This window comes from Coptis chinensis, chromosome 9 (genome assembly GCF_015680905.1).
Source record: "Coptis chinensis isolate HL-2020 chromosome 9, ASM1568090v1, whole genome shotgun sequence".
NCBI classification, from domain to species: Eukaryota; Viridiplantae; Streptophyta; class Magnoliopsida; order Ranunculales; family Ranunculaceae; genus Coptis; species Coptis chinensis.
The window spans coordinates 28178512-28250600 of record NC_141464.1 but is presented as its reverse complement, the minus strand read 5'-3'; the positions used below and the strand labels follow the sequence as shown (position 1 = coordinate 28250600).

General features: G+C 39.1%; 3 protein-coding genes, 4 long non-coding RNA genes and 2 pseudogenes across 8 annotated transcripts; 8 read left to right on the top strand and 1 right to left on the bottom strand.

Moving 5' to 3' along the window:
• Positions 1-16941: 16941 nt before the first annotated feature.
• LOC147475425 (uncharacterized) lies at positions 16942-18345 on the top strand. Its single transcript, XM_086585414.1, has 3 exons — positions 16942-17262; positions 17356-17429; positions 17704-18345. The coding sequence occupies exons 1-3, from the start codon at positions 16944-16946 to the stop codon at positions 18295-18297; spliced, it is 987 nt and encodes a 328-aa protein (XP_086441540.1). The 5' UTR covers positions 16942-16943; the 3' UTR covers positions 18298-18345.
• A 6426-nt stretch (positions 18346-24771) lies between these two features.
• Positions 24772-26897, top strand: LOC147475424 (uncharacterized). The gene is made up of 5 exons (XR_015209443.1): positions 24772-25000; positions 25890-25958; positions 26040-26218; positions 26300-26431; positions 26518-26897. It is a non-coding gene; the product is annotated as an uncharacterized LOC147475424 (long non-coding RNA).
• Positions 26898-35230: 8333 nt separating this feature from the next.
• LOC147475423 (uncharacterized) lies at positions 35231-36160 on the top strand. The gene has a single exon (XM_086585413.1). The coding sequence runs from the start codon at positions 35231-35233 to the stop codon at positions 36158-36160; it is 930 nt and encodes a 309-aa protein (XP_086441539.1).
• Positions 36161-36759: 599 nt separating this feature from the next.
• On the top strand, positions 36760-38747 carry LOC147475422 (uncharacterized; annotated as a pseudogene). Its single transcript, XR_015209718.1, has 3 exons — positions 36760-37955; positions 38046-38142; positions 38223-38747. The product of XR_015209718.1 is annotated as an uncharacterized LOC147475422 (transcript).
• Positions 38748-38849: 102 nt separating this feature from the next.
• On the top strand, positions 38850-40325 carry LOC147475421 (uncharacterized). The gene is made up of 4 exons (XM_086584000.1): positions 38850-39283; positions 39374-39682; positions 39755-39856; positions 40061-40325. Exons 1-4 carry the CDS (start codon positions 38918-38920, stop codon positions 40151-40153), a joined length of 870 nt encoding a protein of 289 aa, XP_086440126.1. The 5' UTR covers positions 38850-38917; the 3' UTR covers positions 40154-40325.
• Positions 40326-42405: 2080 nt separating this feature from the next.
• Positions 42406-47758, top strand: LOC147475420 (uncharacterized). The gene is made up of 4 exons (XR_015209132.1): positions 42406-42530; positions 42646-42749; positions 46784-46953; positions 47568-47758. It is a non-coding gene; the product is annotated as an uncharacterized LOC147475420 (long non-coding RNA).
• A 9754-nt stretch (positions 47759-57512) lies between these two features.
• LOC147475419 (uncharacterized) lies at positions 57513-61365 on the top strand (annotated as a pseudogene).
• Positions 61366-66004: 4639 nt separating this feature from the next.
• Positions 66005-66911, top strand: LOC147475418 (uncharacterized). The gene is made up of 3 exons (XR_015209562.1): positions 66005-66128; positions 66455-66587; positions 66743-66911. It is a non-coding gene; the product is annotated as an uncharacterized LOC147475418 (long non-coding RNA).
• Positions 66912-68369: 1458 nt separating this feature from the next.
• Positions 68370-70110, bottom strand: LOC147475417 (uncharacterized). Its single transcript, XR_015208245.1, has 3 exons — positions 69606-70110; positions 68633-68799; positions 68370-68469 (listed from the first exon to the last, which is right to left on the bottom strand). It is a non-coding gene; the product is annotated as an uncharacterized LOC147475417 (long non-coding RNA).
• Positions 70111-72089: the final 1979 nt, after the last annotated feature.

Below are 72089 nucleotides of genomic sequence, written 5' to 3'. Positions count from 1 at the left end.
CATAATCTGCAAAAGCATGAAAATACAATTAATTTGCATTCATTACACACATAATTAACCAATATGTAATGTCTCTACGGGGTTTATATTACATTTTTGGGTGCTTATCAAACGTCTTATTGTTTGATGTTGCACTCACCATCTTATTAGCAAGTTTGTTTCTTACCAGGGACTATATGGTTTGTATCGGGCTTTTCTGGCTGCAACATCTTTGGTCTCAATTTCGAGATCTGTTTCTGATGCTTTGCGTACGTGACCCCCACTGGGTTGCTACAATGCAATGTGAAACGGTGGCCCTGGAACGGAACCATACATGGGATATGGTTTTCCTACCACTCGGTGAGAAAACAGTTCAATGCAAATGGGTGTTTTCTATTAAATATTCAAACCTGGCCACATTGGGCTAGCTAATCTCAGAAAACCATTCAGAAATCACAGAAGACATACAGTTACTAGACTCTTTATTCTCAACTCCCATAATAGCTGAAACACCATTCTCCACTTCTTCTTCTTCTCTTGGTTGTTTAACAGCCAATTCAGCCATGAACTCTTTTTTTCTTTGTTTTCTTTGCAGAATATAAACTGACCAAAAAAGAAAACCAAAAAGTGGAATGTTTTTAACTTTTGAAGGATAGAACTGAAAAACAGAATCAGATTTTGTGAGTGTAATCTCTCAGTTTTAAATCATATAGCTATTAAATAAGCTATTAAATCATATAGCTAAAAGTTGTGAGTCCAGTTGACTGAATGGTATTCATCCACTCAACACTTTATCAAGCTTTATGCCTACACTATCAGAAAGTACAGTAGCTTGAAACTGACAAGGTTAATTCCCCTTTGTGAACAACGACATGCAACTATGCAAGTAGCAATGTACAATCAAACCAAAACTGAAAACATTCCCACACACTTGTATAAAACAAATTAGTTTAAGACTGCATACAAAATAAAACAATGAAAATAAATTATAACTAACCAAACATACCAATATAACAAACAAGTAAAACAATCCATAAGCCAAAAGTAAATATGAGAGTGACATTACTTTAATCATTAAAATTCAGACCAAGTAATGTGCATATAAAATGCAACTTACCGAATCAGATAGGAGTTCAATCCAAGCTGAAGGAGGAGCTGTGATTGTGTGCTTAATTAGGTCCCAGCCGAACCCACTTCTTGATGCCAAATCAGTAAAAGAGTTGTACTCTTTTCTCATTTTACGCATTAGGCTCGTGATATGAGCCTTTTCAACTTGCTCCTGAGTTTTGGCCAATACTGCCAATTGGACTGATGCATACACTGCTTCATCCCAAACCCTACCATGTTTCTTGTTTTGCCTATATGCATCAAGGAAAGTTTCTATTATTGCAGCATCCATGGAAAAAGCCCAACTTATTTGTTTCTTCTCCTTTTCAGACTTTACTTTGGGTACTTTGTTGGCCATATCTGTAATATAAATTAAGAAACAAATTCACAACAATAGTACACACTGAGTGAGAGAGAGACAAGTGCACTTAAAGAAAATATCAATTAAAATCACACATTCATTAAAGCGAAATTATAATCACTAACAAAACAGTAAGTATACATAGAAGTCTGCTACCAATCTCTTATAAGACAAAAAAATAAAACAATAAAAACTATATATACTTATGCATTTCTTCCCGCATTTCTCCATTGCTTGTAGTTTTGATAGTCAGTATACATTTTGTTAGTAGTGTTGTCCCTAAATTGTAGCCATCGAGCTTCTTCAGCCCTAAATGTAGGTCGTTGGCTATTACTACTTGACGGATCAACTTGCTCTTGACTATTATGACTTGATGAAGAACCAACTTGTTGTCAAGATGCTCGGATTTCCTGGTTTGCTTCCTTAATAATCAGATCCTTTAGGTCAACACCCATTATGTGATTGTGGAGTATGAAGCACGCCATAACTATCTTAACTTGTGACTTTTATGAATAATGGGAACAAGCTGATAACATGGGCCATTACTTCTTCAATACTCCAAAATCCCTCCCAATTATGTTTCTAAGTTGCGAATGTTGTTTATTGTACAACTCTTTAAAGTTTCAAGGCTCACGATTAGTAATGTATTCACTGATGTGGTATCTTGTATTCCGATATGGAGTTAAGACCCCAGGCTCATTACCATATCCCCCGTCACCTAAGTAGTATTTACCTAGAAAATAAAAATCAAAGTTATTACATGTACTTTAGGTAGTAACAATCAACCAAAAATATAATGTTTGGAGGAATAACAAATGGATTAGGTCTAGTACGAGCGTTATCCAGAACTCTTTGGTCATGTGTTGGTCTTCCCAGCCAACTAGTACATATGTGAACTTTAAGTCGAATGAGCAAGTTGCTAACGCATTTTGAGAAGTAAAGTCCTTCGCCTACCACTCCTAAATCTTTATACATCCTCTTTTGGAACAGTAGCTCTAATATGAGTACCATCTAGTGCTCCCAAACAATCCTTAAAATATTGTGCATATCTAACATCATTTACGATTACAGATGGGGTTCCTCCTGATAAGGTTATATACTAAAAGCATTACTTTTGTATTAACTCTAATTCTTCATTTTTTGAATGAGAATCATATGGGCAAATGTTATGCATATTAGTTATATGCATGTGTCTAATACTTTATGTTGTAGATGATATGGTGTGAACACACAGAAGATCATATCATTAGTACCTTATAAAGTATAAGTAATCGTTCACAACCTAGATGAATTTGGACAAACAATTAGTACGGTTGTAGTATAATCTGGTATTAGTCTATCTTGACTATAGGATTACACTAGTACACTTTATGTGTATTGAACAGGACCAAGTGAGATTCATTTGTGAATCAACAAACTCAATGGATTGGGTAATGACATTGTATGTAAGGTGTGTTGTTGATTATAGAAGGAATTCGTGATCCGTAGGAAGTCGGGTTGATGATGTCCCCTTGAGAAGCTCAAAAAGATTGTCATGTAAACCCTGCAGGTGGATTTATTCCGGCATGAAAATGAGGTTGAGTGGTACTACTCAAGGACATAAGAAGTTGATTAATGTAGTTATCAGTAACTTGACTTAATCAACGGACATTCGATATCTTAAACACGGGGAGATCAACGAGCATATAATATGGAGCCCATAAACGTTGACACGTAATTTGGGATTAGGGCGGTAGTGCAACAATGGCCTTTAGTGGAATAAGCCATTTGTTGACTAACTTGGGCCGTGTGTTCTAGGCGAACATGAGAAGCCCAAGCCCATTAGGAGGCCTAACCCTAATTTCTCCTCATGGTCCCTGTTGTAGCCTATAAATAGAATACTCTCTCTCTGGCCGAAATTCACTATTCACTGTATTAGAAAAAGAGACAAGGAAAGATAGATCCAAAATTGGATCTAGATTTGTGAGAAAGAAGGGGATTGGTAGATCGTTCTCCACATAACGTCCAATCTATTTTAAAGGAATACAACAGAAGATCAAGGGGTTGATTTCAGATTTGATAAAGCTTTGATTCTTAGAGATTACATCCAAGCCGATTCTCAAAAGGTATGTTTTCTATCCAAAGTCGTGAGAACCCCATTGATTCCGCTACGCGTGGGTTCTCGCGGTTTGTAGAAATATTTGCATTCTGAATAACGGTTCCTACAATTGGTATCAGAGCATGTAGATGTTGGTAGATGTAGAACTATTCTAACATGGTTTTGTAGGCATCTAGACCAAATGTTATGGTCAGAATGATTTCTGGAAAGAAATTGATCGTTTTTTATTTTATGAAAAATTGATCGTTTTTACAAGTTTTGATTATCAATGGATGTAATTTAAATCACGGTATGTATCATGTTATTGTTTTTATCATTGATGTAATCTATTGTAAAGATCAAAAGATCAAAAAGATCAAGATTTTGATTGATCAAAATCTGGATCTGAATTTTTCCAACGGAGCTGGGTCGTTTGAAAAGCGCTGGAAGTGAACGCTGGTCGCCATATATGCAAGTTAATAACCGAGCGGGTCGCCCTTTAACGCCAGAAAGAGAAAAATTGAGCTTGGCCTTGCCGCACGCCGACAAAAGTGGAGCCGCGGGTCGCTACTGATCGCTGGAAGTCGCTAAAGGTATGAGCGTGCCACCCGCCCTATACAGGTATATTTGGAGCGCGGGTCGTGCCCTTCAAGGCAGAAAGAGAAATTTTTTATCTAAGATGAGATGATTTTTGTTTGCTGTCTGGGGGTCTATGAAGTGATTTCGTGAGGTTTCCAGTGAATGAAACAAGTCACGGTTTCTAAATAAAAAATAAAAAATCGGGGTGCTGCCTTGAACCCCGTGACCTGACCGTGTAGGTCGAACCCCATCGGACTTTGCGATATCAACTAAAAGAGTTCGGCGAACAGGATGGAGCAATGAATATGGGCCATAACAGTTGGGAATTTGTTTTCCATTTTATTGTTCATATTTGCTTATTCTATATGCATGTTTTTATTTGTGGATGTTTGTTAAAACTAAGCCCACATGAATAATAGATAACATGAACATAGACCTGACCAGTAAACAGAAAGATCCTCAGTTCTAAATAACTAAGTGGGAGCGGGAATTTAGTTTCGTATAAATCCCACAGTCTCCATTACTGGTTTGTTGGTAATGTAATTATACTTGCGCGTTGGTTTTAGTGCCTTCCTCCATATCGGATGAGTCTAATTACGGATTACCAGAACAAACTTCTAAAGGACAACTATATGAAGTTATTAATGTATGGATTCACTTCTCCATCTGAAGGGATTCATTACAAATAATGGACTAAGAAGTTGAGTAATGATATACACTTAGATGCAAGTAATGGTATCCTCCCCATCGGAGTCACTGCTATTATTTGTAGGACCAAAGAAGGTCAGCATTTTAGTTTTGCTTGTCTAGATGGCATGTGTCCACTTTAATGAGTGGTGTGCTGTTAAGTTGACGAGAAGTAGAACTAATAGGAAAAACCTCTCTACACGAATGTAGATAGGGTAAACGTCCACATTATCGTGGCTTACCACATCTCGGTGTGTAGGGTGCTGACGGGTTAATTAATTGATTTTTAAGTTAACTCCATAAGTATTTCCACGAATGTAGAATAGTAAACGTCCACATTATCGTGGCTTACTACTTCTTGGTGTGGAGGGTACAAGTGATGGGTTGATTAATTAATTAATTTTTGTTATTAACTCAAGAAGTTTTTGCCCTACATAATAGTTATTTTATGTGATTCTCAGGTTTTCAAAATGGTTACTTTCAACCCACTAGCAACTATTCTTAAGGAAAACAAACTTCTTGGCCCTAATTACATACACTGGAAACGCAACTTGGATATTGTGTTGACTGCTGAAGAGTACAAATATGTACTCAATGAGGAATGCCCACCTAAGCCTGAAGATATTGCTAGAGAAAAGGAGAAAAAAGCATTTAAGAAATGGAACAAGGCAGATGAGATGCCGCGGTGTTACATTCTGGCATCTATGTCAAGTGTGCTGCAACATCAGCATCAGGCCATGACCACGGCTTATGATATGATGCTCAATCTCAAGGAACTCTTCGGATACCAGAATAGGGCTGCTAGTCAAACTGCCATGAAAAACTTGATAACCACAACTATGACTGAAGGGACTCTTGTAAGGGATCATAACTCAGGATGATGGCTTATCTGAATGAGTTGGAGATCCTTGGAGCTGATATCGATGCGGAAACGCAGGTCGATATCATTCTCATGACGCTGCCTGAGAGGTTTGAACCGTTCCGCCTTAACTACAACATGAACAAAAGTTTGTATTCTTTGGCGGAACTGATGGCAAAACTTCAATCAGCTGAGAGTCTCTTTAAGCAGAGTTATGTTCAGGTTTATGCTACTGAGAAGGTTTCTACTTCTACGCCTAATAGTGGAAAGAAGAAGAATAATGTTCAGAAGCATAAGAATATGGCAAAGAAGGGCATGGGACCTCAAGGAGCTGTGAAAAAGCCTAAGGGCAAATGCTACAAGTGCAAGCGATCCGGGACAATCGAAGCCGGTTGTCCTCTTCTCAACAAAGAGAATAATGGAGGTATGTCTCATGCACTAGTAGTTTAAACATGTTTAGCGGTGTTATCTACCGAACCCTGTGTGTAGATACGGGAACCACTAACCATGTCCGCATTTTATTTCGCGAGGGTTCTAGGAAACTAAAAACTTAGTCTTTGGAGAGATTGCCATATCTTTGGGGATGCTACCAGAGTAGTAGCTGTTGCAGTGGGAGATGTTTGTTTATCTTTTGGTAGAAATAAAACTAAGGTGTTAAAGAATTGTCTTTATGTGTCTAATTTTAGAAAGAACTTGATTTCAATTTCTATGTTAATTAAGGATGGATATTCTATTTATTTTAAATGACAAGATTCTCATTAAGAAAAATAAACTTTTTATCTGTTCTGGTACATTAGAAGGCAATTTATACATCATTAATCTTATTCCACCCACAGTGCATTAAATTTTTACCCAAAGTAGTATTATTCTAGAAGTATTGAGAGGAGAGACATTAAACTACTTCAATACCAATTGTACAAGAATAGGAACCACAACGTGTCACAAATGTCGTACAAGAACAAGAGGTGCTTCGTCGTAGTGGGAGGGTTGTTAGACAACCAGATAGGTGATTGGTTTGGGAATGTCTTTAGACATAACCTCTGATAACCAAGATCCTAATCCTTGGACCTACAATGAAGCACTCCAAGATAGAGATGTAATATCTTGGCAAAAGGTAATGAATTAAAAGATGGAATCTATGGATTCTGATCGGATCTGGGAGCTTGTAAAGCCACCCAATGGTATAAAATCCATTGGATGCAAGTGGGTCTATAAAATGGATGTCAAGATAGCTTTCCTTAATGGAAGTCTTGAGGAAACCATCTATATGGAGCAACCAGAAGGATTCATTGAAAAAGGTCAAGAGCATCTTGTTTTGTACAAGAAATTTGATGGAAACATAGTGGTAATGCTTGTGCTTTATGTAGATAGCATCTTACTTATTGGAAATAATGTGAAAGTGTTGACAGACATAAGGGTATGGTTATCCAAACTTTTTGATATGAAGGACTTGGGAGAAGCGGGTCACATCCTTGGGATCAAAATTATAAGAGATCGCAAGAAAAGGATGTTGTGTTTATCTCAGGCTACCTATATTGATACTGTGTTGACTCGTTCTAACATGCAAAACTCCAAGAAAGGTTTTTGCCTTTCAGGCATGGAGTTCCTCTATCAAAGGATATGTGTCCCAAAACACCAAAAGAGATAGAGGACATGAAAGCGGTTCCTTATGTTTTGGCTGTAGGAAGCTTAATGTACACCATGCTATGCACGAAGCTAGACATCTGCTTTACCGTTGGCATGGTTAGCAGATATCAGAAGAACCCAGGACAAGGGCACTGGACTGCGGTATAACATATACTGAAGTACCTGAAAAAGACTAAGGATTATATGTTTGTATACCATGCAGATAGTTTGGTTCCCTTAGGGTATATAGTCTACACTATCGTGAACTCCTAAAAGTATTTCCACGAATGAAGAATGGTAAACGTCCACACTATCGTGTTTTACTACTTCTTGGTGTGGAGGGTGCTGAAGGGTCAGATAGGGACAAGAGTAAGCTACCTCAGGTTGTGTGTTTACCTTGTGAGGTGGAGCCATAGTATGGAGGAGTGTCAAGCAGAAATGCTTGTCTGACTCCACCATGGAAGCTGAATATGTGGCGGCCACTGAGGCAGCCAAAGAATCAGTTTTAGGTCCATAACTTCTTGTAAGCAAGTAAACACATTGAGTGCAAATACCACCTAGAAAAGAGGAGATGTTTATGTTACCAAGATAGCATCAGAAGATAACCTAGCTGACCCCTTGACAAGCATGTTGAGGGGATGGGAATCAGATGCTTGGCAGCATAGCTTTAAGTATAAGTGGGAGATTTGTTAGTAGTATACTAAAAAGCAATGATTTGAGTATAAGTGGGAGATTGATAGGGTTATATACTAAAAGCATTACTTTTGTATTAACTCTAATTCTTCATTTTTTGAATGAGAATCATATGGGCAAATGTTATGCATATTAGTTATATGCATGTGTCTAATATTTTATGTTGTAGATGATATGGTGTGAACACACAGAAGATCATATCATCAGTACCTTATAAAGTATAAGTAATCGTTCACAACCTAGATGGATTTGGACAAACCATTAGTACGGTTGTAGTATAATCTGGTATTAGTCTATCTTGACTATAAGATTACACTAGTACACTTTGTGTGTATTAAACAGGACTAAGTGAGGTTGTTTCTCTTTATACTGACTGTGTAAGAGAACAAACGCCTCTGTTATTATAGATGCTTGTCCTCTTAATCCGGATATAATAACAGGCACTTACGTGCATTGTACATTATTTTAAATCATCAATGAATGGGATTCATTTGTGAATCAACAAACTCGATGGATTGGGTAATGACATTGATGTAAGGTGTGCTATTGATTATAGAAGGAATCCGTGACCTACAGGAAGTCGGGTTGATGATGTCCCCTTGAGGAGCTCAAAATGATTGTCATGTAAATCCTACATGTGGATTTATTCCGGCATGACAATGAGGTTGAGTGGTACTACTCAATGACATAAGAAGTTGATTAATGTAGTTGTCAGTAACTTGACTTAATCAACGAACATTCGATATCTTAAACACGGGGAGATCAATGAGCATATAATATGGAGCCCATAAACGCTGACACGTAATTTGGGATTAGGGCGGTAGTGCGACAATGGCCTTTAGTGAAATAAGCCATTTGTTGACGGGACTTGGGCGTGTGTTCGGGCTTAACATGGGAAGCCCAAGCCCGTCAGAGGCCCAACCTTAATTTCTCCTCATGGTCCCTGTTGTAGCCTATAAATAGAATACTCTCTCTCTGGCCGAAATTCACTATTCACTGTATTAGAAAAAGAGGCAAGGAAAGATAGATCCAAAATTGGATCTAGATTTGTGAGAAAGAAGGGGATTGGTAGATCGTTGTCCACACAACATCCAATCTATTCTAAAGGAATACAACAGAATATCAAGGGGTACGGTTGATTTCAGATTTGATAAAGCTTTGATTCTCAAATATTACATCCAAGCCGATTCTCAAAAGGTATGTTCTCTATCCAAAGTCATGAGAACCCCATTGATTCCGCTGTGCGTGGGTTCTCGCGGCTTGTAGAAATATTTGCATTCTGAATAACGGTTCCTACACCTCCACCATGTATGACTTTCCCATGGTTAGCTACCAAGACTGGGTACAATTTCAAAATAACAACAAGTACTTCATTAAATTGTCTACAAATCTTCTCTTGTGATCGGAAAAATCGACCTGATATCACACTATGCCTCACATCGTGCCAAGTAAATGTAGGAATCTCATTAGTATTCCCTGAACTTGACAATTTCATGTGTCAAAAAAAAGACCTTTTTCCCTAACCAACAAACATAGTCGATGGAATGACTCCATTCCCATTCGTAAATTTTTACGACACTTTTCATCATCATATATAATCGAGTCGATATATGCATTTCGTTCGGCAACATGACGAACATAAGGTTCTCTTGGTAAATTAAAAGAAAAGTATGCAGTAAATATCGTTGTTACATGTGCAACGCTTGCGCAAGTGACAACAACAACCTCTCTAATTCGCTCCTCATCTTCAAAATTATCCATAACTTCTATACTATTATCTGCCATTAAAGAAAATTGATCAGGGGGAGTGTTTAACATTATCAGATATAAAGAGTGTTTTTCATTATCAAATGATTTAGGGAGACAAGTTAAAATTCACAAACTATATCATGTGATTTAATACTTGAAACATTTAAAACGCTGTAATAATAGTTATAATATCAACAATACATGCTATAAAAAGAATATTAGAACAACCAATCATTTCTTATTGCATTGAAGTAATACATGGCTTACACCTTCTCAAGTTACAGACCAACAACAATGCCACTTTCTGTACGTTGGTTACAAAAAGAAGTCTATTGGGCTTGCTCAAAATGCATTCAACAAATTACATTAAGAAGCAAAGAATGTCAACTAGTTAAACTCGAGACCCTCAAGAAATGACACAAAGAAAGAAATAATGCCTACTAGTCTTTCGTCGACACCATACTTAATTCACAGCAAACTAGCGAACCAAATAGAGCATAAAAAAAAACTTAATTCTTATAACAAGATTATTTTATTTTCATTTTTTGATACTGAAGCAAAACCCACATATAGCAAAATAAATTGAGGGGAAAACATACATAAAAGCCTACCTATCAAATCAAATTCAATTAGAGAGAGATATAGGAAGAAGAAGAAGAAGGTGAAGGGAAAGGGCAAGGGCTTACCTTTTCAGCAGCAAACTCCAATGCAAACACAACAATAGCTGAGATCGAGAGAAGAAATTAGACTAAGAGATCCAGGTGATTTTGCTTAGAGTTCCAATATAGAGAAGCAGTTTTTCGTGTGTGTTACACGAAAAGGAGAGAAGAGAGATCGTGCAAGTCGATGCATGGGTTTTTGGGTTGCAAATGGGTGTTGTGGGAGCTATTTATACGTGGGAAGTGGAGAAACCCATTTGCTTGTAACGGGTTCTAAGCAATAGTGGGCCAAACACCAGTAAATGGGAAGTTAGAGGGAAACGGGTGCAAATGCAACCCATTGCAGCGAATCAAACAGAGCATAAAGCCCATTTTCTTCCGTAGTAACTAAGGTTGGAAATGGTACGGGTTTCAACCAGAATCCGACCATATCCGAATCCATTTTACTGGATATGGTTTCTATGTTTGGGATTAGAATCCGACCCGAACCCGATCCATTTTAACAAGATTCATATTTTGATGCCTAAAAATTAATACGTGAGCGTAGCGAACTCTTGAGGTCGCTTTTCTAAAGTCACCCAAAAAACCACTTGCTTCGTGTCACCCTCTCCTTTGTCTGTCCGTACCCCCCAAAAACACTTCTTTTTTGTCCCCCCCCTTTCTTCTCCAATAGTCTCTCTCTTCTCCATCCCCCCTCCCTTTAACAGTCTCTCTCTTCTCCGCCCTTCATCTCCACTCCTCCCTCTCCTTCTCCACTCCTCCCTCTCCCTCTCCCTCTCCCTCTCAGCTCACGCCCCCACTGCTTAGCAGTATACTAGTTTATATCGTACATTTATATATGAAAATTATTAAAATAATGTATTTTTTGGAATTTTTAATGGATATGGATATCCGAAATCCGACCCAAATCCGGATGGATCTTAATCTGTGAGAGTAGCAAACTCTTGAGGTCGCTATTATTCAAAAGTCACCCAAAAAACTGTTGAAAGAAAGTATTCTCATTAATCATTTATGAACTACAATTACACTTTATATAGTATTACATTCATAGTCTAACTGAATTCAAAACAGAAATCTAACTAACTAACAGAATACAGTTTCTTCACTAACAAACTTTCTTCTAGAAACTAGGTGGCATGGACTGTTGTCTAATATATGCCCCCTCCAGCAGAAGTTGGTTTAGAAACTACTGATAGCTTGGATTGAAGATAGAGATGACATTGCTTTGATAAGCCTTTTGTCAGAATGTCTGCTAGTTGATCTTGGCTACAGACATACTTTATTTGAATTGCTTTGCTTGTGACAAGTTCTCTGACAAAATGGTAATTCACTTCAATATGTTTAGTGCGTGCATGAAACACTGGATTTGAGGCTAATGAGATGACCCTGATGTTATCACACCACAAGAGTGGTTGAGTGTAAATAGGAATGTGTATATCTCTGAATAAGTTTTTAAGCCACGAAAGTTCTGCTGCAGTGTGAGCTAATGACTGGTACTCAGACTCTGTACTTGATCTTGAGACAATAGGTTGCTTCTTTGTTGACCAAGAAATTGGAGTATTTCCATAGAATACTAGGTAACCACTTGTAGATCTTCTGTCTAACATTGATCCAAAACCGAATAATGTCCTAAAAGCTTGAATTTGTGAACTTCCTTTTCTTATCATTATTCCATAATCTAAAGTACCTTTGAGATATCTTAAAATCCTTTTCACTGCAGCTAAATGAGTAGTTCTTGGAAATTGCAGGTACTGACAAACCTGATTTACTGAGAAAGAAATACCTGGTCTGCTCCATGTAAGATATTGCAAGGCCCCAACTATTTGTCTATATTTTGTAGAGTCTTCTAATAAATCTCCAGTGATATTATCAAGTCTTGAATTAGTAGCAGCTGGGGTGGAGACAGGTTTTGCTTCTGACATATCATGCTTTTGAAGAATATCCAAAATATATTTAGTCTGACATAAAAACATATAGTTTTTAGTCCTTGTAATCTGCAAACCTAGAAAGTAACTTATATTCCCCAAGTCTTTCATTGCAAACTGTATGCTCAACCTCTGAACTATTGTTTCATAATGAGACAATGAATTTCCTGTCAGTAAGATATCATCAACATACACCAAAATGTAAGTAACTAGGTCTTGATGAATTTGTACAAAGAGTGAGTGATCTACTTCAGACGTCTGAAAACCCAATGCAAGTAAAGCTCCCATAAGTTCAGAGTACCAGACACGAGGAGCCTATTTTAGGCCATACAAAGATTTGTTTAGCTTACAAACAAATGATGGCTTGTCCTTGTTGATAAAACCAGTAGGCTGTGCCATGTAAACCTCTTCTCTTAAGTGACCATGAAGGAAGGCATTGCTAACATCCAATTGTTTGATGACCCAGTCATTTTGAACCGTAATGGTAATAACCAATCTTATTGTAGCAGGCTTTGCTACAGGACTGTATATTTCACTGAAATCAACTCCAGCCTTTTGTTGAAACCCTTTAGCCACCAATCTAGCTTTCAACTTGTCTAGTTTACCTTCAGCAGTTTGCTTGATTCGAAATACCCACTTGTTCTGCACTATATTTTGATTCCTATAAGGAACCAAGGTCCAAGTATTTGTCTTGAGTAATGCATTATATTCTTCAGCCATGGCTTCTCTCCACTCTTTTTGCTTGAAAGCTTGACTAAAACATGTTGGAAGTGAAGGTAAAATAGTTGAAGCACTATAACAGCGTGGTAAAGGATGCTTAGTAGAGTGAAGTGCCTCTTTCCTTACAATACCATCCTTTAACCTTGTGTTCATTGTATGAGTATTCACAACAGAGGGGACTGGTCTTCTTTGAATTGTGTAGGTTGTGTAGGTTGTGAGGTAGAAGGTTGAGATGATTGAGGTTGAACAGAGGTAGAAGGTTGAGATATGATAGGTGTTGAAGTTGAATGTGCAGGAAAATATGAAACTGGAGGACTGTAAGTGAAATTTGGTGTTTGAGGTGTGGCTGAGTAGCTTGAAAATGAAGGAAGTATATTGTTGGAAGAAGGTAAAAATTGAGAAAAGGGAATGATCAAAGGTATTGTGAAAGTTTCAGATGCATTGTGGTTGGAAGGAAGACTTTTGAACGGAAAATGATTTTCATTGAAGACAACATTTCTTGAAGTAAAAACTTTTCCAGTTGAAATGTCAAGACACTTGTAACCTTGATTATTTAACCTATAACCAAGAAAAACACACTATTTACTTCTTGCTTGAAACTTATTTGATGTATATGGGCGTAGCCAAGGATAGCATGCACACCCATAACTTTTGAAGAAAAGATATTTTGGTGTTTTATGAAAAAGTTTTTCAGAAGGTGAGATGAAGTTAAACCTCTTTACTGGAAGTCTGTTTATAAGAAAAATGGATGTTTCAAATACTTCTACCCAGTAATGAAAAGGAACAGTACTTTGAGCAAATAAGGTTCTTCCTAACTTCGTGAGATGTGTTGCATGTTTCCTCTCCACAACACCATTTTGTTGTGGAGTGTGAGGACAGCTGAATTGATGTTTGATTCCTGAATTTGACAGAAAATCTTCAAAGACATTGCTTGTAAACTCACCACCATTATCTGATCTAAAATTTTTGACTTTGGTGTTTAAGAGATTTTCAACTTGAAGTTTGAAAATTTGAAATACTTAACAGAAATTAGATTTGGCACATAGTGGAAAAATCCAACAGTAATTTGAGAAATCATCTATTATTGATGCATAGTACTTGAATCCTTTTACAGAGCGTACAGGTGAAGGACCCCATAGGTCTACATGTAAAAGCTGTAAAGGTTTATTACACTTGGAAGTAGACAAAACAAAAGGAAGCTGAGAAGTTTTGCCAAATTGACATGAAGTGCAGAAAGTATGCTTGCTAGCTATGTTCAAGGGCAAGTCATACTGATGAAGAACTTTATGCAGAATAGAACTAGCTGGATGTCCTAATCTTTGGTGCCAAGTACTGGAACTTGATCTTTCACCAATGAATGTTGTATGCAAATGTGAGTCTTGACCAGTGGATGATAATGAAATGGGATAGAGACCATGCTTAGTTTGTCCCTGAAAATGGATCTTCTGTGTTTTGTTCTCCTTGACAAAGAAATGAGCTGATGTAAATATAATAGTGCAGTCATTGTCACTAGTAAATTTGTGTATAGAGACAAGGTTTTGTGAAATCTTATGAATATGTAAGATATTGTTTAACTGGAAAGTAGATTGAGTGGGAGTTTATAGAAGTGCTTTACCAGTGTTTGCAATGTTAAGATTGAGACCATCTCCAACCTGAACTTGATCTCCTCCATGATAAGGTTGATGATAATTCAGATTTCCAACATCAGAAGTCATGTGGTTGGTTTTGCACCACTATCCATATACCAGCTTGAACTTGTAGTAGAATCATATTGTCCATCATGTTGAGAACTGTATTGAGTGTTTCCATAACCTGATGTTGATGTTTCATTGCTCCTGTGGACTACCATAGCCTTTAAAGTCTTTGGTAGAATCTTACCTTGGAAGGCAAAATTCATACGGTCATAACAATCAATAGCATAATGACCTAGCAATTTGGCAAACTGGTCTTGTACCAACAGGTCCAGACTGAAAACACTTGTTTGTAGTGTTGATTTGGTTATTAGACTGTTGTGGAAAACCACCACCATTGTGACCACCAGTATAACCATTTCCACCATTATAACCAGTGTTATTATATCCTCCTCTATTAATTCTTCCTCTGCCTCTATAATATCCATTGGTACCTCCTCTGAACCCACTAGTATTGGCGCTATAACCACCTCTGTTATTGTTATAACCACCTTTGTTATTGTTATAACCCCTTCTTGAATATTGATTATGATTAACAGCCGAAAAGGCTTGATTCACAGTATTATTTTGCATTAAATTGATATTCCTCAATTCAATATTCAATTCTTCTGTTAGCAACAACCCATGTAATTCATCCAAACTTACTTGTTCAGTTCTCATTCTCAGAGATGTACCAAATGTATCATAATCAAAAGATAATCCATTCAAAACATACATTATCAAATCTTCTTCTTCAACAGCACTCTCAATAGCAGCAAGATTATCAGAAATTTCTTTTACTTTCTGTAAAAATTCAAAGATAGTTGAGTTACCTTTCTTCAGGTTTTGAAGCTTTGATTTGAGTTGAAGCTTATGCGAACGAGAAATTGATGAGAAACGTTTTTCCAGAGTGCTCCATAGAATTCTTGTTGTTGGAGCTCCAACAACATAAGGAAGTAGTGATTCGGAGATAGTAGCATTTAACCAGATAAGTAAGTTTTGATCCTTCTTATTCCATTCAGTAAACTCTGGATTCACATTATCAACTCTTGATTCTCCAAAACCAGTGACTAAAATTTCTCGTGGACACACTCCTGTTCCATCGATGAAGCTTGTTAAACCATTGCTTCGTAGAATTGGAAGAAATAAAGACTTCCATAGCAGATAATTGTCTTTGCTTAGCTTGATTGGAACAAAATTAGCAATATTGGTTGAGGTAGTATTCATGATGTTTATTGAAATCGATGATTGATGTGAAAGAAACCTGACAAATGAAATCAAGAACTTGATTTCGTGGTTGATTGAGGATAGATCTTAAATTTGAAATGGAAATCAAAAGCTTGATTCCTTGTTTCAATTGATATGAATAAAGATTGATTGAATCAAAGGTTTGATTCGATCAGAAAACTTGATTAGAAAAATTGATTTTTGAGGATGAGGAAATTTATTGAAAAAGGGATCGAGATCACCATTTTGGTGTTTCTCTGCTCCGATACCATATTGAAAGAAAGTATTTTCATTAATCATTTATGAACTACAATTACACTTTATATAGTATTACATTCATAGTCTAACTGAATTCAAAACAGAAATCTAACTAACTAACAGAATACAGTTTCTTCACTAACAAACTTTCTTCTAGAAACTAGCTGACGTGGACTGTTGTCTAATAAAAACCACATCATTCAGCCTCAACAACATGTTACGTTCGCTTTTTTTCTCAACTGAGACAGGGTCAGTAACTGTCTGAAAACTATAACCATTGCTTATTATTGCTATTAATTATTCTTATCAACTACAAGTACGTAGTGCTTATAAAGCCAACAACTAGTTAGAAATGTAATGATAAATTGATATATCCTCTCCTTTTGCATGTCGATCAAATAGAATTTTTCTCTAACTGTGAGCTGTGAATTACTTGATATGGCAGTCATTTTAAAGATTAACATCCAACTTCGGCGTTTCCTCTCACCAGGTGAGACTCTTCCCTGTTTCTACCCCCGGCATTAGGCTCACTTGTTATCTGCCTATTATAATTGAAAATTGGATGTTTTATGAATGATATTGAAATTTGCTTTGAATAGGATGATTATATAGTTAAGACTCGTTTTTAATGTTTTTTTCTTTTCCGAAAATTATTTGATTTAAAAAGTCTATGTTTTCTTTGGTAGGCTGGCGGCTGGCCAGTCATTCAAGTTGTGAGGGACTTGAGGAAAAAGCATGAATCAGCATTAGAACTAGTAAAAACTTTAATGAAAACAGACAAATCATGGATGGTCCCCTCTCACCACCATGGTATGTACCCTGGAGACATTTCAATCTTTCGAGATGATGAATTTGTGCAACCAAGCCTAACTGGTGCAGAAAGTCGAAATAATCACTCCAAGCAAGAAGAATGTGAACATTATCTAACACAAAAGAAAGAGATTCCACTACTTTCAGCTGCGAGACATGGAATCACAGAGATTGTTGAAGTGATTCTGGGAGAGTATCCACAAGCAATTGAATATGTAAATGACAATGGAGCCAATGTAGTGCATGTACGTAGCCGTAAGACACCGCAGAACCAAAGTTTTTGATATTTTACTGCCTTCACAGAACGTCTGCCAAGGTGTATGATGAGGATGGATAGCAGTGGGAATACTCTCTTACATCAAGTGGCAGTTGTTGGAGACTATCAAGCCAAAGAGAGGCCAGGGGAAGCTCTTCATATGCAATGGGAAATCCAATGGTTCATGGTGCTTTAATAAACTCTCATTTTATGTTAATTATTTTTGTTTTATCCTACCTCCAACATGGATATTAGTCTTTAAGTACCTCCCCTGACTCATTAATAAAACACAAACCAAACTAATGCATCATGTCTTCATCATATCCCATGAGAACTGGAACAAACTAAACATTTCAATGCACAATACATGTATGTTGTACACAAAAAGGCTTCCGACCACTTTCAATCAAAATTGCAATCTCGTTCTGAATGCTTACCTCATTCAGTTTCTTATCTTGCAGAAAGTTAAGAGAGTTCTGCCTCACCATTTCTTAAACCACCTTAATGGAGAGAGTCTGAACTCACAGGAGTTTTTCACGAAAACTCACAAAGAATTGGTTAAGAAAGGCAGAGAGTGGTTAATGCGAACCTCTGAGTCATGTTCAGTAGTTGCAGCCCTCATTGCGACCGTCGCTTTTGCCTCAGCCTACACTGTTCCTGGTGGTACTAATAAAAAGACTGGAGAACCCGTATATCTCAACAGACGTCCATTTATTGTCTTCACCATTGCAGACGCCATATCGCTCTCCTTTGCCTTAACATCATTAGTAGTATTTTTGTCTATTATGACAGCACGATTTCATGAGCAGGACTTCCACCGTTCACTTCCTTTATTGCTGGTTCTTGGCCTCACTACTCTCCTTTTTGCCGTTGCATCAATGATGGTGGCCTTTTCTGCTACTCTTGTGCTTACAGTTCAAGAAAAGTTACACTGGGCTGCTATTCCCATTTTCTTGACTGCTTGTTTTCCAGTGTCACCATTTTCCTTGTGCTCCAGCTTCCTCTATATGTTCGTGTTGGTTGGTATACTCTACGAGACTTGTCGAGAACAATGAAGCACTCACTCCCAAATCGAAAACTTATCACAAATATTACGTCTTACTTTGGTGGCAAAAAGTAGTACTACGACTTATCAGGTTATACACATTAGGTTATATTCATTGATATTATTCATTTTCAGTAATTATTTGGCCTTGATTATTTTATGTTGTAATAAATATAATTTGAATTAAGATAAATTGGAACATAACTCAGTTGTTAAAATACATTTAGTCATGTTACCTATTTGAATTACATTTGGAATGAAATAAAGATGTATATATAGTTGCAGGACAATTCCTTTGGGATCTACATAGTTACAGGTTGGGTTCTTCCTTGACCCCAGTAAACTTGTCAATAACAGAGAAAAAAAAACTGCTGGTGAAGTTGATCGAATCTGAAACACCAACAGATGATTATGGTTCTGAAGGTAGGTATATGTAGAATCTAAACAATAAAAATATAACACTAGTATAAGAAAAATATAACACTAGTATAAGAAAGTAAGGTGATTGTCTAATGATCATACCCATACCCATAGCACACATATTAAGCCAAAGAAGATAAAATTCATAAAAATATTTGAAGCAACAGAGGGAGACTGCTAGAGAGATAATGATGTGCGGTAGATCATGAGTAGAACTGATACGGAAGTAATATGATTTTTTTTTTCTAATAGTAATCCTCCTTGAACGCAATTATTTTACAAAAGATCCATTTTAACGTGTTCTAAACCGTTGCATATACTAATAAGAGGGATTTTAACAAAATAAAAGATAGGCTGCATACATGCATCATAGTACTTAAGATGGGATATATCGACCCCTGCTTTCTCAATATGTATCGTGGATATTTTACATTAAACCATCTGCAAGTATTGTTGACATCTAATTGATGATATATTGTGATAAATCACGATATATCACTTTATATTTATTATAAATGTAAGAGTAAATAGTAAATAGTAAATGAAACTATTACTGTCAATCAAAATCGGTTGATATCATCTATATATCGCCATATATCTCAAATATCGTCAGCATCATCAATATATTGTGATATATCAACAAATATCATCACTAGTGGAATACATCAAATAGCGTGTTGTGATATTTATTTATTGTTGGCTGATTTCTAGATAGATATTTTCTACTATAGTCAAATTAGCCTGCCCCTATTGTTAATCAAGTCCGTATATGTATTGTTTGTCTGTGAGTAAGTGTATATATTGGTAAACTGGTCATTAAATTAATTTTTATAACTTACAACAATGCAAATTTAGTAAACTTGTTGACAATGCAAATTTAGTAAACTTGTTTCTGAGAGACTCGGAAGAAATCATAATCGATTTGCTCAATTTTAGAAATGTTTTAATTAGCACCTAATTCCTGAAATATCGTTAGAAATTTTGATTGAATTTAGAAAAGTTTTAATTAATATATTTGAAATGACGGTATAAATTCTTGATTCTTGGAATAATTACAGTAGAAACTTTAATTGATTTGCAAAATTTATTGAAAGTTTAAAGTACATTTAAAAAAAAATTAATTTGCTATATTATTAGACAATTTTAGTTACCATTTAGTTCGAATAAATTCAGAAACGTTTCAAAATGATATGATTATATGTATAATATATGTCAGAAGATATGATTATAAGAGTGAACCGGCCGTCACACAAATACATGCCATTGAAGACCTTTTTGGGATATTCACTACGATTAAAACACAGAAGCGTAATATTCCATATTATAACAAAGACAATGGAAATCATTATGAGTACCATTAGAGTCATGCTCATTGTCTTGGTTGTAGCTTTCGCTCCTATGTTCAACCAACAACTTACTAAGTGTTGCTATGAGAGAGCTATTGACAACCCATGTTGTCCTGAAGAATATTAATATGGTTAAGTAGCTTTATTGAATTGTGTCCCTATATTATTGTTTTAATTTAGGACTGAAAATTATGTTATTTTATTTTATTCAGTGGGAAAAAAAAATAAAGTAACTAACACGAAATACTTATTTAGATAGATCTTATACACGACTTTTTTTTGGCATAGCGAGATAATTTTATCACGCCAAGCTAGTTACATTAGACTATAATTGAAATGTGTACTATTGCAATTCACATATGTAAAATAAAACAAGTTAAAAAGTGTCTTTTACATAACACAAATTACCTTGTTATATATCCACTAGAAATTATTACTCAAGACTTCATTACGATTCGGTCGACAAGTAAAATACATAATTCCATAACAACAAGTATTGTGTAAACCAATTATCTCAGCTGTAATGTAATAATCATACAAATCTCATATCTTAACGCCTCGCTTAGTTTTTGGTGGGCCTACCTATCCAGGTGTATTATAAGTTTGATCCCACTTTTTTCATTAATTCATTTATTAACCTCATTTAATGAAGGCTTAAAGCCCTTTTAAAGCTTCAAGAAAGGCCTTTAACAAATAATGAACAAGGAGATCAAAACAAAAGAAGCTTCAAAAAGGATATCAAAGCTCTCTAAACCGATTTTTTATATCCGCAGTCTCAAGTCTCAAGTCTCAACCTCACTGAATTGAATGACGACAAGCTCTTGAAGCCCTTAATTGGTGAAGAATAAGTTTTCTCTTCCACTTGGTTTAATATAATCGAATGATTTGGAATTGATAAATTTAATTTATAAAATTATTTTATTCAATCACCACTGGTTTTACAACAATTAAACTATTAATTCCAAGTATTATTTTTGCTACACCTATTTCATAAGCTGAAGTTACATCTGCGATATTTATTTTGCAATAGTTATTTGGAGAATATTATTGATGAAGCACGCACGGCTTTAAAAGAGAAGGTTGTTCAATGGAAGAAACATGTGTGGATTTTGTAATGTATATGGATTCCTATATGGCGTGCTGAGAGCAAAATTGAATCTACACAAGCATCCCCAAATCTGAACCCCGAAGAATTGGACCTTCATCTTTGAAAGGGAGGAGGAAAGTTAGAGATCTCCTTAGATAGCTTTTACATAGTTTTCGTCGTTTTTGTTTGAGAGGGAGGATAAGGTGAACACATTCGTATAAATATCAAGACAGAGATAATAAGCAAAATGTAAGAACTATTTTTTCGAGAGGGGAGAAAGAGAAAGAGACGAAGAATGTTATTATTATTATTATTATTTATTCAGTTGAGTTAGTAAGGAGAGAGATAGAGGATGAGATGTAGAAAATAAATATGGTTATGAGAGAGAATGAGAAGAGAAAGGAATTGTGTGATTTTTGGGTTTAATTTGAGAAAAAAAATAAAAAATTACTTGTCTACTCTCATTCATTTTTTTTGTTATTTAGAATGTAGACGTGTTTGTTGATTTCATTTGATCTTGATGGTTGAGATTTGAGAGAGGCTGTAAATTTGAGCTTTCAAGGTCATAGTTCAAAATATCGCAAATAAGGGGATATATCAACCCCTGATTTTTTGATATGTAATGTGGATATATCACTATCTTTAGTGATATTTAACATTGGAGCATCTGCAAATATCGTGGATAGATAAACAAATATCGAGAAATATCATCTAATGTAATGGCCTGGCATGATATATCATATATCCTGATATTTCACTTATATTTATTATAAATGTAATGTCGAATAGTAAATGAAATTATTACTATACTGTCAACAAAACTAGTTGATATAGTTGATATATTATATTGTCATATATCTCTAATGTCGTCGATATATTGTAATATCTCAACAAATATCAACGCTATTTAAAGTGGGATACATCTATATCTTAATATTAAAGCGCCCACAAGGGGTATTTTTTGAGCTCTATTAAAATTTCACGTCATCTCCTATTAAAACAGGAATTTCTCTCCTATTTGAAAAATAGGAATTCCTCTTCTATTATAACGAGAATTATTATCCTATTAAAACAAATTCTAACACTTCTAATTAAAGCAGAAATCCTTCTCCTATTAAAACAAAATCTCTTTTCCAATTGAAAAATGGGTTTTTAAAACTTAATTAAAACTTTATTTAAAACAATTTGTTAAAAAATTAAAATGGGTTATCGACTAAAATGATAGTCAACGGGTTAGAAAAAAAATCTAAATATTTTCAAAAGAGCTGATGCGTATGTACGGGCCTACAAGCTAGTCTTAATATTAAACCTCCCACAATGGGTATTTTTCGAGCTCTATTAAAATTACACGTCATCTCCTATTAAAACGAGAATTTCTATCCTATTTGAAAAAACGGAAATCTTTTTTTACAACGGGAATTCCTTTCCTATTAAAACAAATTCTAGCACTTCTAATTAAAGTGGGAATCATTCTCCTATTAAAATGAGATTCCTCCCCTATTGAAAAAAGAAAAATCTAGCATATCTAATTAAAATAGAAATTATTCTCCTATTAAAACATGATCTCTCTCCCAATTGAAAAAATGGGTTTTTAAAACTTAATTAAAACTTTATTTAAAACAATTTGTTAGAAAATTAAAACGAGTTAACGACTAAAACAGTAGTCCCAATTTTCTAAAAAAAATATAAATGTTTTCAAAAGAGCTGGTGCGTATGCACGAGCCTACAAAGTAGTCTTAATATTAAAGTTCCCACAAGGAGTATTTTTCAAGCCTATTAAAATTCCACATCATCTCCTATTAAAATCGGAATTTCTCTTCTATTTGAAAAATGAGATTTTTTTTTTACAATGGGAATTCATCTCCTATTATAACAGGAATTCCTCTCTTATTAAAATAAATTATAACACTTCTAATTAAAGCGGGAATCATTATCATATTAAAATGGAAATTCCTCCCCTATTGAAAAGAGAAAATCTAGTATATCTAATTAAAACGGGGATTATTATCTTATTAAAACAGGATCTCCTCTCCCAATTGAAAAAATGGGTTTTTAAAATTTAATTAAAACTTCATTTAAAATAATTTATTAGAAAATTAAAACGAGTTAGCAACTAAAATGGTAGTCCCAATTTTCTAAAACAAAATCTAAATGTTTTCAAAAGAGCCGGTGCGTATGCACGGGCCTACAAGCTAGTCTTAATATTAAAGCTCTCACAAGGGGTATTTTTCGAGCTCTATTAAAATTCCACGTCATCTCCTATTAAAACGAGAATTTCTCTCATATTTGAAAAACGGGAATTTCTCTTCTATTCTAACGAGAATTCTTCTCCTATTAAAACAAATTCTAACATTTTTTTATTAAAGCGGGAATCTTTCTCCAATTAAAATGAGAATTCCTCCCCTATTGAAAATTAAGCGAAAATCTAACTTATCTAATTAAAACGGGAATCATTCTCTTATTAAAATAGAATATCTCTCCCAATTGAAAAAACGGGTTTTCAAAACTTAATTTAAAACAATTTGTTAGAAAATTAAAACGGGTTATCGACTAAAACGGTAGTCCCAATTTTGTAAAAAAAATATAAATATTTTCAAAAGAACCGGTGCGTATGCATGGGCCTACAAGCTAGTCTTAATATTAAAGCTCCCACAAGGACTATTTTTCTAACTCTCTTAAAATTCTACCTCATCAACTCCAATTAAAACGGGAATTCATCTTCTATTGAAAAGAAAATTTTTAACACTTCTAATTAAAACGAGAATTTTTCTCCTATTATAATGGAAATTCCTCCCCTATAGAAAAAGAAAAATATAACACTTCTAATTAAAACGAAAATCATTCTCATATTAAAAACGGAAATCATACTTTTAAATTAAAACGGCATCCCTCTCCCAATTAAAAAACGGGCTTTTAAAACTTTATTAAACCAATTTGTTAGGAAATTAAAACGGGTTAGGGACAAAAACATGAATCACGATTTGTTAAAAAAATTTATATATGTATAGTTATGATTATTTAGCAAATTTTTAAAAGAGTCGGTGCGTATGCACGGGTCTACTTTCTAGTCTTAATATTAAAGCTCCCACAAGGGTATTTTTCGAGCTCTATTAAAATTCAACGTCATCTTCTATTAAAATATAAATTTCTCTCCTATTTGAAAAGCGAAAATCTTTTTTTACAATGGGAATTTCTCTCCTATTATAATGGGAATTATTCTCCTATTATAACGGGAATTATTCTCCTATTAAAACAAATTTTAACACTTCTAATTAAAGCGAGAATTCTTCTCCTATTAAAACAGAATCTCTCTCTCACTTGAAAAAACGGGTTTTTAAAATTTAATTAAAAATAATTTGTTATAAAATTAAAATGGGTTAGCGACTAAAACAATACTCCCATTTTTCTAAAAAAAATATAAATGTTTTCAAAAGTGCTGGTGCATATGCACGGGCCTACAAACTAGTCAAATAGTATATCATGATATTTATTTATCGTTTGCTGATTTCTTGATAGATATCATCTGTGAGCGTAGCGAACTCTTGAGGTCGCTATTATTCAAAAGTCACCCAAAAAAACCACTTCATTCGTGTCACCCTCCCCTCTGTCTGTCCGTACCCCCCAAACCACTTCTTTTGTGTCTGACCGTACCCCCTCCTCTTTTTTCGTTTTCCCTCTCTTCGCCTCCAACCTCTCCCAATCTCTCCTCCATCCTACAGCTCTACAAAGTTTCACGAATCAGGACTCAGGCATCAATCATTGCTCCGCTATCTCACATTCTCTCTCTCTCTATAAGAACAGGCATCAATCAATTGAGGCTCAAAATTCTTTATTCATAATTCATCAATCATTGTGGATAGGTAAGTTCCTTTTCAACATCCATAAACGTTTTGACGCAGTAATCATTGATTCATTGGCATTGTCTTGCAGTCTTGCTTGTAAGCCAATTGTAGTTTAGACAACATTAAATTAACTTGCTTTTGTTTAGTTCAATTCATGATCCAGATAGATAGATCGGTTGTATGCTTTGTTTACTTTTCTCATTGACTTGGATTCATCACCTTGTTTGATCCGCAACCCAGATTGTATATATTTCAGCTATCTTATTTCTGAGTGGGTTTCTTTTTGTTATACTGATTTGGGATTTTGGGCTACTTTTGTTTAGGAGTTCAATTTAACTAACTTCTGAAAATGTATTGTCATGATCCAGTTTAACTTTGATATTCCCTTGTACTTGGCATGATTTAAAAAGTGAAATGATGAAATCCATTATTGTATCAGTTTGCATAGGCAATATATTCTTTTGTGTTTGCAATGAAAGAGAGAACTAAAGTACGATTTGAAGTAATTGTATGCTCACAAAACGAAATAACCAACATATATAAAAATAACGAAACAGAATGGTTGATGAAAGAGTTGAGCGGTTATTTTATGGCTTTGAGTTGCACACTGTTTGTTGATTTGGTTGTTTGTGGCAATAAGACTCCGTTTCTAGAAATGAAGCTCGTTTTCCCCTCTCTTCGCCTCCAACCTCTCCCAATCTCTCATGTATATGTTCATGGAACACGGACTAATCTCTCACTCTCGGCTCTCTAACCCACTCCAAAACACAGACCTAGAAAACACAAAGAAAAAGAAAGTAGATTTTGTGAAAGTCATGTGGAAAGATTTAGAGTTGTGGAATGTGACAAACTCAATCGCTCTTTAGATTGCAGCTAGTAATAATAACTTTTAATTTTACATTTTCAGGCAAAGCTCACTCAAAAACCGTCGAACTATTCGTAGCCGCTGCAGTTGGAAATCTCCGTCGTCTCAAAAGTAAAACATTTCCATTTATTTTATTATTATTTAATATTTAATATAAACAATTTATTTACTTGTTCATTATTTTGTGTGTAGAGTTGGCTAGGGAAGTTGATAAAAATGGGAAAGGAATAGCGAAAACACTTGCTACTACTAAAGACTGTGTAGGCCAAACTGTTCTTCACGCTGCTGCGGCCGAAGGAATGACGGATATTTGCAAGTACTTGGTTGATGATTTGAAACTTGACATTCATTTAATTTGAAAACTACTAATGGTATATATATTTTCTTGTTTCTGTGTTCAAATTAGGATTTGTCTTGTTATATACATTTTTACTCATTTGTGTTTGTTACAGGTGCAACTCCGTTACTCCGTGCATGCATGGATGGACATTTGAGTACAGTTGCATATCTTCTTGGAAAGGGTGCTGATCCTAATACGAGGAACGATAAAGGTCTCACTCCTTTGCATTATGTTGCACAAATAGGTAAATATTTATTGCACCCTTGTGGATTTGAGGGATGAATCTGCTGTGACGTACGCCGTTAATCAGATTAGATTATGTTATTGCAGGACATGAAGAGTTAATCCACTTATTACTTTCAAATGGTGTTAATGTGGATTCCCTCTCTTGTATTGGAACTCCCTTGCAAAGGGCAGCAAGTGAAGGGAAGCATGAAGCGGTCAAGATTTTGTTGGATCACTGTGCCAATGTAAGCTATCGCTTTTGGGGCCGGGGTGCTTGTCATACGTAAAGCAACTAAGACTATTTCAGTAGTATACTTCTTGTTGTTTATTTAAAATAGTTTTTGTGGAAAGATCCACTCCATATGCGGAGGTAAAGCATGTACATTTGATCATCCCCGCACTAGCGGAAGATCTCTTGGGCTCTTCGCATTTTACACCATATTAGTGATTTGGGAGTTTTTTTTATTGAATATAGAACTCTTAAAAAATAGCTTTCTCCAAGAAGATTACTGCATATATTCATATAAGGAACTGATTTCTGTCCCTTATATTTCCCTGATATCTGGTTTTTATTTGTTGAAAAGTTTTATGAAAACGTGCTAGGATTAGAACTTGTTGGTGTTTATGGTAGATACAGGCTTCCTTTGGAAGGAGTAGTCATTTTCTATTTCATCTCACGTGAACAGTATGACAAGTATGCAATTATTAGGATACTGTATGGGAGTGATATTCTATATCCAACACGCGCTTAACATGGTGGGAACGACACATCGACCTGTGTATCCAGATCGCATCCATGAGCTAGTAGAACGCTACAGACAGATCACAGTATCACGCGAACTACACGAGGAAGTGACACGGATTCCCTATCCATAAGCAATCATGACCAAAGGTGTACTTACACATATCTTGACCGTCGACCAGCGATCCGCGCCACAAGCTACTTGTACGTTGCCACTCCACATCATTACAAAGGACCCTAGGAGGCGGTTCTCACATGTGATCCTAATCTCCACCCTTCATTTGGGACATCCTTGACACGCGTGGTGAGCAAGGATACACTCTCAACCTCTATAAATACCTCCCCTATGAACTTCGCCCGGACGATTCTACTCTCCCCATACAACCCGAGTAAGATCGTGAGGCGTTAAGCTCTCAAGTCGAACTCGGTCTCATCCAATAGTCTATTCCAGTCCCCCAGAGACTGTTTGTAAGGGAAAACCATATCACACCTTTACATTGGCGTCTGCGTGGTCTCGATTACTTGAGAAACCAGACCATTTCCAACCAAATCTGTAGCCAAAACTCTCAAGCCCACGAAGCATGGCAAGCCTCGAAGCTCAACTCCACCTTTTAGCAGGCCAACTAGGGACAGTGAACGAGCAAATAGCTGAGCTCAGGCAAGAAAACATCACACTCCGTGCACAGGTGGACACACAGAACCCACTAGGAGTCACCGCAGAGGACGACGTCATCAACGTCAATCAACAGATCACCGAGCTGAACCAAAGGCTCGACAAAAACGCGGTAAAGAAAGATTCCACCCAGATAGTGCAAAAGATGTTGAAAACCTACCGCGCATCTCCATTTGCTGCTGAAATACTTCACAAAGTCTCTCCTCCAGACTTTGTCCAACCACGGTTCCCGATGTACGATGGCCGTACATGCCCAGGCCAGCATATAGCACGATATGTTCAAAGTCTTGCACTCTACAGCGCACCAGAGTTCGACCATCTCCATTGCGGGATGTTTCCGCGAGTCTAAAAAGATGGCCCACTCGGTAGTTCTTCTCCCCTCGAGGCGGACTTCGATAAAAGCTTCAACGACTCACCGACACGTTCGCAGCCAATATCGTCCACAATAGGCGTAGAAGGGTGATCTCAACTCACTCTTCCATTTCGCTTGGTAAGGAGGAAACTTACGGCTCCTTCCTAAGCCGGTTCAAAACAGAACTCTTGGACATGGAAAGCGGCCTCAAAGAGTCATTTGCGCAGTGGCTTTCCTGACCGCCGCCGCACCCAATAATACCGACCTAACGGATCGCTCCGAAAGACCAGCCCGAACGCGGCGGAATCATGCCTTCGAGTTGATAAATACATCAAGCTGCAAGAGGGTTTGAAAAAGCAGAACCAAGAAGAAGACGAAACAGAAGAAGGAGAAGTTTACGAGGTAACATCATCTTCTAAAAAGCGACCCCGACAACAAGGGCAAACCTCCAAACCCAAACCGAGCAATAACCGAGAATTCGCCATGCTCACTCGATCTCCTAGCTACATACTAGAGAAGATCAAGCGAGCTGCCTTCTACCGACCGGAGATAAGGCAGCCAGCAGATCGCCCCGACCAGCCCTACTGCGCATTTCACCGTGATAGCTACCACGAGACCGATGTGTGCTGGGGGCTCAAGCATTATTTGCAAGACCTGGTCGAAGCCGGGCACATCAAGCAGTACACCAATATACCCGACGGCGACCTGCGCCACAAGCTCATGGCCCTTGAGAATCATCTGGCGGGTCCCCACCCCGACGGAGCGATCCGCGGTCCCAAAGTCGTCCTCACAGCAGAGGACGTTCCAGAGAACGCTCCCGTCAAGATCGCCGTTAGACATCAAGAGGTCGCGAGCATGACAGAACCATCCACATGATCACACTCCAGGATGATTCCGTCTCGACTTCGCGAAAAAAGAAGGCGCGTCGGTGCCCTCCATGAAGTGTACAACTTTTCTTCACAAGCCGCCAGCACCCGCGCTTCGGGGGCGGGGCCGGGCGGGGAGACATCACCTTCTCGAGGTCGACCCTCAACAAGGTTTGCCTCTCGCACAATAATAACGCGCTCGTGGTCCACGTCAAAATCAGCGGCCCGGACCGTCAAGCGAGTTTTGATCGATCCTGGCAGCTCCTGCGATATTTTGTTCTACCACACGATCCAAGAGATGAACCTGCCAAAGTCGGTCTTCATAGACCCAATCGCACCCCTCTTCAGATTCAATGGCTCCAGGGCCGACCCAATAGGAGACATCATACTCCCAGTCTCAGTGGGCTCCCGAGAAGACAAGGTCAGCTTCAACACGCGTTTCAGCGTCCTAGATACCAAGTCGCCTTACAAACGCCATTCTAGGGCGGCGGTGGATCCATCAAATGCAGGCAGTACCGTCCACTTTGCACCAAGTGATCCGTTTTCCGGGCCCAAGGGGAATGATGGAGCTTCGAAGCAACCAGCTCGAGGCCCATCGTTGTAACCAGATCATCGCAGCAAACAAGATCGCCGAATCTACCATCACCATCAGCAATAAGCCCACCAGCTATACAATGGCCAAAGACTTGGTGGCCGAGGTGCGAGCCAACACACCAAACCAGCACGCTGGGGGCTCCCACAAAAACTTCCTCTCACCAACCCGGGTCCCGACCTCCACCAAGGCAGCTGTCATACCAGCATTGCAAATCCTCGAGGTTACCCCAGTGGAGAACATCACGTGCAAACAAAGCCTCGAGATCGCCCACCGGCTCTCTCATACAACCCGGTGGAGTTGCGGCGAACCACCCGACTTACATTTGTCGCGGCAATAAAGCGGCGGTCACCTCGACCACGTTGTCGTAACCACAGAAGACACTCCAGTTCCTACGGCTAATCCAGCCAGTCACCAGACCAGCACAACATCTGCAAAGTGCAATCCTCTAGAGAGCACTCAAAACGCACAGAACCAAGTACCGACTCAGGAAAAGCAGCAAGTGAATCTAGGAATCGAAGACGACCCTAAACTCGTCTATGTTGGGGCTAACCTCGACCCCACACTTAAGGCTCATCTTGTAAATTTTCTGTCCATAAATAAAGATGTGTTCGCTTGGTTGTATATCGACGTGCCTAGCCACTACACCATAATAGGATATTTGCAACACGCACCTTTTTTGCTTTGCAACGGTTATTTACCGTTAGCAATTTACTAACGTTAAATAAGCGTTGGCAATGTTGCAAAGCGTTGGTTTATTTGGGTGAATTTTAGAAATTAATTGCTAACGCTTAAAAATCGTTAGATAAGTGTTACAAATTAAAATTTCGCGAAATAGGGAAACAAAAAAAAATCGCCGCTCTATCATTTCGGTCTAAGTATAAAACATAAGTTTCTTTCTCTCCTCTCTCTCTCTCTCAAGATCCGATCTCGCACTCCTCAAATTTTTACTTCTCTCTCCAAATCTGTTTATATTTTAGGGTTTTATTTTCTTTCTTTGCAAAAAAGAACGCAGATTCAATCAGGCCGGGATTCAAGTTGGTAACTTTATTGTCTCGAACATGGAATCCAACCCGATGGTATCATGCCTAGGTATAATCTAGTTTTTTTTTTTTTTTTTTTATAATCTAGGTAAAATGTTTGTTTTTGTGTTGGTTAACAAAACTTCCTTTACATGTTTCTTCTAGATATTTCAATACCCTTTGACTCGTTCCCTGTAAGCAATGATCATGTTTTATTCTTCTGCACATTTTATTCTTTACTGTTTTTTCGCACTGAATAACACATTTTATTCTTCTGCAAACACATTTATTGAAATGAAAAAGTAAATCTTTTTAGTTTTGGTTACTTTTTATTTATTTATTTCTTTAACAAGCTTTCTTTACTTGTTCCCTGGAAGCAATAAGCATGTTTTGTTCTTCTACATTTTCTTCGTGCTGTTTTTTTTGCATTGAAAAACACTTGACCGGATTCATTTTTTAAATAATAAATAAATCTTTTTCATTTTGATTAGCTTTTATTTATTTTAACAAGCTTCCTATACTGGGATAATTTAATTCCCTTTTGACCTGTTCCCTGTAAGCATTTATCTTGTTTCGTTCTTCTATATATTTCCTTCTCTGTTTTTTCGTGTGTATTATTTGTCGGTGATGATCCATAACTCTGTTTTTACTCTTTCTACTTGTAGATTACCTCAATTTTAGTTCTTGTTTTACGTTCTAGTTATCTACTATTACTTGAACCATGAAAAAAAATATTTCTTTTGTTGTCCAGGGGAGGGGGCTTTTGAAGTTGCTGCTAGACATCATCGATGAGTGAAGTGAAGAAAACTCATTAAAGGGGTAATATTAGCATTCTATTGGTAATCTTAATTGGGAGGCTTTAATGGGACACCACCGAAGGTACTATAATATTACGTTATGTTTAATGTTAACTTAGGACATTGTGTAATCCAATTTGTTGTGAAATATTGTTGAATGATACATAAAAGAAAAGTCATATAAGTTGTCATTATTATTGGAACCTCTTATACTTATCGTGGTAAGTGTCATTGCTATCTTTTTGCCCCACATGCATTAGTTGTAGGCTTTGACTACACCAGAGTAATTGAGCTTGTATTTGAATTCCTGCTAGAGTGTTCAATCATTTCAAATGCCTATAATTAATTGATTAATGAGACTTCACTTGATTGTTGATACGATAAGATTGTATTTCTAAGGTTGAATTATTTCATTTTTTATTTAAGGAGCAAATATCGAATCTGAGGTTTTGGAAGGAGTTGAGTATTTACCTTGAGCATTTTGTTTTACTTGTCATATTGTTACTTCTATCATGAATAGCCTCCAATCCCTATAGATATTTGTTACTTGTCATAAGAAGGGGCACTTATTGGACTTCCGTGAGTTTTCTCCTTCTATCTCTATGTATGGTTTTATTTCTACTTTGAAGCTGTTTCTTCAATGGGTATTTTGCTCATTTTGTATTGAAACACACTTAATTCATGAAAAAGATCGTTTTTTTTTTGTATTCAGTTTAGAAATAAAAACTAGCTAGTGAGGCCCTAAATGTAATATAGCTTTAGATTCACATTTCCCGTTTTCTGACTTTAGGTTGAGTTTACAGAGGTAAATATTAATACTTTTGAGAACTTAGTATAAAGAAATAAAGAAAAAAAAATCCTTTGGTTGGTGTAGATAGATTGTTCTGCGAAGGAAAAGTAGTGTCACCTGTTCTGCATATGCATTCATAGGTTTTGAAAGGAATACTCGATTTTAATATAATTGAGGAACCAAAAAGAATTAACATATACAATGATGTCAGTACACTTATTTCTCCGAATTAGGGAAAAATAAAACAAATGGGATGAATTATACGGTATACTTTTAAACAAAATAAAAAGTTAAAATTTTTAAACAAAATGAGAACTTTTAAAATACTACTTACCATAAAAGATTTCTACTAAAGGCAGCTGCTCGCAATGTATTTTCGTCATGCTGAATCCAAAACAGTGCTTGAGAGTCTTCATTATTCAACAATTGTTAATATTTTGGGGCTATTCATCAAATATATTTTCACAAGAAAAAATGTAAGCGAAGTATTCAGATGAGCCAAATAAGTGATCAAATTTTCATAAGCAACTCAGCAACTCAAGCATTATTAATCTTATCTACTTTTTCAGAGTACTCGTTCTTACAAAAATGTAAACTCCATGAGCCAAGCGAACAAACTCAATCACTATCACTCAATACCACTCCCATCTGTATCCTCTTGTCTCCCTGAAAGTTTGATTTCAGACATATTCCGGTATATAGTATAAACTTAACGCAAAAATGGGCTTATTTCATCGAAATGGAATGAATGTAATGGCAGAATTATGGCAATCAGAAACATTAGATAGACCACCAGCTTCAAAATTACTTCTAATATAAATACATGGGGAACTAGTGATGGAATATCCACCGAAATCAGTTCCTTATGAGAAGAGAAAGCTGCATAAATTAAAATAGTTTATGGATAGTTTTAGCATTTTGTTTTACCTTGGCTATTCATGATAGAAATACTTGACATCATCCTTGTTATTGTGGCAAAGTTCCTTGCGGGTAAAAGTGAAACAAGCAGTGCATTTATGATTGTAATGGGTGAGTTAAGCCACTGTAGCCATTCACTACTAAAAAAATGGTTATCAAACACACCCTAATAGAAGGGTGTAGATGGTCTATAATTCATCTCACCAATTTAGCGACCATCCGACCGCATTTCGGGGTAGATGGTCGAGTGATCCATCTTGCCAACTCTGCAGTCATCTGGCAGCTTGTTTGCTAATACAAGGCATATGTTTCTTTATTTAGTTGGAAACAGCCAGATCCCCACAAGTGGGGCCATCCTGAGACAAAGGTTAGTGGCAAAGAGCTGACTTGTCTTAGTTTGCTAAAACACAATCTTTCATAAACAATTCTCTTGGCGAATTTGTCTTTAGCAGCCTTTAGCGAACTAGTTATGACAAGGAGAACCTTGTGCCAAGGGTTCTTAGCTTAGTGGGCCATTCCAGATAGTCCACAAACCGCCTCTGGCAGTAGCACACGTTTAACACTTGGCGTGTATCTGGCTGCCACGTCCCCACTAGATGGCCACACCAGCCTCTGTATGAACATTCGTGGGGAAACCGTAGGGATCTTTGCTTACTTTCTAAGGTTTTCTCTGCAAGCCTTCTCATTGACCTAATCTCCACTCGTTCACGGCAACTGTCCACCTCATCAGCTCTATATGGTCTTATCCACCTCATCAGCTCTATATGGTCTTATCCACGGGGGATCTCAGCTCTGAACAGATAATCATAATTCTTAAATGTGTCATGCCTATGTTCCAACTCCTAATGTATACCAAGACTAAGTAAGAAAGCCAGTGATTTTATCAAAGCCCAGGAACGTGTGTCTTGGATGGTAGGGGTCCTGCAGTGTAACAATAGGAAGGGGCAACAGAGTTTCGAAAAGTAAGGTGTGGTTGAATAGCACCTCTATAGGGGCATCAGCAACAAAGCAAAGGTCAAACAGCAGTCCAGTCCGTTCAAACGGAAATGACAATACTGTGTTTTCCTTGTGAAAGGATTTTGGAGCTTTCTGAATTCATGTTGTAGTTGTTGTTACGGGTTTCCTGTGCTCTGCTTAAGGGGGCAGTTCTCTTGCTCTGTAAAATAAAATTTTCACCGGGGTTCCATAATGAAATCTCCTTGCTTAAACGATGGTGTAAACAAATTATGCCATCACAAGAGGCCACCATATCTAGAGTAGCAATATCACCATTGTCATCCTCACAATGGTTAATGTACTTGTCACTACTATCACAATAGCATGGTAAATCTAAATTTACGGACTCCTCAAGTTTTTCATCGGTACACAATTTGACGTCGACTGAGTATTGATAGCTGCTGTTGCTTGAAGTTTTCTTATGTTCAGTGGTGAAATAGTGATGAAGTATATGTGGTTGCTTAGATAAAGATATGTCGATTGAGGGTTTGACGGCGGTGCCTGCCTAAGGTGGTAGTATAGCCCAATGTTACGGCAGATTAAATCAATTTTTCTTTGTTAGTATTCTTTGTAAATGGTGTGCTACTGGTAAGCTTTCGTATAATTTGCTAAGGTGAAGTAAAGTATTCTCATGCATGGTAGACTAAAAGATCTGTATTCTACATGTTTAATATTACTACTTGAATTCACTTTGTGCTACTTGCTTTAATTAAAGGAAAACTAGGATTGTGGATCAATGTATACTTGTTCTATGTATCCCTAGGAGTTAATTGGTAGTGCACACACCAATTAAGTAGTTAGTTAATTCTATTTATAGCTATTCCTTTAATATCATAGACTTAGCTAGAATTTCAAGAATAGTAGTGCTACTTGCTACCTAGGCCAGCTGCGTTGGACCGACTTAGATGGTACTTTTGATGTAGTTGGAGTCAAGTTTAGGATTCAATGACTTACACAAAAGCCTTAGTGCTCTGTGTCTATATTCAAGGTTTGATTGTGTATTATGTTGTATCAAATTGATAGATTACACAATGTGCTTGTTCAACCCCACACATGTCTAATTTTACAGAATGTCTCGGCCAATTCAGAAAGAGTGGATGAATGAATTGGACAGATTTGGAGATGTGTACAAACAAGGGGTGGCTGATTTCATTCAATTTGCGACTGTGAACAACCGCGGCTCGACCACGTGTCCTTGTCCTTGTAGAGAATGTCGAAATGGAAAAAGCTTTGTGTTTGGTACAATCTCTAGACATTTGATTAAGTACGGGATGGATAAGAATTATCGTGTATGGGTTTTACATGGTGAGAACCCATGTACGGATCCGATGGTGGAGCCAGTGATTGAAGAAGAAAAAACCGAGGCTGAAGGGCTTGGGATGGGAAATTTTGTTGATGCTTCTTATGGAGTGCATGAAGTAGTTGCAGGTGATTTGAATGAGGATGAAGAAAATCATATGGGGGATTTTGAACCACCACCTGTTCTTGAACCTGATTTGGGGAAGAGGTACAACGAATACAAGAAAATGGCAGAACAAAAGCTATACCCTTCATGTGAGGCTCCCGTTACTACACTTTCGGCAATTGTTGACCTTCATAACTTGAAGAAGAAATATGGTTGGTCGGGAACTAGTGTGTCTGCACTTTTGTCCCTTTTGAGGATATGGTTCCCAGAAGGAATCACTTTGCCATCAAAGTACCCTGTAATGAAAGCAATGTTGAAAGATCTAGGAATGAAAGCCACAAGTATCGATGCATGTGAGAACAATTGTATGTTATACTGGAAAGATGATGCTAAGTTAACGGAATGTCGTCAGTGTAAAGCACCTAGATACAAAGTGAAAGAAGGAAAGATGGGTAAGAAAGAAACAAAAGAGCCGAATAAAGTTTTGAGACATTTTCCCTTGATTCCAAGGCTCAAGAGGTTGTACACTATCCCATGGATAGCGAATGAAATGACATGGCACGACCGAGCTACACCTTCTTGGGATCATATGTGACATCCCATCGACTCAATCCAGTGGAAAACATGTATAAAGAGTTGGCCTGATTTTGCTCAAGAAGGGCGTAATGTTTGGCTTGGAATTGCAACTGATGGTTTCAATCCCGTGGAATACAATCCACTAGCTACGAGTTGTTGGCTGTTTTACTTGGTACCTTATAATCTCCCCCCTTCTTTATGTATGAAACCGAGTTCCAAATGATGTGTTTGTTGATACACAGGGCGAAAGGCACCGGTCAAGATATCGTCGTTTTCTTGACCATTGTATGAGGAGTTGGAACAGGTTGTGGAAGGAAGGGGTGCTTTGGCTATGACATGCATAAAAACAGCATTTTACCTTGAGAGCTATGCTCTTGTGGGGTATTCATGATTTTCCTGCTTTGGGAAACTTAGCGGGCTGCATAACACATGGTTACAAAGCATGTCCGATTTGTTCGATAACACTCAATCAATATATCTTGAGCATGCAAAGAAGATTGTTTACACAAACTATCGCCTTTTCTTCCGTTGGGTCACCCATTTCGGTCGAGGCAAATACTTGGGACTTAAGATCAAGAGTTGAACATTGCTCCACTAAGGTTAAGTGGAGAAAAAGTTATGCAGCAGGTGAGTCATATCAAGTATAAGCCGGGTAAAATCCCAACAGGTAGCAAAAGAAGCACATCTTATGTGAATTTGGATGATAGTGTAGATGATGAAGATGTTCAAGTTACAGAGGCTTGGTATAAAAGGTCTATTTTTTGGGATATGCCCTATTGGCCAACTTATAAATCCCGACATGTTGTTGATGTGATGCATACTGAGAAAAATGTTGCGGAACATCTACTAAATTACATCCTAGACAAGAAAACAAGTCAAAGGATACAGTAGGTGCACGAGAAGATATGAGAAAGATGCAAATTCATAGTGGTCAGTGGATGCAATCAGACCCAGTCACAGGGAAACCAATAAAACCGAAGGCTCCATTTGTCTTAACTAAAGATGAGAAGTTAAACTTCTGCAAAATTTTGAAGGACTTGAAGCTTCCTTCTGGTTTCTCATCAAATCTGAGCAACATTGTCACTTTAAATCCACCTGGTTTGCTCGTAATGAAATCACATGACTATCATGTCATTATGTGTTATTTGCTACCTGTATTACTTCAACATGCTTTTCCTAAACATCGTGACCTGCGAAGAGCTATTCATCAGATAAGCTTATTCTTCAACTTGTTGTGCTCTAAAGTCTTAGTCCGGCAACATATCCAAGAGGCCAAGTACATGGTTGCAGAAGCATTGTGCGTGCTTGAAAAATATTTTCCACCATCGTTTTTTGATATCAGCATCCACCTCATGGTGGATTTGGCTGATGAAGCGCTACTTTGTGGAACTGTACATCAAAGGTGGATGTTTCCATTTGAACGGTATGTAAATTACTTTTACCTTAATATCTTCTCTAGCTTTTTCTATAATTGGATTTTAAAAATTGAAAGTGTATACTTAAATTTCTTATTCTAATAGGGCGATGAAAGAGTGTAAAAATATTCCCAGCAATAAACGATATGTTGAAGGCTCCATTGCAGAGTCGTATATTGTTTCTGAGTCAGTTAGGTATGCTATGGAGTATATGCCCAATTCGCGGGATGGAAATCATAAATCGAAGCGTGTGGCCTTTTTGGATGAAGATGGCGAGTATAGTGATGAAGGGCCTTTGCTCGATGGTAAGACTGTGACCCTAAGTGTTAAACAATGGATTCAAATACGTAGATGGGTCCTGTTTCGACTAGACGTCGAAAAGCTTGATGATTACTATAGGTGTGTTTTTTTTTTACACATTTGGTTTCTAAACCCACTCTAGTACTCCACATGAAAATACTCATGCGTAATTGCATGAACGATTTGTAGTGAATACCGCTCATTACAATCTCGTGGTAGAGGAAAAGGGGTTGCAAAGTCAGAAGTGCAGATACAAACAGATTTCATTGTCTGGTTATATAACAAGGTATTGTTTAATTCATCTATTAGTTAAATAGGAAATCTGAAGTTAGTAATATTAGCTTTCTAACTATCGTCTTTTTACAGTTATTGGCTGCAAACGACACCAAGAGTGACTTATGGCGATTAGTTGAAGGACCATTGCACCAAGCTAAAACGTATAGAAAGTACCGCATCATTGGTTTTGTCTTTTCTACTAGGTCGCATGACGAAACAGTTGCCACACAAGATAGTGGTGTTTGTATGGAGGCAATCACTTCGTTTACGTCAAGTAGGAAAGACAAAAATCCAGTAGATGCATCGACGAAGTGGTATGGGGTTATTGAACAAATATTAGAGCTGGACTATACAGACTTTCAACAAGTAGTATTTTATTGTAATTGGGTGAGGGTGGAGGACAAGACCAATGGCTGCAAGCTCTGTCCAGACTCTAATTTGGTGTTGGTCAATCTTAATAAGATGAAAAGTGTTGATCAGTATTTTGATGAGCCGGTCATTCTCGCTTCCGAAGCTAGTCAAGTGTTTTACTCGAAGGACTTGAAAAATCCTAATTGGTCGGTAGTCATCCATTCACCGAGGTGATTGACGTGTGGAGTTGACTCACTAGATCTACCAACTGTTTTCCAATCTACCCTTAAGGACCAACCTAATTTGAAGCCTTTGATGAAGTGCTTAACCTGATTGTAATTGTTGTAGTTTCCAAACTATGATAAGGTAATGAAATACTTTTGTTTGGATTAAATTGTGTATATACTTTTATTTATTCTTCTTTCTCACCTTTCATGATTATATTTTTCAGTACCAGACTACTAATAGACTATTTTGCAATATATGTTAGGATTTCATTTGAAATGGTATCAGGTCAACCACAGCCTAGTGCATCTCAACCTTCTGGTTCTGCCTCACATGCATCACAACCTTCTACTTCAGTTTCACATGCATCTCAGCCTTCAGGCGACGTGCAAGAATCAGAAAATGTTAGGAAGTTACCTGTATTGATTGATATTGATGGTGTTGTCGTTGGTGATAATGCCTCCAGATGGAATACTCGTGCTGGTAGTCTCATTCGAGCTCGTATCCCAGTTAGTTACACTGATTGGAGGCTTGTACATCCTGAATTCAAGGATAAGGTTTGGAATGCCTTAATGGTAAGGTTTACCTCTAATTTTTTTTTAATGCATTCTAGACATTTTGAGTTCTAGCTTCATTCACATTACTATATAACTTGTGTTTTACAGCGTGAATTTGAAGTTACAAATGTCGACCAAGCACTAGCTCGTTCACATGCAGAAAAAAACTTTTCTACTAAGTTTAGATATGGAAAATGGGTCTTGAGAAAAGATATATTGAATAAGTTGGAGACCTTGGAAGAACAAATTGCCGCATGCCCAGCTGGCATTGATCCAAATCATTGGGAACAGTTTGTAATATATGAGAACACTTCTGAAGTGATGGCAAGAAATGCGAAGAATGGTGAGAATATAAAATTGAATGATTCTCGACATACACTTGGGCGGGATACGTATGCCAACATGTTGCATAAAATGGTAGGTGTCTTTCCATAATCTTTTAAATTTTGATCACGATATGCTAACAATTGTTTACCAATGTACATGTAGAATAAACAAAATCCTGACAAGATACACGGACGGGTAGACAGCTGGAAAGCAGGACATGAACGTCGTAATGGAACTGTTTTGGAGAGCGCTCGAGCCCGTTATGTGAGTTTGCATTTTACTTGAGTTCCAACTATAATTTTGTTAAGTCTTTGACATAGTATTTCCCTTTGTAAATGATGCACGAACTAGTGTGCAGGCTGTTAGTTCGTTACTTTGTTATTATAGACAATTTTTTCTCGACTGATTTACCTTAAGTTTGTACTAACTTGTTAGTTTTGAACTAATTTCCATGGAAAACACTATAAGAATTGGTGGAGGCTACTCAAAAGAAAAGAAAAAGTGCAACTTCAAGTGGAGAGGGCAGTGCAACTCATCTTGATTTTGATAATGACGAATTGACCGAAGTTTTAGGAGCGGACAAAAGGAGTAGGACTCGTGGAATCAGCTCTAACCTCTCTAAGAAGCAATTAAAACGTACAAGTATTGCGAAGGTGATGTTAGCACAAGCAAGGTCTTCATCAAATTCTGAATTTCAGGGTGAAATGAGTGAGATGAAGTCCTCCATAGCTAGAGTTGATGGTGAGTTTGCCTTAAATAAAAAACTTATTGCTTTCATCATATATATAATTCTTAGTTTTGTCATTCATTTTGTCAGGATATGCTTAAGCTTGTAACCAACAATGGAATGTCGAATAGTCAACCGCCATGCGTGGGGATACAACACCCGAACCGATGTTGGCTCCAACTCGGTTAAATCGTCCGTCTCAGCGAATTTAATGAATATGTTTGAATCTGTGAACCCTCCTGCGAACCCTCCCCGTGAACCCTCCTGGAACCCTCCCCTGAACCCTCCTGTTGAAATGTTGAGTCCACCTCTTAAGGTTACCCTATTAGGTAGAGATGGTGTTCGGTTGCTAGGGGATATGTTATGACAACCACCCCTAATATTTGCCATGGCGGAACCGGCCCCTTAGAGGGGAGAAAAAGATCTACATCGAGGAAGTCTTGGTTCCCAATGCTCCTATTTATGATGGACCTCAATTTGGCTGCTCGGACCTTAGTGATTTTGTTGAAGGGGGGCCTTTGATTTGGCTTGAATCAAGGTTGCAGTATGAGTAATCTATTGTGTGGGATATGCAAACTTCATCTATTTTGGTTTTTTTAGTATGTTTTTTGTAAGTAATGGTAAGAGCCTTTTGCAAGATGTAAGAATGACATAACGAACTTGTGCACTATAGCTTGTTATGATGGTATGATGGTTTATAAGAATGTTTATTGTCTGAATGTTATATTATGAAAGTTTTTATGTTTTTTGCAGGTTGAAGAGATAACCCCGTTTTTAACTCCGCCAGTGCAAAGTAGTGAAAGTCTTTGCGCTGCCGGTCCCAAGCCCGGATAAAGGAGGAGGGAGAATGGTGGAACCTTGGAATGAGTGTTGCTGTCATGGTAAGAATAGGTATGTCTTATTTTGGAGAATCCACTTCCCTTCTACTGTGGCATGACTCATAAATAACCACTTCTTTTTTTGTTTGAATTGCAGAATCCCAGCTTGGTTCAAAAGTTAGACCGTGATACAAATGCTCCTGTTTTGATTAATTTCTTTCGTCCTAGCTAATCTGTTAGCTCTTATCATGTTTATTTATATTGTTAGGGTCTGCTTAGTGATGGAGCTATTGAGCGCGCAGATTCATACAAGCATGTATGTGATTATTCTGCTCTCATTTACTCTGTTCCATCGTCAGAACGGTTAAGTGCATTAAATCTTACGTAGTAGGAGATCACTGTGGTTTTACATTGTTCTTACTTGGGAGTTACAGAGTTAGGGACAATGGTTTGGACTGGATTTTTATTGATAGTGTTAGAAACCCTGTTTTCTTAGATTGGTAAGTTAATGAACAGGTAATTTAAAGCTTACATTTGGGAATTCTCTTTCTTCTTAATACTTGAAATACTTCTTTTTTTGTTATGACTTGGTAATTTACATATTCTGATGCAGCTCGAGAAGGTGAAAGCGGAGATTGCAGAAATTAAGAACAACCCTCGGGGCTTGCTTATGGAGGCGCTTCACTCTGCTGGTTATTCCGAGCATTGGCTAATCCATTTTGGCCCCGAATCTGCCTGCCTTGCATTACTAAATGGTTCTATCCCGGAGGAGGTTGTTGCAGTGAGACAAATAAGCTTTATGCTCACTTTTGCACAAGTCATACCTTAGTTGCTATGTAAACTCGGACCGATTTGATCATTTGCTCCACGCATTGTACTTGCTGCCTTCAGGGTTGACCATGAGGAGTTTTGGCTCTCGCAGAGCTTCTTCGTCCGACATGCCTCAAGGGTTCCTAGGCCACGGGGAGCCCGACTTCGAATATGTTGTTGAGGTGATTTTCGTTATTAAATGCCCGATTCACCGTGCGTATTTATATTAATTTTCTTATGAACGTCTCTCATGCTACTTACTTACCGAATTGATCACATTCAGTTTATTTGCTTCCTTCTTAAAGTTTGTCTTCCTTTTAATGGCGAGAATGCATGTTGCCCCGGCTTTTGAAGTCCCCGGTGGTGGCACTCGAGAAAGGATGCCATGACATCGATCAGATGCCAGTGTCATCGCATATAATTTTTTACACATGTCCCTGGTGGCTTTTGAAGTCCCTGGTGGCTGTACTCAGAGAAGGATTACTTCGAACTTTAGCAGCAAAGTTTGGGTTCAATAGTGAAAGGGCTGGTTAGGTTTTCCTTTCTGCGTGCGCTCTCTCTGTCTATTATACTTTATTACAAGGTAAATAAAATAGATTCTGATTTCTAAATCAAATATTAACAGCTGGTTTCGACTTTGGATTTCAATTTTAATTTACTAATATTATAAAAGTAAAATTATGTGTTTATATTTACAGTAGGGGTGGAAAAATATGTCGCGTGTGTATGTGGGGAATGTGAATCCAAGGGTTACTGAACGAGAGCTTGAAGATGAATTTCGCACTTTTGGTGTCTTAAAAAGGTAATAACACAAAATTTTCTTATAGTTGACTATAAAGAATATGCGGTTTGAAAACCGACTTTGGTGCACCCTTTTTGTTTATCTAATGATTATGAAACATTGTTTGTAGGATGAGATGGCTTTGTTTTTTTAATAAGAAGGAAAATCAATGAAAATAAAATACATAAAGTACTAGTTACAATAAATGCTTGTGTTTGCAAGCCAAACACTTTAAGCAGCCCCTATGTTGTCAAAGGGGAGGTCAAGGTAGAAATTGTAGTGTAAAATCTCGCATTGGCCTCATTGTCCCTTTAACACGGCCACACATCTTTTCAAATAATCTGCCACTATTCCAGGTTGGAGTAGAAAAGGAAAAGTTGCAATGGAAAAAAAATATTATTTTTAAACACTATATGTCGAGACTTGCACTTTGTTTGCAACTTATGCACATTATGGTATACGCTAAGAAGTTTCAGTTTAATATTGTTGGTACTTTTTTCTTCCTCTGTGTTGCCCTTTGATTACTTTCTTCCACGAAATATATAGCAGCATCTGTACCCAATATGGTCACATTATTTTATCATTTGTATGATACAATATAGTATGATATGATGAGGACACGTAACTATGCCATTTTTTATTGATTACTATTTAAGTATTTATTATATATTTATATTAGACCTCCTCTTGTGTAAGATTTGTTTATACCCAATAAACCGAGGACACGTAATCTATAGTAGCGAGTCGTTTTCATCTTGTTTGTAGTAGCGTGGCATATTCGATGGAAAGTCTGAAAGCAGAGGAATTGAGGGGGCTTGATAGGCTCGCCTAGTGGCATAGGCTCTGCGGTTGCTAGGTATAGTTATAGTCGGGCTAGCTCCCTTCTAAAGGTGCTTGCTGCGTTTCCTTTAAACCTACTCGGTCTCATTCTCAGTAAAGTCGGTTCAGTAAGGCTAGCTCATTACTCTATTCCCTCCCCGATCCCCTGAAGCAAGACTGCCATTCAAGCCCTACGATCGTAGACCTACGATTGTGATATACATCCCCGATAGGCGGTTTAAGTTCCTTATTTAGCTTCCTCTTATGGCTCTCAACCAAGGTTTGTTCAAGGTTAGAAGAGATAGGACAGCAAAGAATAGATTAGATCGAGCTATCTCTTGTCCTATCGCTATGGTAGCTAGTCGAATGTAGGATAGAATCTCTTTCTTGCTTTGTAGATGTATCTTGACTTCCTTACTTTCTTGTTAGTGGTATAAGGACTCCCAGCTTTCTTCTTTGTAGTTGGATGTAGCTATGGTAGGTAGGTTCGGGATCAATTACTGACTTCCTTCTCTTGAGATTAAGATAAGAGGGTTCAAGCTTGATTTCCGGTTTGATAAAGGGATAAATAACCGCTCAACCCCTGGAAGGTGGCAAATTCCCAATCACGGTTTTCATTACATTCAAAGCATTCTAACTTCGACCCGGTCTAAGCCAAGACTTTCTCCAATTGAAACCCTTAACTTACCAAACATCAAACAGGGAACATCACCCCTCCTTCCTTTTTGTTTAGCCTATATTTCGAATCCATATCTTGGTTTCTATCTCTTGGTCTCGATCTCGTTCGGACACTTGATCGATATCGTGATTTTCAATCGATCTGGACCCCGCTCTTGACTTTGGCTTGTATTCGCGTTCCAATTCTCCCTATCTGCCTCATCGATTCGATACCCTCTCCCCTATGTTCCTAACCTAAGAGCCTCCTCTCCCGAGAGACGGGGACAACGTAGTTGGCACTTTCTTAAGCTTCTGAGGGAACATGAAGAGTACCTACATGACCCAACTAAAAAAGGGTGACTTCGGGGGTTCAAGCTTTTCGTGCCTTTCTCAATAAAATAAGAAAGATAGCACTTACATGTCTATGAGAGGCGTTCTACAAAAGTCCATTGCAGCGGCTTACAAGCCCGATCTTTTTTCATTATATAGAGTCGTCTCTCTCATGCCGCTCTTATTCGATCGAGTGTTTGGGATCGGGCGAAGAATCCGCCCAATGAGTGCCCCACCGAATGGGACTGTAGTCTCGGTTGGGGTCGGTAAATGTTGGTCGAAGAGCACCGCCTCACTCTTTCAACAAGTAGGGCAGCTTAGTAGGGGAGATAAAGTAATTAGAATCTATATAATAGGAATTATTTGTTGGATTCTTGTAGCACTTTAGCTAGTAGAATAGTTACTTGATTCATTTTCCACCTAAGCAAATGACACAACAAGCAAAGAAGCAACTCTTGAGCTAACTCGATCTACGACCACCCTTGCGTGCGATGTAGCAAGCCGGAGGAAGAAAGGGATGATCTTGGAAAGAAGATCGAGCCGTAGTTGCTTGCCGTAGTTTCTTTCTTTCATCTAGATTGGCTTGGTGAATCGGGCCTACCTACCCTTGTTAGTCAAAGCGCATCCTTTCTTTGTGTTTACTTCAAGAGAGTGTGAGGGGCAAACCACCCTACCACCTATAGTGAAAGAACTACATTCAACTAGCATCGCCCGAAAGAAAACAACCTTCGACCGGGCATCTTAACCATTACTACAGTCGCTCCTACACACGTGCTACTAACTTGCTTGGCCAACAACTCATGAATAGGAGTGGCATCTTCTTTGGCGATGAGCCTCATATGCTTTCACAGGCTCCACTAAATCTCTCGGTGTAGTCCCGATCGATATCCACGAGAAATGCAATTCATATGATCCTATTGAATATAGATTCTTAGTAGAAGAACACTTATTCTCCCTTCAGATGTTTGCGACGGCGGGAGTTAGCCTAGTTGCTCCTACGTGAGCTTGCTTGACTACACGGAATTCAAGCCCCGGCTTGACCCACCCTTCAAACTCGAAACAGATGACAAAGCGCTCACGGTGCCGTCTCTCTATAAAGGCTGCTCCAACTTCGACACTTATTCGAGTCTACTTTCTCGGTGGTACATTCCGATTATCCTTCCTTTATGAAGAAATCCCCTTTTAGGTTCCTTCCGTACCATTCTTTCCCTACACTACTGAGTTTTTACAGTGCAGCTTAGCTTCCTTAATTCCCGAGTTCGGGTAGGGCTGGCCAAGTGAAATAGATCGAATCGCAGAAAGAAAGTAGTACGAATGTTGAAAGAAAGTGGTCAAACCACATTCCCTGCGGATCGCGGAAAACTGGCCTCAAAAGGCTGAAATCTATAACCCGACCTTCTTATCCATCGATTGTGAAATCTCGCTATTCGACCCGGTATAAAAAGCGTAAACGTAAGCTCCTTCCATTTATCGATAGGGGGCCAGAACATGCTTCTTGTGTGGTTCCGAACTAACCTTTTGTAGTCCCCTTGCTTGTTGAGTGTAGTTACGTCCATCTTATATAGGTGCAATTTGATGAAACAAGGTTTTCACTCAACAAGAAAACGGATCTTAACGCTTATACGGCTTTTCGCGTAGCTCGATGGTTGCTTTTATGGTCGATTCCGTCCTTTCCTTTGCTCCTTTCTTCTATTGATTGATAGCGAGGAATCCCACCAAGCCCCAAGCAAGGCAAGCGAAGATTGATATAGTTCCCCGCTCTTTTTCTTGCTACTTGCCTATAGGGTCCGGCCGAGTGAGCTTCCCCGATAGTCTCTTCCTTCCTAAAAATAGAACTATAACTATAAAACCCGTCCCCGCCTTACTCGAGATATCCGAGATAGCTCCGTCAACTAATAACTTATAATAGACGAGCCCCTTCGTTTCTGAACTTGCTTCTTGGTATGGTACGGAGGAGGGGCTAAGAATTCAAGTTCTAGTTCCGCTTACGCCTAATCTTTAGTACCGCTTTGAGATTGAATCTTTAGAACCATGTGCCTAAGAGGGCGAGGACCTTTCTAGCCTAAATTCTTCCCCTGGAGCAACTCTTACTTTAGGTTATGAGATGTTGCTAGATTACCCAACCTCAGTTTATTCTTTTGCTCATAGATGTATGTCGAGGCTTTAATATATACTATGGAGCATCTTATTTGTAGATTGGAAGTGTTTTACTATTTTCTTGTACTAATCTCTATTCATTGTTTTCCCAGTTCTTTTAGACCTTACCAGTTGGAGGTCTCAACGTTCCACTTTAGGCTGGATATATTGATAAAGCCCGGGGCTAGATGTGATGGAGAACTGTTCTTTCTGACTACAAAACAATATAAGCATGGAGTTACTCACTTTCTCATAACTTGATCTCGTTCTTTTTGCTTCCAAGGTATTGCTTGGTTTTTTTCTCACTGTTTTATTTTCTTTATATTGCCTTTTATGTTAGTTATTTCCAAAAATATAAACTCAATAGTGGCTGAAGTATTTCATATGTACTAGGAATATTTAAGTTTACAATCAAGTCAAGGTTCTGGACATTTTTATTGAAAACTTCATATTTTATTTTCATTTCTATTATCCTAAAGTGTGTCGACTTCTTCTCAGTATTGCACTAGCTGTTTATATTGGTCCGATCTAATTACCGGATACCATCTTGTATTTACGGCAAGCCCTCACAGATAATACAAAGATATTCATCATTTGCATCAACACTAATTATTTCTTCAAATACTAATCACCGTTGGTTATTTGGTGATATTCAATGGTTAAGTCTTTTTTTTTGGATAGATATGACTTACGAGAAGTTATGTTTGAAGGTAAAAAGTGGTATGTTCTAAATATACAATGAGTCGTTGATATAGGAATCTATTTGTTTTTGTGTCCTTCTCTCTTGATTTGTTTATAAAGTGGCTTGAGAACTAGGGTGTGTTTGATTGCATGAATTTAATTAATATGATTGTTTTTCTGAGTTCATTATTTGTTTTGTGATTTTTTTGGAATTAGATGGGCTTTGTGGAGCGGCACTAGGATTTATATTGAGTGAAGTCATTGTCACTAATGCTTGTTATTGCATTTTGAAGATTTGGAATTGCTTGGAAAATCGTATAGAAATTTGTAACTCTTAGTAAATCTGAATTTGTAACCCTCAAAACTCTTTTGAAGTTATATATATGATTCAATGAATATTATATGTTTTTCAAAGCTTGTTTGTTTATTTTACTTGTCAAATGGTATAAAAAGCATTGGTATTTTTCTTTGTTTCTATATGAAACCAGGAGGTGCGAGGGTTTAGGGCAAGAAAAAAAATAAAAATAATTTTTTTACAATATCAACACATTAGTAACGGTTGTAAACCGTTGCAAAGCAAAAAATAAATATTAAAGCATCATCAATAATCGTTACAAATCAAACTACACAACGCTTTTTAACCGTTAGTAATAGTCACTCTGCAACGATTAATAACCGTTGGAAAATTTCTTTTGCAACGCTTTTTAACCGTTAGTAATAGTCACTCTGCAACGGTTAATAACCGTTGGAAAATTTCTTTTGCAATGCTTTTTAACCATTAGTAATTGTCACTCTGCAACGGTTAATAACCGTTGCAAAATTTCGTTTGCAACGCTTTTTAACCGTTGCAAATATTTCCAACACTTTACCGACGCCCTATTTGCAACGCTTAAAAAGCGTTGCGAAAATTATTCGCAACGGTTTTTTGCCGTTGCAAATAGCCTGTTTTGGTGTAGTGGGCATAGACCCTAGCGTTGCATGTCACCGGTTAAACGTTAACCCTGACGCCAGACTAGTTCGACAACGACCTAGAAGATTGTCATTACGTTTTCAAAAAGCAGTCAACGACGAGGTCGATAAACTCAAATAAGTCGGTTTCATACGGAAGGTCGATTACCCAGAGTGGATAGCAAACATAGTGGCCATTCCAAAAAAGAATGGTACAGTCCGCCTGTGCGTCGACTTCACCAACGTCAACCAAGAAACTCCAAAGGATAGCTTCCCATTACCCAGAATCGACCAACTTGTCGACCAGACTTGTGGGCACGAGCTGCTATCATTCATGGATGCAGCGCATATAGTGGGTACAACCAAATACCACTCGGCAAGAAGATCGGGGAAGACCTCATTCATCACTGAGCAAGGAATTTATTGTTACAATGTTCTCCCGTTCGGACTGAAGAATGCAGGGGCGACATATCAACGACTAGTAACTGACATGTTCCAGGACATGTTAGGAGATACCATGGAGGTCTACATCGACGATATGGTTGTCAAAAGCAAGAAAGCAGGTGACCACCTCACTCACCTCGAGCAAGCGTTATCCAGACTACGACGAACCGGCATGAAGCTGAACCCAGAGAAGTGCCTTTTTGGAGCGTCCTCCGGAAAATTTATCGGCTATCAGGTCTCGCAGCGAGGTATCGAAGCGAATCCAGACCAAATTCGGGCGTTCCTCGACATGCCCGACCCGCAAACAAAGAAACAAATACAAAAGTTGTCAGGCATGGTCGCTGCACTCAACCGATTCATATCGAGAGCATCAAACAAATGCCGACCGTTCTTACAGATACTAAAAAAAGGCGAGCAGTTTTCATGGAACGATCAATGCCACCAAGCATTCTCCACTCTCAAGGAATACCTGACAACACCCCCCGTCTTAGCTAAGCCGACAGACGGAGAAACTCTGGGGCTTTATCTGGCAGTATCGGACTTCGCCATCAGTTCGGTCCTATTCAAAGAGGAACACAATTCAGAAAAGCCGATCTACTTCACAAGTAAGACACTCACTCCAGCAGAAAGGAATTACTCCCACGTAGAGAGAGCAGTCCTTGCTTTGTTATACTCGGCAAGAAAATTCAGACCTTACTTCCAAGCCCATCCAATCAAAGTACTTAGCGATCTCCCGTTAAAGAGGATCCTTCACAACGAAAATAAGACCACTAGGATGGCAATATGGGCCGAAGAATTGGGCGAGCACCACATGGACTTCGTCCCCCGCACGTCGCAGAAAGGTCAGGTCGTCGCAGATTTTCTAGCAGATTTTCCAGTCGACGACCCCAATTGGGAGTCAGAAACAGAGGTCACACCCACAAAAGCGAACATAAAAACAGTTTGGTCCCTTTACGTCGATGGTTCCAGCAACCCCGGAGGCAGTGGTATCGGAATCGTTTTAGTATCCCCCGAGGGAGCCATGATAGAAAAAGCAGTCCGCATAGACTTCGCAACTTCCAATAACGAAGCAGAGTACGAAGCAGTAATAATGGGAATGCGTGCGGCAATCCAGCTCGGTGTAAGGGAGATCCAAATCTTTAGTGACTCGCAACTGGTTGTTCTCCAGATTGCAAAAGAGTACACTACTAGCGAAGGTAACCTTTCCAAGTACCTTCAAATTGTTAATGATTTGCTTCCTTCTTTTAGCAGAGCTACGGTACACTATTTTTTGCGTGACGAGAACCGTCACACAGATAGCTTAGCATACCTAGCCACTCAGACACCGAACTGTGCCCTTAAGCAACTGACCATTGAAGTGGTCGATTGACCAGCTTACCAAGCAGACTATATCTTGGCAATCAGTGACCTGTGCCCACTCTCTAAAGATCAGATGAGTCAAACATGGATGCAGCCTATTATACAATACATCCAGCACGACATACTCCCAGATGAGCGTTCCAAAGCCAGAAAAGTTCCACACCAGGCACGTAGCTATTGTTTGGTGAATGACAGGTTATTCCGCAAGTCCGCAGGAGGACCTCATCTGAGGTGCATCAGTCCAGAGCAAGGTCAGTTAATCTTCGCCGAGATCCATGAAGGAGAATGTGGCAATCATGCCGGAGGTCGCTCATTGACCCACAAAGCGATCTCCCAAGGATACTTCTGGCCCCGTATGCAGATTGATGCCAAATCGTATGTCCTCAAATATGTCAAATGTCAAACATTTGGTCACAACATCATACAGCCAGCCCGCGAATTGATCAACATCGCGAGCCCTTGGCCATTCCACATGTGGGGCATGGACATTATGGGACCATTCATCCCTCAGAAGAGCACCGGCTTCCGCTTCGTCCTTGCTGCCACAGATTATTTCACTAAGTGGGTCGAAGCAATTCCGTTGGCACACGTCAAAGAATCACATGTCAAGAATTTCATTTGGACTCATATCATCACCCGGTTTGGCTTACCACACACACTGGTGATGGACAATGGCTCCCAGTTCAAAGGCAGAACAGTCAAAGAGTTTCTAGCTAAGTGGAAGATCGTTCATGCCTTCTCGACGCCCCAGTACGCCCAAAGCAATGGACAAGCGGAGGCCAACAACAAAGCCATTCTAGAGAATATGAAAAAGAAAATTGAAAAGAACAAGAGCCAATGGCCAAATCAGCTCGAGAACATACTATGGGCTCATCGCACTACAGCTCGCTCCAGCACCGGCGAATCACCATTTTCCCTATGCTATGGTACAGAAGCCGTCATCCCCACCGAGCTGACAATCACGACAACCCGATCTGAGCTTGTCGAGTCGGGCCTGAATGACTCAGTTTTAGCTCGAGAGGTCGACCTCCTCGAGGAACGGCGCGATCTAGCAGCCATCAGAGTAGCATCCTACCAACAAGTCCTAAAGCGATCCTACAACAAACGAGTACATCCTCGATCTTTTCAACCTGGGGATCTCGTTTTGAAGAAAACTCAAGATGACTCTAAACTAGCACCAACGTGGGAAGGCCCTTACATAGTGGAACGCGTCGTTGGAAATGGAGCGTATTGGATTAAAACCCAGGAAGGGAAGTTGCTGCCACGACCTTGGAACACATACTTACTAAAACAGTTTTACCAGTAGTTGCATTATGTATTGTAATTCATGTCCACATGTACTACAAGCTCAAGTGTAAGCTACTGAAGATTGTTATCATAAACTGCGGTTTTTACTCGAATCTCCAAGCTAAGCCACTCGCACCACAAGCATCATACGCACGCTCTCAAGCGAGCAGAACGCTCTCAGGAGCCTACAGGCTTATCGCCTCTCCAAATCTTGCTAAGTTGAGAACCTACACTCCTAGGATCAACTCAGCGAGAACGCCTCAGAGGCGACGCTCCGCCCTCGGGGGCTACGACGCTCTCAAGCGGCGCATGCTCGGGGAGCTTACAGGCTCATCGCCTCTCCGAGTCTCGCTAAGTTGAAGACCTATACTCCTAGGATCAACTCAGCGAGAACACTCTCGAGAGCAAAGACGCCCCTGGGGTTACACCGCACGCTCTCAAGCGAAGCGACGCTCTCGGGGAGCCTACAGGCTTATCGCCTCTCCGAATCTTGCTAAGTTGAGGACCTATACTCCTAGGATCAACTCAGCGAGAACGCTCTCAGGAGCAGCACGCCCTCAGGGGCTACATACGCTCTCAAGCGAGCAGAACGCTCTCAGGAGCTTACAGGCTCATCGCCTCCTCGAATCTCGCTAAGTTGAGGACCTATACTCCTAGGATCAACTCAGCGAGAACGCTCTCAGGAGCAGCACGCCCTCAGGGGCTACATACGCTCTCAAGCGAGCAGAACGCTCTCAGGAGCTTACAGGCTCATCGCCTCCTCGAATCTCGCTAAGTTGAGGACCTATACTCCTAGGATCAACTCAGCGAGAACGCTCAGAGCAAAGACGCCCTCGGGGGCTACATATGCTCTCAAGCAAGCGAACGCCTCTCGGGGCTTACGGGCTCATCGCCTCCTCGAATCTCGCTAAGTTGAGGACCTATACTCCTAGGATCAACTCAAATGAACGCGCCTCAGAGGCGAAGACGCCCTCGGGGGGCTACATCGCTCTCAAGCGGCGAACGCTCTCAGGGCTTACGGGCTCATCGCCTCCTCGAATCTCGCTAAGTTGAGGACCTATACTCCTAGGATCAACTTCGGCGAACGCCTCGAGCGGCCGACGCCCTCGGGGCTACATACGCCTCTCAAGCGGCGAGCGGCTCTCCTCGGGAGCTTACGGGCTCATCGCCTCCTCGAATCTCGCTAAGTTGAGGACCTATACTCCTAGGATCAACTCAGCGAGAATGCTCTCGAGAGCAAAGACGCCCTCGGGGGCTACATACGCCTCGCTCTCAAAGCGAGCAAAACGCCTCGGGGGGCTTACGGGCTCATCGCCTCCTCGAATCTCGCTAAGTTGAGGACCTATACTCCTAGGATCAACTTCGGCGAAAATGCTCTCGAGCAGCGGCAGCACCCCTCGGGGGCTACACCGCTCTCGAAAGCGTAACGCTTTCAGCTTCGGCGTCATCAACTCATGCCCCTCCGAGTTTTACTCGTTGAGAACCTATACTCCTAGAACCTACGAAAGAACGCTCTCAGCAAACAACACGCCCTCAGGGAATCACAGGGCCACGAGCCCCCTAAGTCTACACTAATCGGACACCTACATCTCCTAGATCGCTCTTCCGAGCAAGAGTACACAAGCATAACGCTTTACGAGAATACATCTCAGAAACAAACCAAATAAACAGATTAAAAGAGAAGTAGCTACAAACAGTCAAGCAAAAGATAAGCAATAAGCAGAAAGTTATCACTTAGCATTACGGCCAGTCGGTAAACAGCCGTTTCAACCCACCCGACTGGCGGGGTTTACCCGAAAATCCGTGATCGGACCGATGAACAACAAAAAGGGGGGGAATTAACGAACTGCCACTTTCGTGGACACCAGTTCTCTGTATCAAAAAGGGCGAACTGCTCAGGCAAGCCTGGAAACGCAGCTCTAATGTTTAACCCTCGTAGGGGCGAAGAACAAGTAGGATCATTACAAACACGAACCAAATTTCTTACCAAGAAGCAAAATCAACATCACGGAGCACCAACCACATGTTTGTCCTGAGGAGCAGCGCTAGTCGAAGGAACATGCCTCGCAGCCCGCAGAACAACGCGCATACCCGTCCCTTAAGCCCCATCTGCCTTAGTCAGCTGACAATACTTCTCGTCCAGCTTGGCATACTCACTATAGGCCGTGGTATACGCGCTTTAAGCTTTGCGAGCAACCCGCTGACATCGCTTAGCATACTCAGTGACTTCTGCTACCTCCATTTGTAGCTCAGCCATCGCAGCGACCAAAATAAGCGTTCTCATCAACAAAGACGGGTGCTTGCGCGATCATCGCGTCAAGTTTCCTCTTGTCGGCCCCCCCAGTGCTTCGCAAGCATCCCAAAATTTCGACGGGAGTTGACATCGATGTCGACGCGTTACCTGAGTTCTTGAGTTTATCATACCCAACCAGAAACTACAAGGACAGAGTCATAATCAGAATCACTTAAGAAACAAAGCAACAAAGCTGACAGAGAAATACTTACCAAACAACTCGCCATATCCATGGTCCCCAACAGCGTGTCCATGTCCTCATCCTCGACTTCAGCTCGGTCCCCATCTAACACGATCCCCTTCAGCAGGCTAGTCGCTATGGGCGCCGAGTGGAAGCTGCAATCAGAACGTTTTACAGCACGCTTCTTCCCCGTTCTCCCCACGTAGTAGAATTCGCTCCCCACGTCCCCAACACGAGGGAGCGAACCCTCACTAGCGACGTGACGACCTTGCCCCAGGTCGTCGCTTCCATCAGCAACCCGATGAGAGCATTCCGCTCGCTGCAGTGACCTGAACACAATGCCCCCCGTCGAGCGACCTGACCTCTTGGATCGTTTGCTCTTCTTGCCACCAGACACAACAGCTTTCCTCTTACCGCGGTCCCCATGCACATGAGGACGGAACTCCATCTCCTCCATGAGCAGAGGGGAACGCGCTCTGACACTCCCTTCTCCTCTGACGTAGGGCAAACACCGAGCCATAATGAAAGCTGCACACAGAAAACAAAACAAAGATGGTCAGAGCGACCAGTAACTTCTACATTCACAATGTAAACGAAAGCAAGAAAAACGTACCTGAGTAAAAGGGAAAGCAGAGAGAAACCGAAGCAGGTAGGAAGGAGAACAGCCATAGTAAGATGAACAAGAATGGCAAATGCCGTTGCTCTCCCTAGACCGGTCGTATTTATACTCACGAAACGTCTCTTCCCAAGGCACACCATTATGGCATCGAGACACCAAACGCCAGCCAACCTGGCAGCCATCATTTCATACCCCCTGACCGCCCACATCCCGACATCGCGCCCGCGACGCATATAGCTTCCGCCGGCGTAGTACGAACCCGGCGTCCTCATCGAGATGAACGACCTGCACCATTTAGTTCACAACAGCAGGCACACGCTTACAAATATAAACATTCCTCTCATACACAAGGCCAGGCATAAAGGGAAAGAGCAACAAGATTCACATTCATACAAGGAGCGACCTAACGACAAGAAGGACGCCCCAGTTCACATATTAACCGTGCTGCTGAGAATACTCAGGAAATCCAACACAATTAAACATCCAGTATCATAATCAATAACAAAGAAGAAAAGCGAGCTGCCCAGGTCAACCTAGGAAACCAGCTCTATTGTTTACGGCCAGAGGCCCATTACAACCGCGTGTAATAAACAAATTTTCTATACATTTTCGCCTAAATCTTCTCCAAGAGTGACATTCAAAACAGATACGGAGCTTGGATCACCGGAAGACCCCCACAACCCCTCGGCCTAACCACATGGAGATCGGGCTGGACCGCTTTGGTTGCTTTCGCTCATCGGACCCGGGGGGGGGGGTGACATAATCTGCGAACGGGGCGGCATCTCCGGCGGTTAAGCCGAGCTTCGCCCGAAGTCCGGCGTTCCCATTCCTCCTGCAAGTCATCCATCTTCCTTTCCAGCTCCTCCACCTCAGCACGGATGGCGAGATAGGCCTCTTTTGCTTGCAGAGTGGAAGTCTTACATCGTTCAGCATAAGTGTTCGCTGCGGCTAGTTGGCCCCTTAACACCTCCATTTCATGCCTCAACTCGATCGACTCGTTCACAGCGAGGGTCTTCTCGAGTCGTGGCGGTGGTGAGGCCTCGAGAGCATCCGATTCGGCCTTCTCCGGCCTCTTTTGCTTTCGCTTCGCCAGATTCGGCTTCGTCCCTTAGTGACTCGACGTCCGCCTTCTCCAGTTCAGCAATCTGTGCAGCCGTCTTCAACTTCTGGTACCCAGCGATCAGCTGCAGCAGATCACACAACATATCACGTTATTAACAAACAAACAGTAGGTAACGCGATGACACAGTCAAGTAGAACGAAAGGGTTACTCACCAGGCACATCGCTTTGTCCATCCCCCTCAGGTTCGACTCCAGCTCCTTCGAATCCAGGTCCTTCCTATCACCGTCCAGGGTCATCCCCTCCAACAAACAAGCAGCTATGGGTGTAGACTTGTAGCTGCAGTCCGACCTCTTCACATAGCGCTTCTTCCCAGTTACATCATCAATGTACATCAGGTTGCGCTCCAGCTCGTCTTTTCCAGCACTGGAGTGCCCCTTACCAGTCTCTCTTGCACTGGCCTTTCCTTTCATCTTGCCAGAGGGATCTCCAACAACCTTGGGTCGAGCGACCTCCGGGGCATCCTCACCTAGGACGCTGAAGTCGGGCATCGGCCTCGCCCTCGAGCTGCGAGCCGCCCTTCCCCCAGTTCGCACTTCACCACCCAGTGCGGTCTCAGCTACCCTCGCAGCCTTTACAGGTCGATACTCTGGAATGTCGAAGAGAACGTTGTCCACATCAAAAGGAGCGTCCTCGACCGCTTCCCGCCCCTGACCCGAGGCCCCAAAGACTTCCAACAGTCGCTTCACCCCAAGATGCGGCCCTCACCGCCGCCTTCTTCCCGCGTCACCAGATCGCTCTTACGCTTCTCCATAACAGCTTTCTTCGACGTATTCCCACTCAAGTTACCCCGCGCTCGGGCCTTCTGCTCTACTCTTTTTTCCCGGATGGCAGGTCCTCCGCGCTCTTCAAAGAAATGCGCAACTTCTGGTAGCTTGGCCTGTTTTTCAGCTTGGGACAAGCTAGCGAACTTCTCGATCACTTGTCGACTTGACTCCTTTTTCAGGCGGATATCTGCATAGACAACAAGACAACAGTTTCAGTAAAAGTTCAACAAAACCAAGTTGACCTAATCAGATAACGCGCTGCTACCCACCAGTAAAGTTGCATATTTTATGGTTCACACCGAACCCGCTTAGCACATGGCGTCCTACAAGGAGCGGTCGTTTGTCCCCCACGACTTCGTTACTCTTATCGTCGAATGCCCGATGTAGCTTCGTGGTTTGCGGGCTAAAGTTCAAATACCTAGATCGCTTTTACGAGGTAGTGCTTTCGATCACATCAACACCTCGATTCGGTACTCACCATCGGGCGTTCAAGAGGTCAAAACCTTAAATAATCGCCACTTGTTCCCCACAAAACCCGAACGAGCGCTTTGCCCAACGGTTCAGAACTTCAAAAACCAAATTGGAGAACGGTATCGTCGTAATGCGCCCTCGGTATCCCTCCCTCACAGATGATCACCCCATGATTGGGTGGGGTGTACCTCTCACTAAAAACCAGAGCGTTCCGATCAGGCTCATGGATCTCCAAATCGCTTATGGTTATCCCATATTTCTTTCTCAGATATGGGAACGCCCTCAAAGCATGTCTATCCACAGCCCTAGGCGGCAGGCCGCTTGAAGACGACGACCCCTCACCGCGACCTGAAGTGCTAGCTTCAAAGCGCCTATTCTGACGCAGATCGAGCCACATCTTCCTCATTTGCTAGCCCCCTCACCCCTTCCCTTCATCATCACTCTTAACCATCTCACACGCAGACTCATCCTTCTCCTCACCTTCGTCATCCCAGCCAAGAGAAACTTCGCGAACCTCATTAGATCGAGTGTCATCGGAGTCCAACATTGTCACTTCTAACCCTAACAAATCTAGCTACTAGTATCTAACAGGGTATCCTAACAACTCTAGCACAGAGGCTTAGCACCAAACAAGAAGAAGAGGTTCAAAATGGCAGAGAACTAACCCGAAGGATGATTGCGGTGATGAAGTTCTCTACCAGACGCGAAGCAGCCAAATGAAGTCTCAACAGAGCAAGTGAAATTTTTGAGCAACCGCCCCTCCAGTTTCCAAGGCATCATGATTACACCCTAGCCCTAGCTGCCCACGACTTCCAACCAACTGTCCTGTCTTTTCACATCCCGAAAAACCGGGGCGCCACGTTTTTCTCTGCGCAAATCGCCGGATCATCCACGTCTTTGCACACGTGTCAAACGTTCGCACCCACTAGCTCACATGGTTAACACGAGCCATTCCTCATAGGTCGTTGGAGATTTCCACCTCTCACATACTCCACGCGCGCTACCGATCTCTCTCAGCAGGTCGTTCTCACAACCCTCCGGTAGAGGGGCCGTAATAGGGAGTGATATTCTATATCCAACACGGCAACATGGTGGGACGCGACACATCGACACGTGTATCCGTGTCGCATCCATGAGCTAGTAGAACGCTTCGCATTTATCGCGGTATCACGCGGAACTACACGAGGAAGTGACCGCGGATTCCCTATCCATAAGCAATCATGACCAAAGGTGTACTTACACATATCTTGACCGTCACCACTGATCACGCGGCCGCAAGCTACTTGTGCGATCGCCACTCCACATCATTACAAAGAAACCTAGGAGGCGTTCTCACATGTGATCCTAATCTCCACCCTTCATTTGGGACATCCTTGACACGTGGTGAGCAAGGATACACTCTCAACCTCTATAAATACCTCCCCATGAACTACGCCCGGACTGATTCTACTCTCCCCCATACAACCCGAGTAAGATATGAGGCGCTAAGCTCTCAAGTCGAACTTCGGTCTCATCCAATAGTCTATTCCAGGTCCCCGTAGATCTTGTAAGGGAAAACCATATCACACCTTTACAGATACGATCATCATGTATAAGCAGTCATTCATATGAAAAGAATTATACATGATGTAAATTGCATTCACGATATGAGAAACGCGTCATAGTATCCACCATGGGGAAGGCCCGAATTTCGCGTGGATATATATATATATATATATATATATATATATATATATATATATATATATATATATATATATATATATACGGTTTTGTCTAGAGTACCACTCTTATAGTGACACTCTTATCTCACACTTCTGGCCGGTCCGCAGACTGCTTTCGAGATCATCATATCTAATTCAAATAAAGGGTATAATGGTAATTATAGTGTTTCTCTCCCAAATTTCGTTTCTCAATCTCCAAGAAAACCAACCAACTCTCTCTCTCTCTCTCTCTCTCTCTCTCTCTCTCTCTCTCTCACTACCTCTAAAAATCTTCTTCAAAAATCAAACCCAAAATCAACAATAGCTATCATTCATAATCCAAAATCAAACCCAAAATTTCAAACCCACAAATTGATTCACGAATTGATTTCGAAGTTTGATTCACAAATTTGCCTCTTCAAAAATCGAAACCCAAAATCAAATAACCCAAAATCATGGTGCATGCTAACGCTTTTACTTATCAGTAAAATCTCTTTCACTCTTTTATTTTCATAAGATTTATTATTATTGTTTGTTTCATTTTTATGATAATCATGCTTTGATCTGATCTAATCTTAGTAGTTTATGGGTTGTTTAGATCTAATATTTCAGTTTCACATAGTGCTTGGTGTTCTGCAATCCACTGCAAATGCTTCTAGTTTTCTACTTATCAATATGTTGAACGAGGGACACGCCATATTTTTTGCAAGTTCAAAGTCCACATTAAGGGTTCAATTCCTTCTATTTTTATGTTGTATCATGATGAATATGTAAAGTTGTGAACCATAATTTAGTTTCGCATTTCATTCATTTAATTTCCTTTAATGTATAAATTTGAACACTCAATCCGATTTTAGCCAAAGCGTCCAGTTAACTATTTAGTCAGTAACTGATATATTCTTTCTCCCTTGGTACATGTCCTTTGCGACCTCCTTCACACTTGTGTAGTGCCTTATGCTGCTGATAAAGTCCTCTTTGTTCATTAGCTTACTAGCAGTGGCAGAATCTAGACAAGGCTATAGCCTCATCAAATGATCAGTTTGATTTTGAGGTTTCCTTCCCTTCACTGCTTCGATCTCATTGTTGTACTGCTATTTTACTTAGTTACATTTCAATGGATAACTAGACTATATTTTACAGGTTAGTTACATTTCTACAGATAACGAGACTATATTTTACAGGTCAGGTGGCACCCTTATTTCCTGAATCCTTCAGCTCCAAAAGAAGGTGTTGTTAAGAAAGTTCATTACAGGGAGAAATTTGGACCTCAATCTGAAAGAATAAAAGCTCGAATGGCTGAGGTTTTTCTTCCGTTCTTTTTATCTATATATATTGTGTGTTTCTTTGGTCCAATGCATTTGGTGTTAATGAGGTTTTGAATCATGTAGGTGTTCCGTGGTCATGGTCTTGACTACACGATGTGGATGGGCTCACGTAAGCTTGAATCAAACTTTAATTCCAATCGTTACAAATAGATGAATCAAGAAACCATTTGCTAAATTAACATTGACCGATATGCTTAAATATGTAGGGGAAACACTTTAGATAACCACGGACTCATAACATTTGCGGGGGCATCGGGTTACGATAAGCAAAATGCTCTTGTGGAGGAGTTGCACCTCGGCTATTTCACCCAGGAAGTATATAGGAGACAAGTGCTCATTCGTGATCATAGCTTCGACAATGGTTTGCAGTTTTTATTTTAGAAATATTAACAAAGGTGTGACTCTTTTGTAACCGATGCAGGGAGTTTCTTGTAGAAGCTACTAAAAAGGTTGGAATAGAAGGAGCAAATGGAGTTTCTTGATGACCCTAATAAGGGAGTCCAAGAGGTCTATTCTCCATAAACAAATAGGTTTTTCTTACATTTACACTTATTATTTTCTTTTTAAACCGACATTCTTCTTGGTGGTTATCCTCAAGGTTTACTTGAACTTGAGAAGTACTCGACCACATAACAGGCGTTCCATACTATGTGGTATGTGCTCCATCTCATCATTATTCTCACTAAGAAGTAAAAAGAAATTTTCCTTCATTGATATTATGGATTTTTTTTTTTTGCCTTACTAAGACGATTCTTCCTCAACGATCAATGGAAAAACAAGCTTAGTGGCGGCCACCCCCGAGGTCTTTGCAAAGAGCTTTTCGTGCAGGTGACTAAATCAATGTAACTAGGGTGCATTTGTTGGAGATTTGTACCTTACCTTTGTTCAGCTTTGAAAAATAAAAATTGGTTTGGATTCGAGGGGGCAGCTTGTGAATGTACTCTATTGAAGCATTCTGGGCCCCGCATATTATGTATTCTATTGAAGGATTAAATCTCCGGCATATTATGTATTCTATTGGAGCATTCGTCTCGAGCATATTGAAACGGATCAAGCGCATTTTGGGATGTAATGGTGATTTTAACATGACATTTGTCTATTGTGATATAGTAGCTAACCATAATTCTTAACTTAAATTTAGTCAACTTAAAGCTCTTCGGTTCGCATTAAGCCAAGCAAATACAAATTGAACTGCACTGCCGACGAGCTGATATAATGTCATTGATGGCCACTTACGCCCACGAGAGGATTGTGATTCCAGCAGTGTACACTTCGCAACTACCAAATAGTGCGTGTAATAAAAATTTGAAGGATGTACATGAATGCCCATTGAGCGCCAAGTCCAGAATTGAATAATCTTAGGATGTGTTTGATTTGTAGGAATATAGTTCCGTGGGGGAACTGCCATTTTATATGTTTCGTTTGATTCAGAAACTCAGAGATACAGGACAGAGAAACCATGCTCAAAAATTGCATTTTGCCAAGTTCGACTGTTGAAAACACGTATTTTTTACAATCCATATGCACACTTCGTTTGAGACCAACTTAGTTGACAATGTTATTTATCTTGGATATTCACAAATTGTACAATTTCTTCACTTCCCCTTAAGTTTTCTTTACCCGTTGGTCCTTTCCGCCCACACCGTTTGGACTTAGTCCCAAACGGCATGGCCATACTGTTTGGTACTAAGGCCAAACGGCATGGCCACACCGTTTGGACTTAGTCCCAAACGGCATGGCCACACTGTTTGGCCTTAGTACCAAACGGTATGGCCATGCCGTTTGGGACTAAGTCCAAACGGTGTGGCCATGCCGTTGGGGACAAAATCAAACAGACACCGCCATTTTTTTGCAAGTTCAAAGTCCAAGCGGCATGGCCACACCGTTTGGACTTAGTTCCAAACGCATGGCCACACCGCTTTCGCGACTAAGGCCAAACGGTGTGGCCATGCCGTTGACTTTGAACTTGCAAAAAATATGGCGTGTTCTGTTTGACTTTGTCCCAACGGCATGGCCACACCGTTTGGACTTAGTCCCAAACGGCATGGCCATACCGTTTGGTACTAAAGGCCAAACGGTGTGGCCATGCCGTTGGGACTAAGTCCAAACGGTGTGGCCATATCGCTTGGATTTGAACTTGCAAAAAAATGGTGTGTCTGTTTGGACTTTGTCCCAAACGGCATGGCCACACCGTTTGGACTTAGTCCCAAACTGCATGGCCACGCCGTTTGGTACTAAGGCCAAATGGCATGGCCACACCGTTTGGACTTAGTCCCAAACTGCATGGCCACACCGTTTGGACTTAGTCCCAAACTGCATGGCCACACCGTTTGGTACTAAGGCCAAACGGCATGGCCACACCGTTTGGGACAAAGACCAAACAGACACATTTGATTGTTAGGTGTTTGATAGTTTTGTAACATACATTGAGCAATCAAATTATTGGAATCCATTCCAAGGGGAAAATAAGTTATCCCCAAGGTCGATTAGTTTTTCGGTTTCTTTCCATTTTGCAAAATATTTGACTTAGCTGTGATTGTTATTTGCATTTTGTTAGTTAAAATAGTTAAGAGAACTTTGTTTTCGATCATGTTGAACGATTTATTCCCGGGGATGCCAAGTCTTGTGGAAGGGGAGTGTAATTAATAGCGAGGGTAGGATTCAAGGTGCGATAGCAATAGCTAGAACCAATTTATACACTCTTTGATTCCTTTTGCCTCACAACTTTGCCCGAAAATTGAGTTGCCTCACAAATACACAAGACAAGCCAAAAGAGTGAAAATAACTAAATAAGCCACTTATAGTTCGGTCAGCTTTATAGTTTTATAATCGAAGGCACAGTTGATACATGAAATTCATAATATATGAAATTTCTATTTCTCACCCCGAGTATAAATAAGTACGACCACAAGACAAATACATGAAAAACTTCACTCATCAACCTTATTTATAATCAAGCACAATTGAATTTGAGCACAATTTTTCATGAAAAACTTTAGCGATCGCCTTCATAATCTACTTCTTCTTCAACAATCGATCTTGATATTGTTGATACTTCAGCCTCATAGAAATTCCATCTCATTCATTCCTTCGCCATTGTACCAATGCAAGAAGACCTTCCTACTGAAAACATAACTGCAAATTTTTGCACATAAATGTAATCCAAAGCAATTATTGTGAAGCTACATCCAAAGCAACTTAGGATAACTCATCATCGACAACGCCATTACACGACATCCAAAGCAACTTAAGCCAATAACACCTTAACCACCCACCCTTGATAATACACAAAACCGCTAAGAGAAGATGCACCAACAACAACTTAAATATTAACATTCCGATTGAGTGAATTTCCTAATCGGTCGTTATCCTCCTTGTGCAAATAGAAGCTCGACTCGGTTAGGGAAAATGTGGGAGCTCGACTCTCATTTATATTCAACGACGACGAGCTTCCACAATTATTTTCTTCATCCACCCACTTAAAAATACCTACATTTCTTATCCTTAGGCAAACGCTTGTCATTTTTTTCGCAAACACGTAAAGATCGTCCAGATTCATTTGGGTATTCGAGACTCTATTAAGAACTCGAGCTTCCACAATAAGGGCACCTCATTTATAGATCGAATTTCACCGTAGAAGGAAAAATTAAAAATTAAAAAATATCAAAATATGCAAATGTAAAATCACCAATATGTAATAACTATGGAACCCTAAACCAATAACATTAAAAACAAATGAACAAACAAAAGTTAAAACGAGAATATGCTAGTTCAAAACTTTAACAGAGTTCTAAACTCGACGAGTTTCACCGAATATGCTAGTTCAACGAACTCGACGAGAACTCGATAGTTAGTTCGAACTCGACAAATTCAAAACTCGACAGAGTTCACCGAATATGCTAGTTAAAACTCTGACAGAGTTCAAAACTCTGACAGAATACGGCATGAAGAATACGGCATGAAGTAAAACATTATGAATATTAGGCAACACCCCATCAGCAGCATCAACAAGCAATTTCCCCAATTCATCATCATTCCTAACTGCCAACAACACATGCCTTGGAATAATCCTATTCTTCTTATTATCTCTAGCCGCATTCCTAGCCAATTCAAGTACCTACAACAAATGACCGTTCTTCAAAACACAATTTTTTTTTCTACAAAGTAACAAATGGGCATGTGAAATAATGAGAAATCTCCAAGTATGCAACAATTATTCTACCTGTAAAAGTAACTCAACAAAACCTCATTTTCTATATAAGGAGGAGCTAATGTTTGCGTGCCTTGAACAGGGGCTTTAGTAGACGAAGACCCAACTACATCTTCTTCGATATTGATTGATGTCTCTGTCTCCATTTCAATAAATCGAAAAAATTAAAAATATAAATAACTTAAACGGACAAAAAATCCCAATGTACATAAACAAAGTGTAGATAACTTAAACATCAAAACTCGACAATTCAAAACTCGGCAGAGTTCACCGAATATGCTAGTTAAAACTCCTCGACAGAGTTCACCGAATATGCTACTTCACCGAACTCTGACAGAGTTCAAAACTCTGACGGAGTTCACCGAATATGCTAGTTCACCGAATTCTGACAGAGTTCACCGAATATGCTAGTTAAAACTCTGACAGAGTTCACCGAATATGCTACTTCACCGAACTCTGACAGAGTTCACCGAACTCTGACAGAATTCGAAACTCTGACAGAGTTCACCGAATATGCTAGTTCACCGAACTCTGACAGAGTTCAAAACTCTGATAGAGTTCACCGAATATGCTACTTCACCGAACTCTGACAGAGTTCAAAACTCTGACAGAATTCACCGAACTCTGACAGAATTTAAAACTCTGACAGAGTTCAAAACTCTGACATAATTCACCGAACTCTAATAGAATTTAGAACTCTGACAGAGTTCAAAACTCTGACAGAATTCAAAACTCTGACAGAATTCACCAACTCGACATTGCATTTAGAACTCGACGAATTTAAAACTCGACAGTTTCAAAACTCGGCGGAGAATTCACCGAACTCTGACAGAGTTCAAAACTCTGACAGAATTCACCGAACTCTGACAGAATTTAGAACTCTGACAGAGTTCAAAACTCTGACAGAATTCAAAACTCTGACAGAATTTACCGAACTCTGACAGAATTTAGAACTCGGCCGAAATTTAAAACTCCTCGACAGAGTTCAAAACTCGGCGCAATTCACCTAACTCGGCCAATTTAAAACTCACCGAATATGCTAATTCACCGAACTCTGACAGAATTTAAAACTCTGACAGAGTTCAAAACTCTGACAAAATTTAAAACTCTGACAGAGTTCAAAACTCTGCCAGAATACGGCATGAAGAATAATGCATGAGTTCAAGCTAATTAAATAACATTCAAACTTCAAATCGAAAATACCATTAAAGCATGAAGAATACGGAACGAAAATACCATTAAAGCTAATTAAATTAAATACCATTCAAAGCTAATTAAATTTGCAAAATTATTACATGTACCCAATTTGAATAAAGGTTACCCAATTCGAATAAATTCACTACACGTATAGGTTACCCAATTTGAATAAAGTTCATACACGCGGTTGTCTAATGTTTTCTTCAAATACATAAACTTGTTTACTTCCAAGTTTCTTGTTCCAAACAACAATATAAACAATTTCATACCCAATAAACGGTTGAACCAAGCGTTTTAAGCTTGTTTACTTGTTACAAAGATTCACCCAATTTCGCGTTTTAAACAATTGCCAAGAATAAAGTTTACTAGGTTCAACCGTTTAAACAACATCCAACAATATACCCAATTTGTTGTTTACTAATTAAACAACAAATCAAACGAATTAAATGTTCGAAAATACCTTAATCCAGAAGCTTGGTTCAAATTGGAGAAGAAGAAGCCGAGAGAGAGAGAGAACCCAACCCAATTTCGTGTTTTTGGTATTTTCGTATTTTTTGATTTTGAAAGAAACCAAAATTTTGAAATATCGGTAAATATCGGTAAATTGGGTGAATTAGATCTTCAGATCTAGAGGGCGAGATCGGACGGCTCAAATGAAGAGTGAGATAAGAGTGGCACTCTAAGAGTGGCACCCTAGACAAACCGATATATATATATATACTCCCATTTTTTCATCGTTGACTCATATCTGGTTGTTCTTTGCAGCCGGGATTATATTTCCATCATGTTCCTACCTCCCCTTTCCGCTGCTGTTGCAGCATCTTCATTACGTTGTGTTGAACTTTTAATTGAGGTAAGAATGTTACCCATTTCATATTCGCAGCTGTATAATATTGTTAATAGAAACTTATATATGGAAAACTTTGGGTTTTTTCAGCTCTCACCTTCAATCCGTGAATTATACTTTGTCTTTGACGCAAATGATTTGCTTGGTACTTGCATTATCGTTGTTTTTCTCTCTTTTTCTTTCTCTCTTTTTTTGGATAATAAATAACATCCATGTTATATTCTGTCATTGACATGCCTTCATATTCTCGATTCTGGTGTTATCCGTGATTGTGTTTACCTCGTGGTGCTTACATGCATCTAATGCTTGATTTGATATTAACATTTGTACAGGCTGGTGCTGAGTGCTGACCCAGACGCAATTTCATGCGGCGTAACTCCGTTGCATATTGCCGCTTGCCATGAAGAAATTGATATTATTAAGTGCTTATTAAAGGCTGAAGCTGATGCAGATGTGACTGACAATGTAGGAGAATATCTTTGCCTTTTCTTTCAACCATTTTTTACTTTAGTTTCCGCTGATAGCATGCCTGCTCTCATTACAAGGAGTAGGTTTTGATATAAATTTTTAATTTGGATAAGATTCGGCTCTTGGAATTAACTCTTTTCATTATTTTACAGGATGGGCTGAAAGGCCTGAAACCAATAGAAGCTGTAGCTTTAAATGGTCACTAGCAAATGCACACGTGTTTTGCACGTGAACCTCAATTTTTTCTTTAATTATGTGATAGGGTCCTAATTTGTTGTTTTACTAGTTAATGCCCGTGTCTTCGACACGGATTCCATAAAATTATTGCGTCATTTTATTGTAATTTGCATTAATATTTAAAATAACATGCCTAAATCAATTAAAATTATATAGCAAGAACAACATAAATGGTATTGCAGCAAAGCTACATCCCAATACCCCAAAACCACTACTTTAGCACTACACGGAAGAGAGGCAATGAAAATCATAGAAAGATCACTAATAGCAATGCCTATCAGGCTTGTCACCCACAAACAAAAACGCCAGATCGAAATTCTCTTCAGCACGGATTGTACTTGAAATATCTTTATATAATTTACATCTACCTTTTAAAAAAGAGAGGAAATGATATCACTTAGATGGTTTTGAAGCATTAGATAAGTCCATCCAACAAATTAAAATATACAATAGATAAGGAAGTCAATTCTCGGTTGTTTTTTCTTTACGTGGTCTTTATGTAGAAATTCAAAGGGTATGTTTCCCAAGTTTTTTCTGTTACCACAATAGTAAGATAAATATTCTAAGCCAGAACCTAAGAATCACAATTACACTTCAAAAAAAATATATATATATCCATTTTCCTTTGTTGCTGGGTATACTATAATTATATTAATATCAAAAGGACGCACAAAATTGTTAGGGAGGGTGGTAACAACAATCTACTCCGCTCCCTGAATTATCTACAGTCCAATGAGTCATTCTAGAGAACTATGATGTTGTTGCATTTGCCGATACCCTGACTTCTGCATACTGAAGTCAACATAACTTTTGCATAGTTCTTGCTACCTTAAGCCATCTGAATTCTTGCAAGGGCGCAAGGAAGTTGTCCCTTGCATTGTTTGTCTCTTAAAACTGGCCTCACACCAACCCAGCGCACTCCTCCATCTCAACTAAATTCAATTGTTCTTCCTTGAGGGTGTATCCATCTGCATTCTAGCTAGAGTAAATTGCCAAAGATAACAACAAAATGAGAGACAATCACTTCAATCAGTTCTCACTTTTGAACCCAAGATTTTATTCCAAAAGAACATGGAGCAGGTGTGAGAATAAACTGTAAAGCAAAATCTATAAAAAAGAAGAAGATGCAATTGCAAGTAAGAATAAGGATTGAGTGGGCAACTACCATCCTCTTTCTAGCACTTGATTCCACAATTTATTCCCCCTCTCAAGAAACAAACAAATTTTTCTAGAATTTTATTTAAAGGTCCTCTTCCATGTCTTGCTTTTAACTATTAAATAACCATTTTTGTTTTGCCACTAAACCTTCTTGCTTTTGTTTCAGTTAAAAGTGCATACACAGTGATAAAGTTAAATCAAATATCCTCCAACATAACCAATACAGTAAAGAGGAAGTGAATGTGAGGATACCATACACTTAATTGTTATGATCCTAGAAGAGGGTGGAAATATAAAAGAAAAACAATTCATAAAGTATTGCTCAATACTAATTCCCTATACTATATCCATAAAATAAAGCATTTCCACCAAACCCAAACTCACCTAAAGTAGACTTGTCATAACCAATTATTTCACATTCCAACAATGCTTCCTCTTCTCATCTCCCTCTAAGCATATTTGTTGACAAAATCTACAAATCTAACTACAAAATAACCAACGTCAAACTGTCGTTTACAATGTCCTAGCATAAAGAACTAAAAAGCTATAAAACATGCACTAACAGAAATATTACAATTGTTAGTTAGGCATAGTTTAATACGGTTTTTAATTTTTGAAAAACAAATACTATAAATCATTTCCATTACCTTAGTACCCAGCAATCAAAAGTCTTTGCTAATGATCTCATTCTTTTTCTTCAAGTTAATTGCTTCCACATTATCCTTGTAATACGAACCCTTACTTTCCAGTGGTCTTTTCCTGAGCGAACTTTAGAAGGGTCTTGGTAATCATACATTGACATTTCAAGTTGTACCTGTAACATATTAAAAAATATTGATAAAAAGACTTAATAAAAGAAGGTATTGTTGTTGATTAAATTATGCAAATGCTAAGCATAAATGGCTGACACAGGAGCAGCTAAGTTTTTCTATATTTAGTATGCTTTATGTGAGTTACATGACATATGAAAACCTAAGACCTACAGAACGATTCCATGTTCTCCAAGAACAGCATGGAGGTCTGCTCATACATTTGGTTGCACTTAGTTGGAACTTCTAATTTCAATTGAGGCACTCAATCTCCAAACACTTGAATGATAGTCCATCTATCCCACAAAATGTACGTGTTGAGCAATCTGAATAAGCATTGTGCATTTATATAGAGTGCTAGCTAACACAAAATTTCCATAATCCATGGTAGAACTCAAAGTGTAGTAGTAGCCAGTAGGCACACTCAGTTTCATGAAAGAAGCACAATTAAGCATATATGAAACATACATTTTTAAGCTAACAATACTATGTCCATAAGTTAGCAACCAAGATTTAATAGAAAAAATGACCCTATAGAAGAAAACAAAGAAGAAATTGTAAAAACTGCATCAAACTAACAGATAAGAAAATGCCATACCTTAATTATTTACTTGAAAAGAGCATTAATCGAAAAGGAAGGGTATCATGAAGGTTGTGTCAATTAGGCAAGTTGTTGTCATATATATAAAAGTATACATAAGTCGGTTACTGTGGAAACCATTAGGTGTGGGGAAGATGAATTCCATGCTATCTATAATCTATGAGTAGCGATGAAACATAATGGGCAGAGCAACTAAACATCTATTATTACCTTACTGCAGACACCAAAACCCCTTACTGCAACATTTGTTCAGATTTTTGATACCTATCTAGGAGTAGTACGCTATGGACATAAAAAACTTAGATATTTAGCAATGATATTAATAGCATGATACCTGATTTTGAAGACTGAAGTTCAGCTGTTCTACTCATCTATTGATCTTAGTAAAAGGACATGCGTCAATGATTTCAAGAGCATTAAGCGTCTCACATGATACCAAAACAAATGGAAAAGTTTACACATCAGATGAAGTTGCACATCCAATTGAATCTCAGTTGGCCAAGAAAAACAAAAAGAAAGAGAAAAGTTTACACATCACCTGAAATGAAATCTTTCATTTGATAAGTGTTCCTTAAACAAAGACAAAGAAATTGTTAAAATAGAAACTGAAAGAGAGGAGGGAAAAAGTACGTGAATATTGCTTTTTCTATTTGTAGTTTGATATCTCCCAAACTATATAATTAAGAATGACAAATATTGTAACGCATGACATGGTCAGGAGACAATATGATAACATTCAAAGATAAGATGATACACTGACCTGTTTTTATAGTCGATAACATCCTGGGTGTCTAAATCTATGTAGACCTACAACATAGTATTTAGACATGATATATGCTTTATTTTGCTTCGTGGAGTAAAAAATAACATACTGATAATATAAAGGTGGAATAAATATATACCTTGGAAATCTTTTGCGTCAAGTGAAGTTGCAATGACAATCACATTTTCTTGTGTCAAAATATTGACAATCACATTTTCTTGTATCAAAAGATTGACTGGAAACTCATCGATTAAAGCACCCCATAAAGCAATTGTCAATTATGTGGCACTAAATCATCCTTGAATAGTTGAATGATTTAGACGAAATTGAATCATCTGTGATGAACTGTATTTTTCGCGACGTCTATTGCTCCCATCAGTTCTCCAGCAACCTTGTAACCATTCTAATATGGAAGTAAAGAAAATTCCATAAATCAGTAGTTTCAAAAGATACAAAAACAGTCAAAATATAGAAAGAAGATTAATAATTAATTTTCTAAGAAAAATACTTGCATGAGTTTGTGGAAAACTGATAAATGTAAAATGAATAGTCTACCTACGAAATGAACGATGAATTCACAACGTAAGTAAACTAAAACTTATCCTTTTACGTGTCTAATATCAAAGCTTCTACTCTCAATGCGAATTGCACTAAATGGAGTACGAAGTTCGTTCCACTCCTAGTTCCCTAGCATGGATTGTTTTCTAAGTCTAACTAGTCGCTCTTAAGTCAATGAGAGCTTTACGAAGGGTGTTATACTACGATGAAACTAAAATGAGTCTACGTTGAATTTAACTACTTAATACTATGGAAATATGCTTGTTTTTAATCTAGATAAAGAGATTAGAGGGAATTGAATCCACCTCGACTCCAACTTAACAACCTAGCGTAGAATGTTGTATCTCGATTCTCACGCTCTTCGGCAAGAAATTCGAAGTTCTAATCCCTAGTGTTCATGGCATTTCTACCGAAAGTACTAACTAGCATGTGAAGTCGCCCACCCATTCTCATGGCTAAACACGACTTTCTAGAGTGGAATAGATTCTACAACCAATTCTATACTAACCACTAAGTTTTCATCAAGGCTTCATCAACCCCTCTAATGGAGGATTTAGCCTTGATTCATCAAACTAACAATTCCCATTAAATCTAAACTAAACATAATGAAAAGATTCTAATTTTATGCGATTTCACTAAACAATAATCGAAATCTAATTAATAACTATGAAATGATAACAAACAATAATGGAATTTAGATCTATAAATCGAAATTGACAAAATAACTATTTTTATTATCTAATCAATCAAGAACAATAATTTGAGAGTTTAATCTAAAACAAGAATTGAAATGAAATTAAACTTAATTAATCTAATGAAAACTAGATCTAGAATTAAGGTTTAATGGAGGCTAACTAATCTAATTTATTTTCTAACCTAACTATCTACCATTAACAAAGAATGAAGCTTTTGTTTTTATACATCCAGATCTAAAATTCGTGCATGGGCTTGGAGCCATGTTTTGGGCCGAGAATCAGGCCCAAAACCCATTTATTTCAAATCCAAAAGGCCTCTTCAGCTGCAGTTGGCTTCCACAGACTTTTCGTCCACTTCTGCTCCTCTGATTGGGTCAAGGCTTGACCATTGCGAAGCTCTTTCCGAGCCGGTCGTTTTGACATAAGGTATGCCCAATTCGGTGGTCCGAGTCCAAAGATATGGCATTCGAAGTTCTCACGACTTTTGCTCCTTTATCTCGCTAAAAGTGGCACATTTCCGCACATAATGGACTTTGAAGCCCGAAAATGCATAAAAACGCGTAATCGTGTTAACTCTTACTTATTATTCACATAATTGGTCTAACAAGATGATTATTAAGGGGTTAAAACTACAGTTTTGGGCTCTTATCAAACCACCCCAAACAAAGATTTTGCTTG

Coding starts and splice junctions, on each gene's coding strand:
- LOC147475425 (XM_086585414.1), top strand. CDS start 16,944: ATGAAAACAGACAAATCATGGATGGTCCCCTCTCACCACCATGGTATG. Junction 17,263..17,355: donor TAAGACACCGCAGAACCAAA/GTTTTTGATATT, acceptor ATCAAGTGGCAG/TTGTTGGAGACTATCAAGCC. Junction 17,430..17,703: donor GGGAAATCCAATGGTTCATG/GTGCTTTAATAA, acceptor CTTATCTTGCAG/AAAGTTAAGAGAGTTCTGCC.
- LOC147475423 (XM_086585413.1), top strand. CDS start 35,231: ATGTCTCGGCCAATTCAGAAAGAGTGGATGAATGAATTGGACAGATTT.
- LOC147475421 (XM_086584000.1), top strand. CDS start 38,918: ATGATTATATTTTTCAGTACCAGACTACTAATAGACTATTTTGCAATA. Junction 39,284..39,373: donor AGGTTTGGAATGCCTTAATG/GTAAGGTTTACC, acceptor TGTGTTTTACAG/CGTGAATTTGAAGTTACAAA. Junction 39,857..40,060: donor AGAGCGCTCGAGCCCGTTAT/GTGAGTTTGCAT, acceptor AAACACTATAAG/AATTGGTGGAGGCTACTCAA.